The sequence below is a fragment of the Phyllobates terribilis genome, unplaced genomic scaffold (genome assembly GCF_046119375.1).
Source record: "Phyllobates terribilis strain yellow unplaced genomic scaffold, ASM4611937v1 Scaffold_8__6_contigs__length_399053987, whole genome shotgun sequence".
In the NCBI taxonomy this organism is placed as follows: domain Eukaryota; kingdom Metazoa; phylum Chordata; class Amphibia; order Anura; family Dendrobatidae; genus Phyllobates; species Phyllobates terribilis.
In genome coordinates, this window is record NW_027362768.1 from 232292522 (window position 1) to 232364610 (window position 72089).

The window sequence follows — 72089 nt, forward strand, 5'->3', positions numbered from 1 at the left end:
ATTGTATTTATGTTGTTTTATCCTATGCTTTATAAAATTGTATTTATGTTGTTTTAAAAAATGCTTTATTAAATTGTATTTATGTTGTTTTATCCTATGCTTTATTTAATTGTATTTATGTTGTTTTAACGTATGCTTTATTAAATTGTATTTATGTTGTTTTATCCTATGCTTTATTAAATTGTATTTATGTTGTTTTATCCTATGCTTTATTAAAGTGTATTTTTGTTGTTTTAGCCTATGCTTTATTAAATTGTATTTATGTTGTTTTATCCTATGCTTTATTAAATTGTATTTATGTTGTTTTATCCTATGCTTTATAAATTGTATTTATGTTGTTTTATCCTATGCTTTATTAAATTGTATTTATGTTGTTTTGTCCTATGCTTTTTTAAATTGTATTTATGTTGTTTTAACCTATGCTTTATTAAATTGTATTTATGTTGTTTTATCCTATGCTTTATTAAAATGTATTTATGTAGTTTTATCCTATGCTTTCTTAAATTGTATTTATGTTGTTTTAACCTATGCTTTATTAAATTGTATTCATGTTGTTTTATCTTATGCTTTACTAAATTATATTCATGTTGTTTTATCTTATGCTTTATTAAATTGTATTTATGTTGTTTTAACATATGCTTTATTAAATTGCATTTATGTTGTTTTGTCCTATGCTTTATTAAATTTTATTTATGTTGTTTATCCTATGTTTCATTAAATTGTATTTATGTTGCTTTATCCTATGCTTTATTAAATTGTATTTATGCTGTTTTGTCCTATGCTTTATTAAATTGTATTTATGTTGTTTATCCTATGTTTCATTAAATTGTATTTATGTTGTTTTAACCTATGCTTTATTAAATTGTATTTATGTTGTTTTAAACTATGCTTTATTAAATTGTATTTATGTTGTTTTAAACTATGCTTTATTAAATTGTATTTATGTCGTTTTAACATATGTTTTATTAAATTGTATTTATGTTGTTCTGTCCTATGCTTCATTAAATTGTATTTATGTTGTTTATCCTATGTTTCATTAAATTGTATTTATGTTGTTTTATCCTATGCTTTAATAAATTGTATTTATGTTGTTTTGTCCTATGCTTTATTAAATTGTATTTATGTTGTTTTATCCTATGCTTTATTAAATTTTATTTCTGTGGTTTTATCCTATGCTTTATTAAATTGTATTCATGTTGTTTTAAACTATGCTTTATTAAATTGTATTTATGTTGTTTTGTCCTATGCTTTATTAAATTGTATTTATGTTGTTTTAACCTATGCTTTATTAAATTGTATTTATGTTGTTTTAACATATGCTTTATTAAATTGTATTTATGTTGTTTTGTCCTATGCTTTATTAAATTGTATTTATGTTGTTTATCCTATGTTTCATTAAATTGTATTTATGTTGTTTTATCCTATGCTTTATTAAATTGTATTTATGTTGTTTTGTCCTATGCTTTATTAAATTGTATTTATGTTGTTTATCCTATGTTTCATTAAATTGTATTTATGTTGTTTTTACCTATACTTTATTAAATTGTATTTATGTTGTTTTAAACTATGCTTTATTAAATTGTATTTATGTTGTTTTAAACTATGCTTTATTAAATTGTATTTATGTTGTTTTAAACTATGCTTTATTAAATTGTATTTATGTTGTTTTAACATATGCTTTATTAAATTGTATTTATGTTGTTTTGTCCTATGCTTTATTAAATTGTATTTATGTTGTTTATCCTATGTTTCATAAAATTGTATTTATGTTGTTTTATCCTATGCGTTATTAAATTGTATTTATGTTGTTTTGTCGTATGCTTTATTAAATTGTATTTATATTGTTTTATCCTATGCTTTATTAAATTGTATTTCTGTGGTTTTATCATATGCTTTATTAAATTGTATTTATGTTGTTTTAAACTATGCTTTATTAAATTGTATGTATGTTGTTTTGTCCTATGCTTTATTAAATTGTATTCATGTTGTTTTAACCTAGGCTTTATTAAATTTTATTTATGTTGTTTTATCCTATGCTTTATTAAATTGTATTTATGTTGTTTTATCCTATGCTTTATTAAATTGTATTTATGTTGTTTTATCCTATGCTTTATTAAATTGTATTTATGTTGTTTTATCCTATGCTTTATTAAACTGTATTTATGTTGTTTTATCCTATGCTTTATTAAATTGTATTTATGTTGTTTTATCCTATGCTTTATTAAATTGTATTTATTTTGTTTTATCCCATGCTTTATTAAATTGCATTTATGTTGTTTTAACCTATGCTTTATTAAATTGTATTTATGTTGTTTTATCCTATGCTTTATTAAATTGTATTTATGTTGTTTTATCCTATGCTTTATTAAATTTTATTTATGTTGTTTTATCCTATGCTTTATTAAATTGTATTTATGTTGTTTTATCCTATGCTTTATAAAATTGTATTTATGTTGTTTTAACCTATGCTTTATTAAATTGTATTTATGTTGTTTTATCCTATGCTTTATTTAATTGTATTTATGTTGTTTTAACGTATGCTTTATTAAATTGTATGTATGTTGTTTTATCCTATGCTTAATTAAATTGTATTTATGTTGTTTTATCCTATGCTTTATTAAATTGTATTTATGTTGTTTTATCCTATGTTTTATTAAATTGTATTTATGTTGTTTTATCCTGTGCTTTATTAAATTGTAATTATGTGGTTTTATCCTATGCTTTATTAAAAAGTATTTATGTTGTTTTATCCTATGCTTTATTAAATTGTATTTATGTTGTTTTATCCTATGCTTTATTAAATTGTATTTATGTTGTTTTTTCCAATGCTTCATTAAATTGTATTTATGTTGTTTTAACCTATGCTTTATTAAATTGTATTTATGTTGTTTTATCCGATGCTTTATTAAAATGTATTTATGTAGTTTTATCCTATGCTTTCTTAAACTGTATTTATGTTGTTTTAACCTATGCTTTATTAAATTGTATTCATGTTGTTTTATCCTATGCTTTACTAAATTATATTCATGTTGTTTTATCTTATGCTTTATTAAATTGTATTTATGTTGTTTTAACATATGCTTTATTAAATTGTATTTATGTTGTTTTGTCCTATGCTTTATTAAATTGTATTTATGTTGTTTATCCTGTTTCATTAAATTGTATTTATGTTGTTTTATCCTATGCTTTATTAAATTGTATTTATGTTGTTTTGTCCTATGCTTTATTAAATTGTATTTATGTTGTTTTGTCCTATGCTTTATTAAATTGTATTTATGTTGTTTTATCCTATGCTTTATTAAATTGTATTTCTGTGGTTTTATCCTATGCTTTATTAAATTGTATTTATGTTGTTTTAAACTATGCTTTATTAAATTGTATTTATGTTGTTTTGTCCTATGCTTTATTAAATTGTATTTATGTGGTTTTATCCTATGCTTTATTAAATTGTATTTATGTTGTTTTATCCTATGCTTTATTAAATTGCATTTATGTTGTTTTAACCTATGCTTTATTAAATTGTATTTATGTTGTTTTATCCTATGCTTTATTAAATTGTATTTATGTTGTTTTATCCTATGCTTTATTAAATTTTATTTATGTTGTTTTATCCTATGCTTTATTAAATTGTATTTACGTTGTTTTATCCTATGCTTTATTAAATTTTATTTATGTTGTTTTATCCTATGCTTTATTAAATTTTATTTATGTTGTTTTATCCTGTGCTTTATTAAATTGTATTTATGTTGTTTTATCCTATGCTTTATTAAATTTAATTTATGTTGTTTTATTCTATGCTTTATTAAATTGTATTTATGTTGTTTTAACCTATGCTTTATTAAATTGTATTTATGTTGTTTTATCCTATGCTTTATAAAATTGTATTTATGTTGTTTTAACCTATGCTTTATTAAATTGTATTTATGTTGTTTTATCCTATGCTTTATTTAATTGTATTTATGTTGTTTTAACGTATGCTTTATTAAATTGTATTTATGTTGTTTTATCCTATGCTTAATTAAATTGTATTTATGCTGTTTTATCCTATGCTTTATTAAATTGTATTTATGTTGTTTTATCCTATGCTTTATTAAATTGTATTTATGTTGTTTTAACCTATGCTTTATTAAATTTTATTTATGTTGTTTTATCCTATGCTTTATTAAATTGTATTTATGTGGTTTTATCCTATGCTTTATTAAAAAGTATTTATGTTGTTTTATCCTATGCTTTATTAAATTGTATTCATGTTGTTTTATCTTATGCTTTATTAAATTGTATTTATGTTGTTTTATCCTATGCTTTATTAAATTGTATTTATCTTGTTTTATCCTATGCTTTATTAAATTGAATTTATGTTGTTTTATCCTATGCTTTATTAAATTGTATTTAATTTGTTTTATCCTATGCTTTATTAAAGTGTATTTATGTTGTTTTAGCCTATGCTTTATTAAATTGTATTTATGTTGTTTTAACCTATGCTTTATTAAATTGAATTTTTGTTGTTTTATCCTATGCTTTATTAAATTGTATTTATGTTGTTTTAACCTATGCTTTATTAAATTGTATTTATGTTGTTTTATCCTATGCTTTATAAAATTGTATTTATGTTGTTTTAACCTATGCTTTATTAAATTGTATTTATGTTGTTTTATCCTATGCTTTATTAAATTGTATTTATGTTGTTTTATCCTGTGCTTTATTAAATTGTATTTATGTGGTTTTATCCTATGCTTTATTAAAAAGTATTTATGTTGTTTTATCCTATGGTTTATTAAATTGTATTTATGTTGTTTTATCCTATGCTTTATTAAATTGTATTTATGTTGTTTTAACCTATGCTTTAATAAATTTTATTTATGTTGTTTTATCCTATGCTTTATTAAATTGTATTTATGTTGTTTTATCCTATGCTTCATTAAATTGTATTTATGTTGTTTTAACCTATGCTTTATTAAATTGTATTTATGTTGTTTTATCCTATGCTTTATTAAATTGTATTTATGTTGTTTTAACCTATGCTTTATTAAATTGCATTCATATTGTTTTATCTTATGCTTTATTAAAATGTATTTATGTTGTTTTATCCTATGCTTTATTAAATTGTATTTATGTTGTTTTATCCTATCTTTATTAAATTGAATTTATGTTGTTTTATCCTATGCTTTATTAAATTGTATTTAATTTGTTTTATCCTATGCTTTATTAAAGTGTATTTTTGTTGTTTTAGCCTATGCTTTATTAAATTGTATTTATGTTGTTTTATCCTATGCTTTATTAAATTGTATTTATGTTGTTTTATCCTATGCTTTATAAATTGTATTTATGTTGTTTTATCCTATGCTTTATTAAATTGTATTTATGTTGTTTTGACCTATGCTTTTTTAAATTGTATTTATGTTGTTTTAACCTATGCTTTATTAAATTGTATTTATGTTGTTTTAACCTATGCTTTATTAAATATTATTTATGTTGTTTTAACCTATGCTTTATTAAATTTTATTCATGTTGTTTTATCCTATGCTTTATTAAATTGTATTTATGTTGTTTTATCCTATGCTTTATTAAATTGTATTTATGTTGTTTTAACCTATGCTTTATTAAATTGTATTTATGTTGTTTTATCCTATGCTTTATTAAATTGTATTTATGTAGTTTTAGCCTATGCTTTATTAAATTGTATTTATGTTGTTTTATCCTATGCTTTATTAAATTGTATTTATGTTGTTTTATCCTATGCTTTATAAATTGTATTTATGTTGTTTTATCCTATGCTTTATTAAATTGTATTTATGTTGTTTTGTCCGATGCTTTATTAAATTGTATTTATGTTGTTTTAACCTATGCTTTATTAAATTTTATTTATGTTGTTTTAACCTATGCTTTATTAAATTTTATTCATGTTGTTTTATCCTATGCTTTATTAAATTGTATTTATGTTGTTTTATCCTATGCTTTATTAAATTGTATTTATGTTGTTTTAACCTTTGCTTTATTAAATTGTATTTATGTTGTTTTATCCTATGCTTTATTAAATTGTATTTATGTAGTTTTAGCCTATGCTTTATTAAATTGTATTTATGTTGTTTTATCCTATGCTTTATTAAATTGTATTTATGTTGTTTTATCCTATGCTTTATAAATTGTATTTATGTTGTTTTATCCTATGCTTTATTAAATTGTATTTATGTTGTTTTGTCCGATGCTTTATTAAATTGTATTTATGTTGTTTTAACCTATGCTTTATTAAATTTTATTTATGTTGTTTTATCCTATGCTTTATTAAATTGTATTTATGTTGTTTTATCCTATGCTTTATTAAATTGTATTTATGTTGTTTTAACCTATGCTTTATTAAATTGTATTTAATTTGTTTTATCCTATGCTTTATTAAATTGTATTTATGTAGTTTTAGCCTATGCTTTATTAAATTGTATTTATGTTATTTTATCCTATGCTTTATTAAATTGAATTTATGTTGTTTTATCCTATGCTTTATTAAATTGTATTTATGTTGTTTTAATCTATGCTTTATTAAATTGTATTTATGTTGTTTTATCCTATGCTTTATAAAATTGTATTTATGTTGTTTTAAAAAATGCTTTATTAAATTGTATTTATGTTGTTTTATCCTATGCTTTATTTAATTGTATTTATGTTGTTTTAACGTATGCTTTATTAAATTGTATTTATGTTGTTTTATCCTATGCTTTATTAAATTGTATTTATGTTGTTTTATCCTATGCTTTATTAAATTGTATTTATGTTGTTTTATCCTATGCTTTATTAAATTGTATTTATGTTGTTTTATCCTGTGCTTTATTAAATTGTATTTATGTTGTTTTAACCTATGCTTTATTAAATTGTATTTATGTTGTTTTATCCTATGCTTTATTAAATTGTATTTATGTTGTTTTAACCTATGCTTTATTAAATTGCATTCATATTGTTTTATCTTATGCTTTATTAAAATGTATTTATGTTGTTTTATCCTATGCTTTATTAAATTGTATTTATGTTGTTTTATCCTATCTTTATTAAATTGAATTTATGTTGTTTTATCCTATGCTTTATTAAATTGTATTTAATTTGTTTTATCCTATGCTTTATTAAAGTGTATTTTTGTTGTTTTAGCCTATGCTTTATTAAATTGTATTTATGTTGTTTTATCCTATGCTTTATTAAATTGTATTTATGTTGTTTTATCCTATGCTTTATAAATTGTATTTATGTTGTTTTATCCTATGCTTTATTAAATTGTATTTATGTTGTTTTGTCCTATGCTTTTTTAAATTGTATTTATGTTGTTTTAACCTATGCTTTATTAAATTGTATTTATGTTGTTTTATCCTATGCTTTATTAAAATGTATTTATGTAGTTTTATCCTATGCTTTCTTAAATTGTATTTATGTTGTTTTAACCTATGCTTTATTAAATTGTATTCATGTTGTTTTATCTTATGCTTTACTAAATTATATTCATGTTGTTTTATCTTATGCTTTATTAAATTGTATTTATGTTGTTTTAACATATGCTTTATTAAATTGTATTTATGTTGTTTTGTCCTATGCTTTATAAAATTTTATTTATGTTGTTTATCCTATGTTTCATTAAATTGTATTTATGTTGCTTTATCCTATGCTTTATTAAATTGTATTTATGCTGTTTTGTCCTATGCTTTATTAAATTGTATTTATGTTGTTTATCCTATGTTTCATTAAATTGTATTTATGTTGTTTTAACCTATGCTTTATTAAATTGTATTTATGTTGTTTTAAACTATGCTTTATTAAATTGTATTTATGTTGTTTTAAACTATGCTTTATTAAATTGTATTTATGTCGTTTTAACATATGTTTTATTAAATTGTATTTATGTTGTTCTGTCCTATGCTTCATTAAATTGTATTTATGTTGTTTATCCTATGTTTCATTAAATTGTATTTATGTTGTTTTATCCTATGCTTTAATAAATTGTATTTATGTTGTTTTGTCCTATGCTTTATTAAATTGTATTTATGTTGTTTTATCCTATGCTTTATTAAATTTTATTTCTGTGGTTTTATCCTATGCTTTATTAAATTGTATTCATGTTGTTTTAAACTATGCTTTATTAAATTGTATTTATGTTGTTTTGTCCTATGCTTTATTAAATTGTATTTATGTTGTTTTAACCTATGCTTTATTAAATTGTATTTATGTTGTTTTAACATATGCTTTATTAAATTGTATTTATGTTGTTTTGTCCTATGCTTTATTAAATTGTATTTATGTTGTTTATCCTATGTTTCATTAAATTGTATTTATGTTGTTTTATCCTATGCTTTATTAAATTGTATTTATGTTGTTTTGTCCTATGCTTTATTAAATTGTATTTATGTTGTTTATCCTATGTTTCATTAAATTGTATTTATGTTGTTTTTACCTATACTTTATTAAATTGTATTTATGTTGTTTTAAACTATGCTTTATTAAATTGTATTTATGTTGTTTTAAACTATGCTTTATTAAATTGTATTTATGTTGTTTTAACCTATGCTTTATTAAATATTATTTATGTTGTTTTATCCTATGCTTTATTAAATTGTATTCATGTTGTTTTATCTTATGCTTTACTAAATTATATTCATGTGTTTTTATCTAATGCTTTATTAAATTGTATTTATGTTGTTTTAAACTATACTTTATTAAATTGTATTTATGTTGTTTTAAACTATGCTTTATTAAATTGTATTTGTGTTGTTTTAAACTATGCTTTATTAAATTGTATTTATGTTGTTTTAAACTATGCTTTATTAAATTGTATTTATGTTGTTTTAAACTATGCTTTATTAAATTGTATTTATGTCGTTTTAACATATGTTTTATTAAATTGTATTTATGTTGTTTTTTCCTATGCTTTATTAAATTGTATTTATGTTGTTTATCCTATGTTTCATTAAATTGTATTTATGTTGTTTTATCCTATGCTTTAATAAATTGTATTTATGTTGTTTTGTCCTATGCTTTATTAAATTGTATTTATGTTGTTTTATCCTATGCTTTATTAAATTTTATTTCTGTGGTTTTATCCTATGCTTTATTAAATTGTATTCATGTTGTTTTAAACTATGCTTTATTAAATTGTATTTATGTTGTTTTGTCCTATGCTTTATTAAATTGTATCTATGTTGTTTTAACCTATGCTTTATTAAATTTTATTTATGTTGTTTTATCCTATGCTTTATTAAATTGTATTTATGTTGTTTTATCCTATGCTTTATTAAATTGTATTTATGTTGTTTTAAACTATGCTTTATTAAATTGTATTAATGTTGTTTTAAACTATGCTTTATTAAATTGTATTTATGTCGTTTTAACATATGTTTTATTAAATTGTATTTATGTTGTTTTGTCCTATGCTTCATTAAATTGTATTTATGTTGTTTATCCTATGTTTCATTAAATTGTATTTATGTTGTTTTATCCTATGCTTTAATAAATTGTATTTATGTTGTTTTGTCCTATGCTTTATTAAATTGTATTTATGTTGTTTTATCCTATGCTTTATTAAATTTTATTTCTGTGGTTTTATCCTATGCTTTATTAAATTGTATTCATGTTGTTTTAAACTATGCTTTATTAAATTGTATTTATGTTGTTTTGTCCTATGCTTTATTAAATTGTATTTATGTTGTTTTAACCTATGCTTTATTAAATTGTATTTATGTTGTTCTAACATATGCTTTATTAAATTGTATTTATGTTGTTTTGTCCTATGCTTTATTAAATTGTATTTATGTTGTTTATCCTATGTTTCATTAAATTGTATTTATGTTGTTTTATCCTATGCTTTATTAAATTGTATTTATGTTGTTTTGTCCTATGCTTTATTAAATTGTATTTATGTTGTTTATCCTATGTTTCATTAAATTGTATTTATGTTGTTTTTACCTATGCTTTATTAAATTGTATTTATGTTGTTTTAAACTATGCTTTATTAAATTGTATTTAAGTTGTTTTAAACTATGCTTTATTAAATTGTATTTATGTTGTTTTAACCTATGCTTTATTAAATATTATTTATGTTGTTTTATCCTATGCTTTATTAAATTGTATTCATGTTGTTTTATCTTATGCTTTACTAAATTATATTCATGTTGTTTTATCTAATGCTTTATTAAATTGTATTTATGTTGTTTTAAACTATACTTTATTAAATTGTATTTATGTTGTTTTAAACTATGCTTTATTAAATTGTATTTGTGTTGTTTTAAACTATGCTTTATTAAATTGTATTTATGTTGTTTTAAACTATGCTTTATTAAATTGTATTTATGTTGTTTTAAACTATGCTTTATTAAATTGTATTTATGTCGTTTTAACATATGTTTTATTAAATTGTATTTATGTTGTTTTTTCCTATGCTTTATTAAATTGTATTTATGTTGTTTATCCTATGTTTCATTAAATTGTATTTATGTTGTTTTATCCTATGCTTTAATAAATTGTATTTATGTTGTTTTGTCCTATGCTTTATTAAATTGTATTTATGTTGTTTTATCCTATGCTTTATTAAATTTTATTTCTGTGGTTTTATCCTATGCTTTATTAAATTGTATTCATGTTGTTTTAAACTATGCTTTATTAAATTGTATTTATGTTGTTTTGTCCTATGCTTTATTAAATTGTATCTATGCTGTTTTAACCTATGCTTTATTAAATTTTATTTATGTTGTTTTATCCTATGCTTTATTAAAATGTATTTATGTTGTTTTATCCTATGCTTTATTAAATTGTATTTATGTTGTTTTATCCTATGCTTTATTAAATTGTATTTATGTTGTTTTATCCTATGCTTTATTAAATTGTATTCATGTTGTTTTATCCTATGCTTTATTAAATTGTATTTATGTTGTTTTATCCTATGCTTTATTAAATTTTATTTATGTTGTTTTATCCTATGCTTTATTAAATTATATTTATGTTGTTTTATCCTATGCTTTATTAAATTGTATTTATGTTGTTTTAACCTATGCTTTATTAAATTGTATTTATGTTGTTTTATCCTATGCTTTATTAAAATGTATTTATGTTGTTTTATCCTATGCTTTATTAAATTTTATTTATGTTGTTTTATCCTATGCATTATTAAATTCTATTTACGTTGTTTTATCCTATGCTTTATTAAATTTTATTTATGTTGTTTTATCCTATGCTTTATTAAATTTTATTTATGTTGTTTTATCCTGTGCTTTATTAAATTGTATTTATGTTGTTTTATCCTATGCTTTATTAAATTGAATTTATGTTGTTTTATCCTATGCTTTATTAAATTGTATTTATGTTGTTTTATCCTATGCTTTATTAAATTGTATTTATGTTGTTTTAACCTATGCTTTATTAAATTTTATTTATGTTGTTTTATCCTATGCTTTATTAAATTGTATTTATGTTGTTTTATCCTATGCTTTATTAAATTGAATTTATGTTTTTTTATCCTATGCTTTATTAAATTGTATTTATGTTGTTTTATCCTATGTTTTATTAAATTTTATTTATGTTGTTTTATCCTATGCTTTATTAAATTGTATTTATGTTGTTTTATCCTATGCTTTATAAAATTGTATTTATGTTGTTTTAACCTATGCTTTATTAAATTGTATTTATGTTGTTTTATCCTATGCTTTATTTAATTGTATTTATGTTGTTTTAACGTATGCTTTATTAAATTGTATTTATGTTGTTTTATCCTATGCTTTATTAAATTGTATTTATGTTGTTTTATCCTATGCTTTATTAAATTGTATTTATGTTGTTTTATCCTATGCTTTATTAAATTGTATTTATGTTGTTTTATCCTGTGCTTTATTAAATTGTATTTATGTGGTTTTATCCTATGCTTTATTAAAAAGTATTTATGTTGTTTTATCCTATGCTTTATTAAATTGTATTTATGTTGTTTTATCCTATGCTTTATTAAATTGTATTTATGTTGTTTTAACCTATGCTTTATTAAATTTTATTCATGTTGTTTTATCCTATGCTTTATTAAATTGTATTTATGTTGTTTTATCCTATGCTTTATTAAATTGTATTTATGTTGTTTTAACCTATGCTTTATTAAATTGTATTTATGTTGTTTTATCCTATGCTTTATTAAATTGTATTTATGTAGTTTTAGCCTATGCTTTATTAAATTGTATTTATGTTGTTTTATCCTATGCTTTATTAAATTGTATTTATGTTGTTTTATCCTATGCTTTATTAAATTGTATTTATGTTGTTTTATCCTATGCTTTATTAAATTGTATTTATGTTGTTTTATCCTGTGCTTTATTAAACTGTATTTATGTTGTTTTAACCTATGCTTTATTAAATTGTATTTATGTTGTTTTATCCTATGCTTTATTAAATTGTATTTATGTTGTTTTAACCTATGCTTTATTAAATTGCATTCATATTGTTTTATCTTATGCTTTATTAAAATGTATTTATGTTGTTTTATCCTATGCTTTATTAAATTGTATTTATGTTGTTTTATCCTATCTTTATTAAATTGAATTTATGTTGTTTTATCCTATGCTTTATTAAATTGTATTTAATTTGTTTTATCCTATGCTTTATTAAAGTGTATTTTTGTTGTTTTAGCCTATGCTTTATTAAATTGTATTTATGTTGTTTTATCCTATGCTTTATTAAATTGTATTTATGTTGTTTTATCCTATGCTTTATAAATTGTATTTATGTTGTTTTATCCTATGCTTTATTAAATTGTATTTATGTTGTTTTGTCCTATGCTTTTTTAAATTGTATTTATGTTGTTTTAACCTATGCTTTATTAAATTGTATTTATGTTGTTTTATCCTATGCTTTATTAAAATGTATTTATGTAGTTTTATCCTATGCTTTCTTAAATTGTATTTATGTTGTTTTAACCTATGCTTTATTAAATTGTATTCATGTTGTTTTATCTTATGCTTTACTAAATTATATTCATGTTGTTTTATCTTATGCTTTATTAAATTGTATTTATGTTGTTTTAACATATGCTTTATTAAATTGTATTTATGTTGTTTTGTCCTATGCTTTATTAAATTTTATTTATGTTGTTTATCCTATGTTTCATTAAATTGTATTTATGTTGCTTTATCCTATGCTTTATTAAATTGTATTTATGCTGTTTTGTCCTATGCTTTATTAAATTGTATTTATGTTGTTTATCCTATGTTTCATTAAATTGTATTTATGTTGTTTTAACCTATGCTTTATTAAATTGTATTTATGTTGTTTTAAACTATGCTTTATTAAATTGTATTTATGTTGTTTTAACCTATGCTTTATTAAATATTATTTATGTTGTTTTATCCTATGCTTTATTAAATTGTATTCATGTTGTTTTATCTTATGCTTTACTAAATTATATTCATGTTTTTTTATCTAATGCTTTATTAAATTGTATTTATGTTGTTTTAAACTATACTTTATTAAATTGTATTTATGTTGTTTTAAACTATGCTTTATTAAATTGTATTTGTGTTGTTTTAAACTATGCTTTATTAAATTGTATTTATGTTGTTTTAAACTATGCTTTATTAAATTGTATTTATGTTGTTTTAAACTATGCTTTATTAAATTGTATTTATGTCGTTTTAACATATGTTTTATTAAATTGTATTTATGTTGTTTTTTCCTATGCTTTATTAAATTGTATTTATGTTGTTTATCCTATGTTTCATTAAATTGTATTTATGTTGTTTTATCCTATGCTTTAATAAATTGTATTTATGTTGTTTTGTCCTATGCTTTATTAAATTGTATTTATGTTGTTTTATCCTATGCTTTATTAAATTTTATTTCTGTGGTTTTATCCTATGCTTTATTAAATTGTATTCATGTTGTTTTAAACTATGCTTTATTAAATTGTATTTATGTTGTTTTGTCCTATGCTTTATTAAATTGTATCTATGTTGTTTTAACCTATGCTTTATTAAATTTTATTTATGTTGTTTTATCCTATGCTTTATTAAATTGTATTTATGTTGTTTTATCCTATGCTTTATTAAATTGTATTTATGTTGTTTTAAACTATGCTTTATTAAATTGTATTAATGTTGTTTTAAACTATGCTTTATTAAATTGTATTTATGTCGTTTTAACATATGTTTTATTAAATTGTATTTATGTTGTTTTGTCCTATGCTTCATTAAATTGTATTTATGTTGTTTATCCTATGTTTCATTAAATTGTATTTATGTTGTTTTATCCTATGCTTTAATAAATTGTATTTATGTTGTTTTGTCCTATGCTTTATTAAATTGTATTTATGTTGTTTTATCCTATGCTTTATTAAATTTTATTTCTGTGGTTTTATCCTATGCTTTATTAAATTGTATTCATGTTGTTTTAAACTATGCTTTATTAAATTGTATTTATGTTGTTTTGTCCTATGCTTTATTAAATTGTATTTATGTTGTTTTAACCTATGCTTTATTAAATTGTATTTATGTTGTTCTAACATATGCTTTATTAAATTGTATTTATGTTGTTTTGTCCTATGCTTTATTAAATTGTATTTATGTTGTTTATCCTATGTTTCATTAAATTGTATTTATGTTGTTTTATCCTATGCTTTATTAAATTGTATTTATGTTGTTTTGTCCTATGCTTTATTAAATTGTATTTATGTTGTTTATCCTATGTTTCATTAAATTGTATTTATGTTGTTTTTACCTATGCTTTATTAAATTGTATTTATGTTGTTTTAAACTATGCTTTATTAAATTGTATTTAAGTTGTTTTAAACTATGCTTTATTAAATTGTATTTATGTTGTTTTAACCTATGCTTTATTAAATATTATTTATGTTGTTTTATCCTATGCTTTATTAAATTGTATTCATGTTGTTTTATCTTATGCTTTACTAAATTATATTCATGTTGTTTTATCTAATGCTTTATTAAATTGTATTTATGTTGTTTTAAACTATACTTTATTAAATTGTATTTATGTTGTTTTAAACTATGCTTTATTAAATTGTATTTGTGTTGTTTTAAACTATGCTTTATTAAATTGTATTTATGTTGTTTTAAACTATGCTTTATTAAATTGTATTTATGTTGTTTTAAACTATGCTTTATTAAATTGTATTTATGTCGTTTTAACATATGTTTTATTAAATTGTATTTATGTTGTTTTTTCCTATGCTTTATTAAATTGTATTTATGTTGTTTATCCTATGTTTCATTAAATTGTATTTATGTTGTTTTATCCTATGCTTTAATAAATTGTATTTATGTTGTTTTGTCCTATGCTTTATTAAATTGTATTTATGTTGTTTTATCCTATGCTTTATTAAATTTTATTTCTGTGGTTTTATCCTATGCTTTATTAAATTGTATTCATGTTGTTTTAAACTATGCTTTATTAAATTGTATTTATGTTGTTTTGTCCTATGCTTTATTAAATTGTATCTATGCTGTTTTAACCTATGCTTTATTAAATTTTATTTATGTTGTTTTATCCTATGCTTTATTAAAATGTATTTATGTTGTTTTATCCTATGCTTTATTAAATTGTATTTATGTTGTTTTATCCTATGCTTTATTAAATTGTATTTATGTTGTTTTATCCTATGCTTTATTAAATTGTATTCATGTTGTTTTATCCTATGCTTTATTAAATTGTATTTATGTTGTTTTATCCTATGCTTTATTAAATTTTATTTATGTTGTTTTATCCTATGCTTTATTAAATTATATTTATGTTGTTTTATCCTATGCTTTATTAAATTGTATTTATGTTGTTTTAACCTATGCTTTATTAAATTGTATTTATGTTGTTTTATCCTATGCTTTATTAAAATGTATTTATGTTGTTTTATCCTATGCTTTATTAAATTTTATTTATGTTGTTTTATCCTATGCATTATTAAATTCTATTTACGTTGTTTTATCCTATGCTTTATTAAATTTTATTTATGTTGTTTTATCCTATGCTTTATTAAATTTTATTTATGTTGTTTTATCCTATGCTTTATTAAATTGTATTTATGTTGTTTTATCCTATGCTTTATTAAATTGAATTTATGTTTTTTTATCCTATGCTTTATTAAATTGTATTTATGTTGTTTTATCCTATGCTTTATTAAATTTTATTTATGTTGTTTTATCCTATGCTTTATTAAATTGTATTTATGTTGTTTTATCCTATGCTTTATAAAATTGTATTTATGTTGTTTTAACCTATGCTTTATTAAATTGTATTTATGTTGTTTTATCCTATGCTTTATTTAATTGTATTTATGTTGTTTTAACGTATGCTTTATTAAATTGTATTTATGTTGTTTTATCCTATGCTTTATTAAATTGTATTTATGTTGTTTTATCCTATGCTTTATTAAATTGTATTTATGTTGTTTTATCCTATGCTTTATTAAATTGTATTTATGTTGTTTTATCCTGTGCTTTATTAAATTGTATTTATGTGGTTTTATCCTATGCTTTATTAAAAAGTATTTATGTTGTTTTATCCTATGCTTTATTAAATTGTATTTATGTTGTTTTATCCTATGCTTTATTAAATTGTATTTATGTTGTTTTAACCTATGCTTTATTAAATTTTATTCATGTTGTTTTATCCTATGCTTTATTAAATTGTATTTATGTTGTTTTATCCTATGCTTTATTAAATTGTATTTATGTTGTTTTAACCTATGCTTTATTAAATTGTATTTATGTTGTTTTATCCTATGCTTTATTAAATTGTATTTATGTAGTTTTAGCCTATGCTTTATTAAATTGTATTTATGTTGTTTTATCCTATGCTTTATTAAATTGTATTTATGTTGTTTTATCCTATGCTTTATTAAATTGTATTTATGTTGTTTTATCCTATGCTTTATTAAATTGTATTTATGTTGTTTTATCCTGTGCTTTATTAAACTGTATTGATGTTGTTTTAACCTATGCTTTATTAAATTGTATTTATGTTGTTTTATCCTATGCTTTATTAAATTGTATTTATGTTGTTTTAACCTATGCTTTATTAAATTGCATTCATATTGTTTTATCTTATGCTTTATTAAAATGTATTTATGTTGTTTTATCCTATGCTTTATTAAATTGTATTTATGTTGTTTTATCCTATCTTTATTAAATTGAATTTATGTTGTTTTATCCTATGCTTTATTAAATTGTATTTAATTTGTTTTATCCTATGCTTTATTAAAGTGTATTTTTGTTGTTTTAGCCTATGCTTTATTAAATTGTATTTATGTTGTTTTATCCTATGCTTTATTAAATTGTATTTATGTTGTTTTATCCTATGCTTTATAAATTGTATTTATGTTGTTTTATCCTATGCTTTATTAAATTGTATTTATGTTGTTTTGTCCTATGCTTTTTTAAATTGTATTTATGTTGTTTTAACCTATGCTTTATTAAATTGTATTTATGTTGTTTTATCCTATGCTTTATTAAAATGTATTTATGTAGTTTTATCCTATGCTTTCTTAAATTGTATTTATGTTGTTTTAACCTATGCTTTATTAAATTGTATTCATGTTGTTTTATCTTATGCTTTACTAAATTATATTCATGTTGTTTTATCTTATGCTTTATTAAATTGTATTTATGTTGTTTTAACATATGCTTTATTAAATTGTATTTATGTTGTTTTGTCCTATGCTTTATTAAATTTTATTTATGTTGTTTATCCTATGTTTCATTAAATTGTATTTATGTTGCTTTATCCTATGCTTTATTAAATTGTATTTATGCTGTTTTGTCCTATGCTTTATTAAATTGTATTTATGTTGTTTATCCTATGTTTCATTAAATTGTATTTATGTTGTTTTAACCTATGCTTTATTAAATTGTATTTATGTTGTTTTAAACTATGCTTTATTAAATTGTATTTATGTTGTTTTAAACTATGCTTTATTAAATTGTATTTATGTCGTTTTAACATATGTTTTATTAAATTGTATTTATGTTGTTCTGTCCTATGCTTCATTAAATTGTATTTATGTTGTTTATCCTATGTTTCATTAAATTGTATTTATGTTGTTTTATCCTATGCTTTAATAAATTGTATTTATGTTGTTTTGTCCTATGCTTTATTAAATTGTATTTATGTTGTTTTATCCTATGCTTTATTAAATTTTATTTCTGTGGTTTTATCCTATGCTTTATTAAATTGTATTCATGTTGTTTTAAACTATGCTTTATTAAATTGTATTTATGTTGTTTTGTCCTATGCTTTATTAAATTGTATTTATGTTGTTTTAACCTATGCTTTATTAAATTGTATTTATGTTGTTTTAACATATGCTTTATTAAATTGTATTTATGTTGTTTTGTCCTATGCTTTATTAAATTGTATTTATGTTGTTTATCCTATGTTTCATTAAATTGTATTTATGTTGTTTTATCCTATGCTTTATTAAATTGTATTTATGTTGTTTTGTCCTATGCTTTATTAAATTGTATTTATGTTGTTTATCCTATGTTTCATTAAATTGTATTTATGTTGTTTTTACCTATACTTTATTAAATTGTATTTATGTTGTTTTAAACTATGCTTTATTAAATTGTATTTATGTTGTTTTAAACTATGCTTTATTAAATTGTATTTATGTTGTTTTAACCTATGCTTTATTAAATATTATTTATGTTGTTTTATCCTATGCTTTATTAAATTGTATTCATGTTGTTTTATCTTATGCTTTACTAAATTATATTCATGTTTTTTTATCTAATGCTTTATTAAATTGTATTTATGTTGTTTTAAACTATACTTTATTAAATTGTATTTATGTTGTTTTAAACTATGCTTTATTAAATTGTATTTGTGTTGTTTTAAACTATGCTTTATTAAATTGTATTTATGTTGTTTTAAACTATGCTTTATTAAATTGTATTTATGTTGTTTTAAACTATGCTTTATTAAATTGTATTTATGTCGTTTTAACATATGTTTTATTAAATTGTATTTATGTTGTTTTTTCCTATGCTTTATTAAATTGTATTTATGTTGTTTATCCTATGTTTCATTAAATTGTATTTATGTTGTTTTATCCTATGCTTTAATAAATTGTATTTATGTTGTTTTGTCCTATGCTTTATTAAATTGTATTTATGTTGTTTTATCCTATGCTTTATTAAATTTTATTTCTGTGGTTTTATCCTATGCTTTATTAAATTGTATTCATGTTGTTTTAAACTATGCTTTATTAAATTGTATTTATGTTGTTTTGTCCTGTGCTTTATTAAATTGTATCTATGTTGTTTTAACCTATGCTTTATTAAATTTTATTTATGTTGTTTTATCCTATGCTTTATTAAATTGTATTTATGTTGTTTTATCCTATGCTTTATTAAATTGTATTTATGTTGTTTTAAACTATGCTTTATTAAATTGTATTAATGTTGTTTTAAACTATGCTTTATTAAATTGTATTTATGTCGTTTTAACATATGTTTTATTAAATTGTATTTATGTTGTTTTGTCCTATGCTTCATTAAATTGTATTTATGTTGTTTATCCTATGTTTCATTAAATTGTATTTATGTTGTTTTATCCTATGCTTTAATAAATTGTATTTATGTTGTTTTGTCCTATGCTTTATTAAATTGTATTTATGTTGTTTTATCCTATGCTTTATTAAATTTTATTTCTGTGGTTTTATCCTATGCTTTATTAAATTGTATTCATGTTGTTTTAAACTATGCTTTATTAAATTGTATTTATGTTGTTTTGTCCTATGCTTTATTAAATTGTATTTATGTTGTTTTAACCTATGCTTTATTAAATTGTATTTATGTTGTTTTAACATATGCTTTATTAAATTGTATTTATGTTGTTTTGTCCTATGCTTTATTAAATTGTATTTATGTTGTTTATCCTATGTTTCATTAAATTGTATTTATGTTGTTTTATCCTATGCTTTATTAAATTGTATTTATGTTGTTTTGTCCTATGCTTTATTAAATTGTATTTATGTTGTTTATCCTATGTTTCATTAAATTGTATTTATGTTGTTTTTACCTATGCTTTATTAAATTGTATTTATGTTGTTTTAAACTATGCTTTATTAAATTGTATTTATGTTGTTTTAAACTATGCTTTATTAAATTGTATTTATGTTGTTTTAACCTATGCTTTATTAAATATTATTTATGTTGTTTTATCCTATGCTTTATTAAATTGTATTCATGTTGTTTTATCTTATGCTTTACTAAATTATATTCATGTTGTTTTATCTAATGCTTTATTAAATTGTATTTATGTTGTTTTAAACTATACTTTATTAAATTGTATTTATGTTGTTTTAAACTATGCTTTATTAAATTGTATTTGTGTTGTTTTAAACTATGCTTTATTAAATTGTATTTATGTTGTTTTAAACTATGCTTTATTAAATTGTATTTATGTTGTTTTAAACTATGCTTTATTAAATTGTATTTATGTCGTTTTAACATATGTTTTATTAAATTGTATTTATGTTGTTTTTTCCTATGCTTTATTAAATTGTATTTATGTTGTTTATCCTATGTTTCATTAAATTGTATTTATGTTGTTTTATCCTATGCTTTAATAAATTGTATTTATGTTGTTTTGTCCTATGCTTTATTAAATTGTATTTATGTTGTTTTATCCTATGCTTTATTAAATTTTATTTCTGTGGTTTTATCCTATGCTTTATTAAATTGTATTCATGTTGTTTTAAACTATGCTTTATTAAATTGTATTTATGTTGTTTTGTCCTATGCTTTATTAAATTGTATCTATGTTGTTTTAACCTATGCTTTATTAAATTTTATTTATGTTGTTTTATCCTATGCTTTATTAAAATGTATTTATGTTGTTTTATCCTATGCTTTATTAAATTGTATTTATGTTGTTTTATCCTATGCTTTATTAAATTGTATTTATGTTGTTTTATCCTATGCTTTATTAAATTGTATTCATGTTGTTTTATCCTATGCTTTATTAAATTGTATTTATGTTGTTTTATCCTATGCTTTATTAAATTTGATTTATGTTGTTTTATCCTATGCTTTATTAAATTATATTTATGTTGTTTTATCCTATGCTTTATTAAATTGTATTTATGTTGTTTTAACCTATGCTTTATTAAATTGTATTTATGTTGTTTTATCCTATGCTTTATTAAAATGTATTTATGTTGTTTTATCCTATGCTTTATTAAATTTTATTTATGTTGTTTTATTCTATGCATTATTAAATTGTATTTACGTTGTTTTATCCTATGCTTTATTAAATTTTATTTATGTTGTTTTATCCTATGCTTTATTAAATTTTATTTATGTTGTTTTATCCTGTGCTTTATTAAATTGTATTTATGTTGTTTTATCCTATGCTTTATTAAATTGAATTTATGTTGTTTTATCCTATGCTTTATTAAATTGTATTTATGTTGTTTTATCCTATGCTTTATTAAATTGTATTTATGTTGTTTTAACCTATGCTTTATTAAATTTTATTTATGTTGTTTTATCCTATGCTTTATTAAATTGTATTTATGTTGTTTTATCCTATGCTTTATTAAATTGAATTTATGTTTTTTTATCCTATGCTTTATTAAATTGTATTTATGTTGTTTTATCCTATGCTTTATTAAATTTTATTTATGTTGTTTTATCCTATGCTTTATTAAATTGTATTTATGTTGTTTTATCCTATGCTTTATAAAATTGTATTTATGTTGTTTTAACCTATGCTTTATTAAATTGTATTTATGTTGTTTTATCCTATGCTTTATTTAATTGTATTTATGTTGTTTTAACGTATGCTTTATTAAATTGTATTTATGTTGTTTTATCCTATGCTTTATTAAATTGTATTTATGTTGTTTTATCCTATGCTTTATTAAATTGTATTTATGTTGTTTTATCCTATGCTTTATTAAATTGTATTTATGTTGTTTTATCCTGTGCTTTATTAAATTGTATTTATGTGGTTTTATCCTATGCTTTATTAAAAAGTATTTATGTTGTTTTATCCTATGCTTTATTAAATTGTATTTATGTTGTTTTATCCTATGCTTTATTAAATTGTATTTATGTTGTTTTAACCTATGCTTTATTAAATTTTATTCATGTTGTTTTATCCTATGCTTTATTAAATTGTATTTATGTTGTTTTATCCTATGCTTTATTAAATTGTATTCATGTTGTTTTAACCTATGCTTTATTAAATTGTATTTATGTTGTTTTATCCTATGCTTTATTAAATTGTATTTATGTAGTTTTAGCCTATGCTTTATTAAATTGTATTTATGTTGTTTTATCCTATGCTTTATTAAATTGTATTTATGTTGTTTTATACTATGCTTTATAAATTGTATTTATGTTGTTTTATCCTATGCTCTATTAAATTGTATTTATGTTGTTTTGTCCGATGCTTTATTAAATTGTATTTATGTTGTTTTAACCTATGCTTTATTAAATTTTATTTATGTTGTTTTATCCTATGCTTTATTAAATTGTATTTATGTTGTTTTATCCTATGCTTTATTAAATTGTATTTATGTTGTTTTAACCTATGCTTTATTAAATTGTATTTAATTTGTTTTATCCTATGCTTTATTAAATTGTATTTATGTAGTTTTAGCCTATGCTTTATTAAATTGTATTTATGTTATTTTATCCTATGCTTTATTAAATTGAATTTATGTTGTTTTATCCTATGCTTTATTAAATTGTATTTATGTTGTTTTAATCTATGCTTTATTAAATTGTATTTATGTTGTTTTATCCTATGCTTTATAAAATTGTATTTATGTTGTTTTAAAAAATGCTTTATTAAATTGTATTTATGTTGTTTTATCCTATGCTTTATTTAATTGTATTTATGTTGTTTTAACGTATGCTTTATTAAATTGTATTTATGTTGTTTTATCCTATGCTTTATTAAATTGTATTTATGTTGTTTTATCCTATGATTTATTAAATTGTATTTATGTTGTTTTATCCTATGCTTTATTAAATTGTATTTATGTTGTTTTATCCTGTGCTTTATTAAATTGTATTTATGTGGTTTTATCCTATGCTTTATTAAAAAGTATTTATGTTGTTTTATCCTATGCTTTATTAAATTGTATTTATGTTGTTTTATCCTATGCTTTATTAAATTGTATTTATGTTGTTTTAACCTATGCTTTATTAAATTTTATTTATGTTGTTTTATCCTATGCTTTATTAAATTGTATTTATGTTGTTTTATCCTATGCTTTATTAAATTGTATTTATGTTGTTTTAACCTATGCTTTATTAAATTGTATTTATGTTGTTTTATCCTATGCTTTATTAAATTGTATTTATGTAGTTTTAGCCTATGCTTTATTAAATTTTATTTATGTTGTTTTATCCTATGCTTTATTAAATTGTATTTATGTTGTTTTATCCTATGCTTTATTAAATTGTATTTATGTTGTTTTAACCTATGCTTTATTAAATTGTATTTAATTTGTTTTATCCTATGCTTTATTAAATTGTATTTATGTAGTTTTAGCCTATGCTTTATTAAATTGTATTTATGTTATTTTATCCTATGCTTTATTAAATTGTATTCATGTTGTTTTATCCTATGCTTTATTAAATTGTATTTATGTTGTTTTATCCTATGCTTTATAAATTGTATTTATGTTGTTTTATCCTATGCTTTATTAAATTGTATTTATGTTGTTTTGTCCGATGCTTTATTAAATTGTATTTATGTTGTTTTAACCTATGCTTTATTAAATTGCATTTATGTTGTTTTATCCTATGCTTTATTAAAATGTATTTATGTAGTTTTATCCTATGCTTTCTTAAATTGTATTTATGTTGTTTTAACCTATGCTTTATTAAATTGTATTCATGTTGTTTTAATTATGCTTTACTAAATTATATTCATGTTGTTTTATCTTATGCTTTATTAAATTGTATTTATGTTGTTTTAACATATGCTTTATTAAATTGTATTTATGTTGTTTTGTCCTATGCTTTATTAAATTGTATTTATGTTGTTTATCCTATGTTTCATTAAATTGTATTTATGTTGTTTTATCCTATGCTTTATTAAATTGTATTTATGTTGTCTTGTCCTATGCTTTATTAAATTGTATTTATGTTGTTTATCCTATGTTTCATTAAATTGTAATTATGTTGTTTTTACCTATGCTTTATTAAATTGTATTTATGTTGTTTTGTCATATGCTTTATTAAATTGTATTTATGTTGTTTTATCCTATGCTTTATTAAATTGTATTTATGTTGTTTTATCCTATGCTTTATTAAATTTTATTTATGTTGTTTTATCCTATGCTTTATTAAATTATATTTATGTTGTTTTATCCTATGCTTTATTAAATTGTATTTATGTTGTTTTAACCTATGCTTTATTAAATTGTATTTATGTTGTTTTATCCTATGCTTTATTAAATTGTATTTATGTTGTTTTATCCTATGCTTTATTAAATTTTATTTATGTTGTTTTATCCTATGCTTTATTAAATTGTATTTACGTTGTTTTATCCTATGCTTTATTAAATTTTATTTATGTTGTTTTATCCTATGCTTTATTAAATTTTATTTATGTTGTTTTATCCTGTGCTTTATTAAATTGTATTTATGTTCTTTTATCCTATGCTTTATTAAATTGAATTTATGTTGTTTTATCCTATGCTTTATTAAATTGTATTTATGTTGTTTTAATCTATGCTTTATTAAATTGTATTTATGTTGTTTTATCCTATGCTTTATAAAATTGTATTTATGTTGTTTTAACCTATGCTTTATTAAATTGTATTTATGTTGTTTTATCCTATGCTTTATTTAATTGTATTTATGTTGTTTTAACGTATGCTTTATTAAATTGTATTTATGTTGTTTTATCCTATGCTTTATTAAATTGTATTTATGTTGTTTTATCCTATGCTTTATTAAATTGTATTTATGTTGTTTTATCCTATGCTTTATTAAATTGTATTTATGTTGTTTTATCCTGTGCTTTAATAAATTGTATTTATGTGGTTTTATCCTATGCTTTATTAAAAAGTATTTATGTTGTTTTATCCTATGCTTTATTAAATTGTATTTATGTTGTTTTATCCTATGCTTTATTAAATTGTATTTATGTTGTTTTAACCTATGCTTTATTAAATTTTATTTATGTTGTTTTATCCTATGCTTTATTAAATTGTATTTATGTTGTTTTATCCTATGCTTTATTAAATTGTATTTATGTTGTTTTAACCTATGCTTTATTAAATTGTATTTATGTTGTTTTATCCTATGCTTTATTAAATTTTATTTATGTAGTTTTAGCCTATGCTTTATTAAATTGTATTTATGTTGTTTTATCCTATGCTTTATTAAATTGTATTTATGTTGTTTTTTCCTATGCTTTATTAAATTGTATTTATGTTGTTTTATCCTATGCTTTATAAATTGTATTTATGTTGTTTTATCCTATGCTTTATTAAATTGTATTTATGTTGTTTTGTCCGATGCTTTATTAAATTGTATTTATGTTGTTTTAACCTATGCTTTATTAAATTTTATTTATGTTGTTTTATCCTATGCTTTATTAAATTGTATTTATGTTGTTTTATCCTATGCTTTATTAAATTGTATTTATGTTGTTTTAACCTATGCTTTATTAAATTGTATTTAATTTGTTTTATCCTATGCTTTATTAAATTGTATTTATGTAGTTTTAGCCTATGCTTTATTAAATTGTATTTATGTTATTTTATCCTATGCTTTATTAAATTGTATTCATGTTGTTTTATCCTATGCTTTATTAAATTGTATTTATGTTGTTTTATCCTATGCTTTATAAATTGTATTTATGTTGTTTTATCCTATGCTTTATTAAATTGTATTTATGTTGTTTTGTCTGATGCTTTATTAAATTGTATTTATGTTGTTTTAACCTATGCTTTATTAAATTGCATTTATGTTGTTTTATCCTATGCTTTATTAAAATGTATTTATGTAGTTTTATCCTATGCTTTCTTAAATTGTATTTATGTTGTTTTAACCTATGCTTTATTAAATTGTATTCATGTTGTTTTAATTATGCTTTACTAAATTATATTCATGTTGTTTTATCTTATGCTTTATTAAATTGTATTTATGTTGTTTTAACATATGCTTTATTAAATTGTATTTATGTTGTTTTGTCCTATGCTTTATTAAATTGTATTTATGTTGTTTATCCTATGTTTCATTAAATTGTATTTATGTTGTTTTATCCTATGCTTTATTAAATTGTATTTATGTTGTTTTTACCTATGCTTTATTAAATTGTATTTATATTGTTTTAAACTATGCTTTATTAAATTGTATTTATGTTGTTTTAACCTATGCTTTATTAAATATTATTTATGTTGTTTTATCCTATGCTTTATTAAATTGTATTCATGTTGTTTTGTCCTATGCTTTATTAAATTGTATTTATGTTGTTTTAACCTATGCTTTATTAAATTTTATTTATGTTGTTTTATCCTATGCTTTATTAAATTGTATTTATGTTGTTTTATCCTATGCTTTATTAAATTGTATTTATGTTGTTTTATCCTATGCTTTATTAAATTGTATTTATGTTGTTTTATCCTATGCTTTATTAAATTGTATTCATGTTGTTTTATCCTATGCTTTATTAAATTGTATTTATGTTGTTTTATCCTATGCTTTATTAAATTTTATTTATGTTGTTTTATCCTATGCTTTATTAAATTATATTTATGTTGTTTTATCCTATGCTTTATAAATTGTATTTATGTTGTTTTATCCTATGCTTTATTAAATTGTATTTATGTTGTTTTGTCTGATGCTTTATTAAATTGTATTTATGTTGTTTTAACCTATGCTTTATTAAATTGCATTTATGTTGTTTTATCCTATGCTTTATTAAAATGTATTTATGTAGTTTTATCCTATGCTTTCTTAAATTGTATTTATGTTGTTTTAACCTATGCTTTATTAAATTGTATTCATGTTGTTTTAATTATGCTTTACTAAATTATATTCATGTTGTTTTATCTTATGCTTTATTAAATTGTATTTATGTTGTTTTAACATATGCTTTATTAAATTGTATTTATGTTGTTTTGTCCTATGCTTTATTAAATTGTATTTATGTTGTTTATCCTATGTTTCATTAAATTGTATTTATGTTGTTTTATCCTATGCTTTATTAAATTGTATTTATGTTGTTTTTACCTATGCTTTATTAAATTGTATTTATATTGTTTTAAACTATGCTTTATTAAATTGTATTTATGTTGTTTTAACCTATGCTTTATTAAATATTATTTATGTTGTTTTATCCTATGCTTTATTAAATTGTATTCATGTTGTTTTGTCCTATGCTTTATTAAATTGTATTTATGTTGTTTTAACCTATGCTTTATTAAATTTTATTTATGTTGTTTTATCCTATGCTTTATTAAATTGTATTTATGTTGTTTTATCCTATGCTTTATTAAATTTTATTTATGTTGTTTTATCCTATGCTTCATTAAATTGTATTTACGTTGTTTTATCCTATGCTTTATTAAATTTTATTTATGTTGTTTTATCCTATGCTTTATTAAATTTTATTTATGTTGTTTTATCCTGTGCTTTATTAAATTGTATTTATGTTGTTTTATCCTATGCTTTATTAAATTGAATTTATGTTGTTTTATCCTATGCTTTATTAAATTGTATTTATGTTGTTTTAATCTATGCTTTATTAAATTGTATTTATGTTGTTTTATCCTATGCTTAATAAAATTGTATTTATGTTGTTTTAACCTATGCTTTATTAAATTGTATTTATGTTGTTTTATCCTATGCTTTATTTAATTCTATTTATGTTGTTTTAACGTATGCTTTATTAAATTGTATTTATTTTGTTTTATCCTATGCTTTATTAAATTGTATTTATGTTGTTTTATCCTATGCTTTATTAAATTGTATTTATGTTGTTTTAACCTATGCTTTATTAAATTGTATTTATGTTGTTTTATCCTATGCTTTATTTAATTGTATTTATGTTGTTTTAACGTATGCTTTATTAAATTGTATTTATTTTGTTTTATCCTATGCTTTATTAAATTGTATTTATGTTGTTTTATCCTATGCTTTATTAAATTTTATTTATGTTGTTTTATCCTATGCTTTATTAAATTGTATTTATGTTGTTTTATCCTATGCTTTATTAAATTGTATTTATGTTGTTTTAACCTATGCTTTATTAAATTGTATTTAATTTGTTTTATCCTATGCTTTATTAAATTGTATTTATGTAGTTTTAGCCTATGCTTTATTAAATTGTATTTATGTTATTTTATCCTATGCTTTATTAAATTGAATTTATGTTGTTTTATCCTATGCTTTATTAAATTGTATTTATGTTGTTTTAATCTATGCTTTATTAAATTGTATTTATGTTGTTTTATCCTATGCTTTATAAAATTGTATTTATGTTGTTTTAAAAAATGCTTTATTAAATTGTATTTATGTTGTTTTATCCTATGCTTTATTTAATTGTATTTATGTTGTTTTAACGTATGCTTTATTAAATTGTATTTATGTTGTTTTATCCTATGCTTTATTAAATTGTATTTATGTTGTTTTATCCTATGCTTTATTAAATTGTATTTATGTTGTTTTATCCTATGCTTTATTAAATTGTATTTATGTTGTTTTATCCTGTGCTTTATTAAATTGTATTTATGTGGTTTTATCCTATGCTTTATTAAAAAGTATTTATGTTGTTTTATCCTATGCTTTATTAAATTGTATTTATGTTGTTTTATCCTATGCTTTATTAAATTGTATTTATGTTGTTTTAACCTATGCTTTATTAAATTTTATTTATGTTGTTTTATCCTATGCTTTATTAAATTGTATTTATGTTGTTTTATCCTATGCTTTATTAAATTGTATTTATGTTGTTTTAACCTATGCTTTATTAAATTGTATTTATGTTGTTTATCCTATGCTTTATTAAATTGTATTTATGTAGTTTTAGCCTATGCTTTATTAAATTGTATTTATGTTGTTTTATCCTATGCTTTATTAAATTGTATTTATGTTGTTTTATCCTATGCTTTATTAAATTGTATTTATGTTGTTTTATCCTATGCTTTACAAATTGTATTTATGTTGTTTTATCCTATGCTTTATTAAATTGTATTTATGTTGTTTTGTCCGATGCTTTATTAAATTGTATTTATGTTGTTTTAACCTATGCTTTATTAAATTTTATTTATGTTGTTTTATCCTATGCTTTATTAAATTGTATTTATGTTGTTTTATCCTATGCTTTATTAAATTGTATTTATGTTGTTTTAACCTATGCTTTATTAAATTGTATTTAATTTGTTTTATCCTATGCTTTATTAAATTTTATTTATGTAGTTTAAGCCTATGCTTTATTAAATTGTATTTATGTTATTTTATCCTATGCTTTATTAAATTGTATTCATGTTGTTTTATCCTATGCTTTATTAAATTGTATTTATGTTGTTTTATCCTATGCTTTATAAATTGTATTTATGTTGTTTTATCCTATGCTTTATTAAATTGTATTTATGTTGTTTTGTCCGATGCTTTATTAAATTGTATTTATGTTGTTTTAACCTATGCTTTATTAAATTGCATTTATGTTGTTTTATCCTATGCTTTATTATAATGTATTTATGTAGTTTTATCCTATGCTTTCTTAAATTGTATTTATGTTGTTTTAACCTATGCTTTATTAAATTGTATTCATGTTGTTTTAATTATGCTTTACTAAATTATATTCATGTTGTTTTATCTTATGCTTTATTAAATTGTATTTATGTTGTTTTAACATATGCTTTATTAAATTGTAATTATGTTGTTTTGTCCTATGCTTTATTAAATTGTATTTATGTTGTTTATCCTATGTTTCATTAAATTGTATTTATGTTGTTTTATCCTATGCTTTATTAAATTGTATTTATGTTGTTTTGTCCTATGCTTTATTAAATTGTATTTATGTTGTTTATCCTATGTTTCATTAAATTGTAATTATGTTGTTTTTACCTATGCTTTATTAAATTGTATTTATGTTGTTTTGTCATATGCTTTATTAAATTGTATTTATGTTGTTTTATCCTATGCTTTATTAAATTGTATTTATGTTGTTTTATCCTATGCTTTATTAAATTTTATTTATGTTGTTTTATCCTATGCTTTATTAAATTATATTTATGTTGTTTTATCCTATGCTTTATTAAATTGTATTTATGTTGTTTTAACCTATGCTTTATTAAATTGTATTTATGTTGTTTTATCCTATGCTTTATTAAATTGTATTTATGTTGTTTTATCCTATGCTTTATTAAATTTTATTTATGTTGTTTTATCCTATGCTTTATTAAATTGTATTTACGTTGTTTTATCCTATGCTTTATTAAATTTTATTTATGTTGTTTTATCCTATGCTTTATTAAATTTTATTTATGTTGTTTTATCCTGTGCTTTATTAAATTGTATTTATGTTCTTTTATCCTATGCTTTATTAAATTGAATTTATGTTGTTTTATCCTATGCTTTATTATATTGTATTTATGTTGTTTTAATCTATGCTTTATTAAATTGTATTTATGTTGTTTTATCCTATGCTTTATAAAATTGTATTTATGTTGTTTTAACCTATGCTTTATTAAATTGTATTTATGTTGTTTTATCCTATGCTTTATTTAATTGTATTTATGTTGTTTTAACGTATGCTTTATTAAATTGCATTTATGTTGTTTTATCCTATGCTTTATTAAATTGTATTTATGTTGTTTTATCCTATGCTTTATTAAATTGTATTTATGTTGTTTTATCCTATGCTTTATTAAATTGTATTTTTGTTGTTTTATCCTGTGCTTTATTAAATTGTATTTATGTGGTTTTATCCTATGCTTTATTAAAAAGTATTTATGTTGTTTTATCCTATGCTTTATTAAATTGTATTTATGTTGTTTTATCCTATGCTTTATTAAATTGTATTTATGTTGTTTTAACCTATGCTTTATTAAATTTTATTTATGTTGTTTAATCCTATGCTTTATTAAATTGTATTTATGTTGTTTTATCCTATGCTTTATTAAATTGTATTTATGTTGTTTTAACCTATGCTTTATTAAATTGTATTTATGTTGTTTTATCCTATGCTTTATTAAATTGTATTTATGTAGTTATAGCCTATGCTTTATTAAATTGTATTTATGTTGTTTTATCCTATGCTTTATTAAATTGTATTTATGTTGTTTTTTCCTATGCTTTATTAAATTGTATTTATGTTGTTTTATCCTATGCTTTATAAATTGTATTTATGTTGTTTTATCCTATGCTTTATTAAATTGTATTTATGTTGTTTTGTCCGATGCTTTATTAAATTGTATTTATGTTGTTTTAACCTATGCTTTATTAAATTTTATTTATGTTGTTTTATCCTATGCTTTATTAAATTGTATTTATGTTGTTTTATCCTATGCTTTATTAAATTGTATTTATGTTGTTTTAACCTATGCTTTATTAAATTGTATTTAATTTGTTTTATCCTATGCTTTATTAAATTGTATTTGTGTAGTTTTAGCCTATGCTTTATTAAATTGTATTTATGTTATTTTATCCTATGCTTTATTAAATTGTATTCATGTTGTTTTATCCTATGCTTTATTAAATTGTATTTATGTTGTTTTATCCTATGCTTTATAAATTGTATTTATGTTGTTTTATCCTATGCTTTATTAAATTGTATTTATGTTGTTTTGTCCGATGCTTTATTAAATTGTATTTATGTTGTTTTAACCTATGCTTTATTAAATTGCATTTATGTTGTTTTATCCTATGCTTTATTAAAATGTATTTATGTAGTTTTATCCTATGCTTTCTTAAATTGTATTTATGTTGTTTTAACCTATGCTTTATTAAATTGTATTCATGTTGTTTTAATTATGCTTTACTAAATTATATTCATGTTGTTTTATCTTATGCTTTATTAAATTGTATTTATGTTGTTTTAACATATGCTTTATTAAATTGTATTTACGTTGTTTTGTCCTATGCTTTATTAAATTGTATTTATGTTGTTTATCCTATGTTTCATTAAATTGTATTTATGTTGTTTTATCCTATGCTTTATTAAATTGTATTTATGTTGTTTTGTCCTATGCTTTATTAAATTGTATTTATGTTGTTTATCCTATGTTTCATTAAATTGTATTTATGTTGTTTTTACCTATGCTTTATTAAATTGTATTTATGTTGTTTTGTCATATGCTTTATTAAATTGTATTTATGTTGTTTTAAACTATGCTTTATTAAATTGTATTTATGTTGTTTTAACCTATGCTTTATTAAATATTATTTATGTTGTTTTATCCTATGCTTTATTAAATTGTATTCATGTTGTTTTGTCCTATGCTTTATTAAATTGTATTTATGTTGTTTTAACCTATGCTTTATTAAATTTTATTTATGTTGTTTTACCCTATGCTTTATTAAATTGTATTTATGTTGTTTTATCCTATGCTTTATTAAATTGTATTTATGTTGTTTTATTCTATGCTTTATTAAATTGTATTTATGTTGTTTTATCCTATGCTTTATTAAATTGTATTCATGTTGTTTTATCCTATGCTTTATTAAATTGTATTTATGTTGTTTTATCCTATGCTTTATTAAATTTTATTTATGTTGTTTTATCCTATGCTTTATTAAATTATATTTATGTTGTTTTATCCTATGCTTTATTAAATTGTATTTATGTTGTTTTAACCTATGCTTTATTAAATTGTATTTATGTTGTTTTATCCTATGCTTTATTAAATTGTATTTATGTTGTTTTATCCTATGCTTTATTAAATTTTATTTATGTTGTTTTATCCTATGCTTCATTAAATTGTATTTACGTTGTTTTATCCTATGCTTTATTAAATTTTATTTATGTTGTTTTATCCTATGCTTTATTAAATTTTATTTATGTTGTTTTATCCTGTGCTTTATTAAATTGTATTTATGTTGTTTTATCCTATGCTTTATTAAATTGAATTTATGTTGTTTTATCCTATGCTTTATTAAATTGTATTTATGTTGTTTTAATCTATGCTTTATTAAATTGTATTTATGTTGTTTTATCCTATGCTTTATAAAATTGTATTTATGTTGTTTTAACCTATGCTTTATTAAATTGTATTTATGTTGTTTTATCCTATGCTTTATTTAATTGTATTTATGTTGTTTTAACGTATGCTTTATTAAATTGTATTTATTTTGTTTTATCCTATGCTTTATTAAATTGTATTTATGTTGTTTTATCCTATGCTTTATTAAATTGTATTTATGTTGTTTTATCCTATGCTTTATTAAATTGTATTTATGTTGTTTTATCCTATGCTTTACAAATTGTATTTATGTTGTTTTATCCTATGCTTTATTAAATTGTATTTATGTTGTTTTGTCCGATGCTTTATTAAATTGTATTTATGTTGTTTTAACCTATGCTTTATTAAATTTTATTTATGTTGTTTTATCCTATGCTTTATTAAATTGTATTTATGTTGTTTTATCCTATGCTTTATTAAATTGTATTTATGTTGTTTTAACCTATGCTTTATTAAATTGTATTTAATTTGTTTTATCCTATGCTTTATTAAATTTTATTTATGTAGTTTAAGCCTATGCTTTATTAAATTGTATTTATGTTATTTTATCCTATGCTTTATTAAATTGTATTCATGTTGTTTTATCCTATGCTTTATTAAATTGTATTTATGTTGTTTTATCCTATGCTTTATAAATTGTATTTATGTTGTTTTATCCTATGCTTTATTAAATTGTATTTATGTTGTTTTGTCCGATGCTTTATTAAATTGTATTTATGTTGTTTTAACCTATGCTTTATTAAATTGCATTTATGTTGTTTTATCCTATGCTTTATTATAATGTATTTATGTAGTTTTATCCTATGCTTTCTTAAATTGTATTTATGTTGTTTTAACCTATGCTTTATTAAATTGTATTCATGTTGTTTTAATTATGCTTTACTAAATTATATTCATGTTGTTTTATCTTATGCTTTATTAAATTGTATTTATGTTGTTTTAACATATGCTTTATTAAATTGTAATTATGTTGTTTTGTCCTATGCTTTATTAAATTGTATTTATGTTGTTTATCCTATGTTTCATTAAATTGTATTTATGTTGTTTTATCCTATGCTTTATTAAATTGTATTTATGTTGTTTTGTCCTATGCTTTATTAAATTGTATTTATGTTGTTTATCCTATGTTTCATTAAATTGTAATTATGTTGTTTTTACCTATGCTTTATTAAATTGTATTTATGTTGTTTTGTCATATGCTTTATTAAATTGTATTTATGTTGTTTTATCCTATGCTTTATTAAATTGTATTTATGTTGTTTTATCCTATGCTTTATTAAATTTTATTTATGTTGTTTTATCCTATGCTTTATTAAATTATATTTATGTTGTTTTATCCTATGCTTTATTAAATTGTATTTATGTTGTTTTAACCTATGCTTTATTAAATTGTATTTATGTTGTTTTATCCTATGCTTTATTAAATTGTATTTATGTTGTTTTATCCTATGCTTTATTAAATTTTATTTATGTTGTTTTATCCTATGCTTTATTAAATTGTATTTACGTTGTTTTATCCTATGCTTTATTAAATTTTATTTATGTTGTTTTATCCTATGCTTTATTAAATTTTATTTATGTTGTTTTATCCTGTGCTTTATTAAATTGTATTTATGTTCTTTTATCCTATGCTTTATTAAATTGAATTTATGTTGTTTTATCCTATGCTTTATTATATTGTATTTATGTTGTTTTAATCTATGCTTTATTAAATTGTATTTATGTTGTTTTATCCTATGCTTTATAAAATTGTATTTATGTTGTTTTAACCTATGCTTTATTAAATTGTATTTATGTTGTTTTATCCTATGCTTTATTTAATTGTATTTATGTTGTTTTAACGTATGCTTTATTAAATTGCATTTATGTTGTTTTATCCTATGCTTTATTAAATTGTATTTATGTTGTTTTATCCTATGCTTTATTAAATTGTATTTATGTTGTTTTATCCTATGCTTTATTAAATTGTATTTTTGTTGTTTTATCCTGTGCTTTATTAAATTGTATTTATGTGGTTTTATCCTATGCTTTATTAAAAAGTATTTATGTTGTTTTATCCTATGCTTTATTAAATTGTATTTATGTTGTTTTATCCTATGCTTTATTAAATTGTATTTATGTTGTTTTAACCTATGCTTTATTAAATTTTATTTATGTTGTTTAATCCTATGCTTTATTAAATTGTATTTATGTTGTTTTATCCTATGCTTTATTAAATTGTATTTATGTTGTTTTAACCTATGCTTTATTAAATTGTATTTATGTTGTTTTATCCTATGCTTTATTAAATTGTATTTATGTAGTTATAGCCTATGCTTTATTAAATTGTATTTATGTTGTTTTATCCTATGCTTTATTAAATTGTATTTATGTTGTTTTTTCCTATGCTTTATTAAATTGTATTTATGTTGTTTTATCCTATGCTTTATAAATTGTATTTATGTTGTTTTATCCTATGCTTTATTAAATTGTATTTATGTTGTTTTGTCCGATGCTTTATTAAATTGTATTTATGTTGTTTTAACCTATGCTTTATTAAATTTTATTTATGTTGTTTTATCCTATGCTTTATTAAATTGTATTTATGTTGTTTTATCCTATGCTTTATTAAATTGTATTTATGTTGTTTTAACCTATGCTTTATTAAATTGTATTTAATTTGTTTTATCCTATGCTTTATTAAATTGTATTTGTGTAGTTTTAGCCTATGCTTTATTAAATTGTATTTATGTTATTTTATCCTATGCTTTATTAAATTGTATTCATGTTGTTTTATCCTATGCTTTATTAAATTGTATTTATGTTGTTTTATCCTATGCTTTATAAATTGTATTTATGTTGTTTTATCCTATGCTTTATTAAATTGTATTTATGTTGTTTTGTCCGATGCTTTATTAAATTGTATTTATGTTGTTTTAACCTATGCTTTATTAAATTGCATTTATGTTGTTTTATCCTATGCTTTATTAAAATGTATTTATGTAGTTTTATCCTATGCTTTCTTAAATTGTATTTATGTTGTTTTAACCTATGCTTTATTAAATTGTATTCATGTTGTTTTAATTATGCTTTACTAAATTATATTCATGTTGTTTTATCTTATGCTTTATTAAATTGTATTTATGTTGTTTTAACATATGCTTTATTAAATTGTATTTACGTTGTTTTGTCCTATGCTTTATTAAATTGTATTTATGTTGTTTATCCTATGTTTCATTAAATTGTATTTATGTTGTTTTATCCTATGCTTTATTAAATTGTATTTATGTTGTTTTGTCCTATGCTTTATTAAATTGTATTTATGTTGTTTATCCTATGTTTCATTAAATTGTATTTATGTTGTTTTTACCTATGCTTTATTAAATTGTATTTATGTTGTTTTGTCATATGCTTTATTAAATTGTATTTATGTTGTTTTAAACTATGCTTTATTAAATTGTATTTATGTTGTTTTAACCTATGCTTTATTAAATATTATTTATGTTGTTTTATCCTATGCTTTATTAAATTGTATTCATGTTGTTTTGTCCTATGCTTTATTAAATTGTATTTATGTTGTTTTAACCTATGCTTTATTAAATTTTATTTATGTTGTTTTACCCTATGCTTTATTAAATTGTATTTATGTTGTTTTATCCTATGCTTTATTAAATTGTATTTATGTTGTTTTATTCTATGCTTTATTAAATTGTATTTATGTTGTTTTATCCTATGCTTTATTAAATTGTATTCATGTTGTTTTATCCTATGCTTTATTAAATTGTATTTATGTTGTTTTATCCTATGCTTTATTAAATTTTATTTATGTTGTTTTATCCTATGCTTTATTAAATTATATTTATGTTGTTTTATCCTATGCTTTATTAAATTGTATTTATGTTGTTTTAACCTATGCTTTATTAAATTGTATTTATGTTGTTTTATCCTATGCTTTATTAAATTGTATTTATGTTGTTTTATCCTATGCTTTATTAAATTTTATTTATGTTGTTTTATCCTATGCTTCATTAAATTGTATTTACGTTGTTTTATCCTATGCTTTATTAAATTTTATTTATGTTGTTTTATCCTATGCTTTATTAAATTTTATTTATGTTGTTTTATCCTGTGCTTTATTAAATTGTATTTATGTTGTTTTATCCTATGCTTTATTAAATTGAATTTATGTTGTTTTATCCTATGCTTTATTAAATTGTATTTATGTTGTTTTAATCTATGCTTTATTAAATTGTATTTATGTTGTTTTATCCTATGCTTTATAAAATTGTATTTATGTTGTTTTAACCTATGCTTTATTAAATTGTATTTATGTTGTTTTATCCTATGCTTTATTTAATTGTATTTATGTTGTTTTAACGTATGCTTTATTAAATTGTATTTATTTTGTTTTATCCTATGCTTTATTAAATTGTATTTATGTTGTTTTATCCTATGCTTTATTAAATTGTATTTATGTTGTTTTATCCTATGCTTTATTAAATTGTATTTATGTTGTTTTATCCTATGCTTTATTAAATTTTATTTATGTTGTTTTATCCTATGCTTTATTAAATTGTATTTACGTTGTTTTATCCTATGCTTTATTAAATTTTATTTATGTTGTTTTATCCTATGCTTTATTAAATTTTATTTATGTTGTTTTATCCTGTGCTTTATTAAATTGTATTTATGTTCTTTTATCCTATGCTTTATTAAATTGAATTTATGTTGTTTTATCCTATGCTTTATTAAATTGTATTTATGTTGTTTTAATCTATGCTTTATTAAATTGTATTTATGTTGTTTTATCCTATGCTTTATAAAATTGTATTTATGTTGTTTTAACCTATGCTTTATTAAATTGTATTTATGTTGTTTTATCCTATGCTTTATTTAATTGTATTTATGTTGTTTTAACGTATGCTTTATTAAATTGCATTTATGTTGTTTTATCCTATGCTTTATTAAATTGTATTTATGTTGTTTTATCCTATGCTTTATTAAATTGTATTTATGTTGTTTTATCCTATGCTTTATTAAATTGTATTTTTGTTGTTTTATCCTGTGCTTTATTAAATTGTATTTATGTGGTTTTATCCTATGCTTTATTAAAAAGTATTTATTTTGTTTTATCCTATGCTTTATTAAATTGTATTTATGTTGTTTTATCCTATGCTTTATTAAATTGTATTTATGTTGTTTTAACCTATGCTTTATTAAATTTTATTTATGTTGTTTTATCCTATGCTTTATTAAATTGTATTTATGTTGTTTTATCCTATGCTTTATTAAATTGTATTTATGTTGTTTTAACCTATGCTTTATTAAATTGTATTTATGTTGTTTTATCCTATGCTTTATTAAATTGTATTTATGTAGTTTTAGCCTATGCTTTATTAAATTGTATTTATGTTGTTTTATCCTATGCTTTATTAAATTGTATTTATGTTGTTTTTTCCTATGCTTTATTAAATTGTATTTATGTTGTTTTATCCTATGCTTTATAAATTGTATTTATGTTGTTTTATCCTATGCTTTATTAAATTGTATTTATGTTGTTTTGTCCGATGCTTTATTAAATTGTATTTATGTTGTTTTAACCTATGCTTTATTAAATTTTATTTATGTTGTTTTATCCTATGCTTTATTAAATTGTATTTATGTTGTTTTATCCTATGCTTTATTAAATTGTATTTATGTTGTTTTAACCTATGCTTTATTAAATTGTATTTAATTTGTTTTATCCTATGCTTTATTAAATTGTATTTATGTAGTTTTAGCCTATGCTTTATTAAATTGTATTTATGTTATTTTATCCTATGCTTTATTAAATTGTATTCATGTTGTTTTATCCTATGCTTTATTAAATTGTATTTATGTTGTTTTATCCTATGCTTTATAAATTGTATTTATGTTGTTTTATCCTATGCTTTATTAAATTGTATTTATGTTGTTTTGTCCGATGCTTTATTAAATTGTATTTATGTTGTTTTAACCTATGCTTTATTAAATTGCATTTATGTTGTTTTATCCTATGCTTTATTAAAATGTATTTATGTAGTTTTATCCTATGCTTTCTTAAATTGTATTTATGTTGTTTTAACCTATGCTTTATTAAATTGTATTCATGTTGTTTTAATTATGCTTTACTAAATTATATTCATGTTGTTTTATCTTATGCTTTATTAAATTGTATTTATGTTGTTTTATCCTATGCTTTATTAAATTGCATTTATGTTGTTTTATCCTATGCTTTATTAAAATGTATTTATGTAGTTTTATCCTATGCTTTCTTAAATTGTATTTATGTTGTTTTAACCTATGCTTTATTAAATTGTATTCATGTTGTTTTAATTATGCTTTACTAAATTATATTCATGTTGTTTTATCTTATGCTTTATTAAATTGTATTTATGTTGTTTTATCCTATGCTTTATTAAATTGTATTTATGTTGTTTTAAACTATGCTTTATTAAATTGTATTTATGTTGTTTTAAACTATGCTTTATTAAATTGTATTTATGTTGTTTTATTCTATGCTTTATTAAATTGTATTTATGTTGTTTTAAACTATGCTTTATTAAATTGTATTTATGTTGTTTTGTCCTATGCTTTATTAAATTGTATTTATGTTGTTTTAACCTATGCTTTATTAAATTGTATTTATGTTGTTTTATCCTATACTTTATTAAATTGTATTTATGTTGTTTTATCCTATGCTTTATTAAATTGTATTTATGTTGTTTTATCCTATGCTTTATTAAATTGTATTTATGTTATTTTATCCTATGCTTTATTAAACTGTATTTATGTTGTTTTATCCTATGCTTTATTAAATTGTATTTATGTTGTTTTATCCTATGCTTTATTAAATTGTATTTATGTTGTTTTATCCTATGCTTTATTAAATTGCATTTATGTTGTTTTAACCTATGCTTTATTAAATTGTATTTATGTTGTTTTATCCTATGCTTTATTAAATTGTATTTATGTTGTTTTATCCTATGCTTTATTAAATTTTATTTATGTTGTTTTATCCTATGCTTTATTAAATTGTATTTACGTTGTTTTATCCTATGCTTTATTTAATTGTATTTATGATGTTTTAACGTATGCTTTATTAAATTGTATTTATGTTGTTTTATCCTATGCTTTATTAAATTGTATTTATGTTGTTTTAACCTATGCTTTATTAAATTGTATTTAATTTGTTTTATCCTATGCTTTATTAAATTGTATTTATGTAGTTTTAGACTATGCTTTATTAAATTGTATTTATGTTATTTTATCCTATGCTTTATTAAATTGTATTCATGTTGTTTTATCCTATGCTTTATTAAATTGTATTTATGTTGTTTTATCCTATGCTTTATAAATTGTATTTATGTTGTTTTCTCCTATGCTTTATTAAATTGTATTTATGTTCTTTTGTCCGATGCTTTATTAAATTGTATTTATGTTGTTTTAACCTATGCTTTATTAAAATGTATTTATGTAGTTTTATCCTATGCTTTCTTAATATGTATTTATGTTGTTTTAACCTATGCTTTATTAAATTGTATTCATGTTGTTTTAATTATGCTTTACTAAATTATATTCATGTTGTTTTATCTTATGCTTTATTAAAATTGTATTTATGTTGTTTTAACATATGCTTTATTAAATTGTATTTATGTTGTTTTGTCCTATGCTTTATTAAATTGTATTTATGTTTGTTTATCCTATGTTTCATTAAATTGTATTTATGTTGTTTTATCCTATGCTTTATTAAATTGTATTTATGTTGTTTTGTCCTATGCTTTATTAAATTGTATTTATGTTGTTTATCCTATGTTTCATTAAATTGTATTTATGTTGTTTTTACCTATGCTTTATTAAATTGTATTTATGTTGTTTTGTCATATGCTTTATTAAATTGTATTTATGTTGTTTTATCCTATGCTTTATTAAATTGTATTTATGTTGTTTTAAACTATGCTTTATTAAATTGTATTTATGTTGTTTTAACCTATGCTTTATTAAATATTATTTATGTTGTTTTATCCTATGCTTTATTAAATTGTATTCATGTTGTTTTATCTTATGCTTTACTAAATTATATTGATGTTGTTTTATCTAATGCTTTATTAAATTGTATTTATGTTGTTTTAAACTATGCTTTATTAAATTGTATTTATGTTGTTTTATCCTATGCTTTATTAAATTTTATTTATGTTGTTTTATCCTGTGCTTTATTAAATTGTATTTATGTTGTTTTATCCTATGCTTTATTAAATTGAATTTATGTTGTTTTATCCTATGCTTTATTAAATTGTATTTATGTTGTTTTAATCTATGCTTTATTAAATTGTATTTATGTTGTTTTATCCTATGCTTTATAAAATTGTATTTATGTTGTTTTAACCTATGCTTTATTAAATTGTATTTATGTTGTTTTATCCTATGCTTTATTTAATTGTATTGATGTTGTTTTAACGTATGCTTTATTAAATTGTATTTATTTTGTTTTATCCTATGCTTTATTAAATTGTATTTATGTTGTTTTATCCTATGCTTTATTAAATTGTATTTATGTTGTTTTATCCTATGCTTTATTAAATTGTATTTATGTTGTTTTATCCTGTGCTTTATTAAATTGTATTTATGTGGTTTTATCCTATGCTTTATTAAAAAGTATTTATGTTGTTTTATCCTATGCTTTATTAAATTGTATCTATGTTGTTTTATCCTATGCTTTATTAAATTGTATTTATGTTGTTTTAATCTATGCTTTATTAAATTGTATTTATGTTGTTTTATCCTATGCTTTATTAAATTGTATTTATGTTGTTTTATCCTATGCTTTATTAAATTGTATTTATGTTGTTTTAACCTATGCTTTATTAAATTGTATTTATGTTGTTTTATCCTATGCTTTATTAAATTGTATTTATGTTGTTTTAACCTATGCTTTATTAAATTGTATTTATGTTGTTTTATCCTATGCTTTATTAAATTGTATTTATGTTGTTTTATCTTATGCTTTATTAAATTGTATTTATGTTGTTTTATCCTATGCTTTATAAATTGTATTTATGTTGTTTTATCCTATGCTTTATTAAATTGTATTTATGTTGTTTTGTCCGATGCTTTATTAAATTGTATTTATGTTGTTTTAACCTATGCTTTATTAAATTTTATTTATGTTGTTTTATCCTATGCTTTATTAAATTGTATTTATGTTGTTTTATCCTGTGCTTTATTAAATTGTATTTATGTTGTTTTAACCTATGCTTTATTAAATTGTATTCATGTTGTTTTAATTATGCTTTACTAAATTATATTCATGTTGTTTTATCTTATGCTTTATTAAATTGTATTTATGTTGTTTTAACATATGCTTTATTAAATTGTATTTATGTTGTTTTGTCCTATGCTTTATTAAATTGTATTTATGTTGTTTATCCTATGTTTCATTAAATTGTATTTATGTTGTTTTATCCTATGCTTTATTAAATTGTATTTATGTTGTTTTGTCCTATGCTTTATTAAATTGTATTTATGTTGTTTATCCTATGTTTCATTAAATTGTATTTATGTTGTTTTTACATATGCTTTATTAAATTGTATTTATGTTGTTTTGTCATATGCTTTATTAAATTGTATTTATGTTGTTTTATCCTATGCTTTATTAAATTGTATTTATGTTGTTTTAAACTATGCTTTATTAAATTGTATTTATGTTGTTTTAAACTATGCTTTATTAAATTGTATTTATGTTGTTTTATCCTATGCTTTATTAAATTGTATTTATGTTGTTTTATCCTATGCTTTATTAAATTGTATTTATGTTGTTTTAACCTATGCTTTATTAAATTGTATTTAATTTGTTTTATCCTATGCTTTATTAAATTGTATTTATGTAGTTTTAGACTATGCTTTATTAAATTGTATTTATGTTATTTTATCCTATGCTTTATTAAATTGTATTCATGTTGTTTTATCCTATGCTTTATTAAATTGTATTTATGTTGTTTTATCCTATGCTTTATAAATTGTATTTATGTTGTTTTCTCCTATGCTTTATTAAATTGTATTTATGTTGTTTTGTCTGATGCTTTATTAAATTGTATTTATGTTGTTTTAACCTATGCTTTATTAAAATGTATTTATGTAGTTTTATCCTATGCTTTCTTAAATTGTATTTATGTTGTTTTAACCTATGCTTTATTAAATTGTATTCATGTTGTTTTAATTATGCTTTACTAAATTATATTCATGTTGTTTTATCTTATGCTTTATTAAATTGTATTTATGTTGTTTTAACATATGCTTTATTAAATTGTATTTATGTTGTTTTAATCTATGCTTTATTAAATTGTATTTATGTTGTTTTATCCTATGCTTTATAAAATTGTATTTATGTTGTTTTATCCTATGCTTTATTAAATTGTATTTATGTTGTTTTATCCTATGCTTTATTCAATTTTATTTATGTTGTTTTATCCTATGCTTTATTAAATTGTATTTACGTTGTTTTATCCTATGCTTTATTAAATTTTATTTATGTTGTTTTATCCTATGCTTTATTAAATTTTATTTATGTTGTTTTATCCTGTGCTTTATTAAATTGTATTTATGTTCTTTTATCCTATGCTTTATTAAATTGAATTTATGTTGTTTTATCCTATGCTTTATTAAATTGTATTTATGTTGTTTTAACCTATGCTTTATTAAATTGTATTTATGTTGTTTTATCCTATGCTTTATTTAATTGTATTTATGTTGTTTTAACGTATGCTTTATTAAATTGCATTTATGTTGTTTTATCCTATGCTTTATTAAATTGTATTTATGTTGTTTTATCCTATGCTTTATTAAATTGTATTTATGTTGTTTTATCCTATGCTTTATTAAATTGTATTTTTGTTGTTTTATCCTGTGCTTTATTAAATTGTATTTATGTGGTTTTATCCTATGCTTTATTAAAAAGTATTTATGTTGTTTTATCCTATGCTTTATTAAATTGTATTTATGTTGTTTTATCCTATGCTTTATTAAATTGTATTTATGTTGTTTTAACCTATGCTTTATTAAATTTTATTTATGTTGTTTTATCCTATGCTTTATTAAATTGTATTTATGTTGTTTTATCCTATGCTTTATTAAATTGTATTTATGTTGTTTTAACCTATGCTTTATTAAATTGTATTTATGTTGTTTTATCCTATGCTTTATTAAATTGTATTTATGTAGTTTTAGCCTATGCTTTATTAAATTGTATTTATGTTGTTTTATCCTATGCTTTATTAAATTGTATTTATGTTGTTTTTTCCTATGCTTTATTAAATTGTATTTATGTTGTTTTATCCTATGCTTTATAAATTGTATTTATGTTGTTTTATCCTATGCTTTATTAAATTGTATTTATGTTGTTTTGTCCGATGCTTTATTAAATTGTATTTATGTTGTTTTAACCTATGCTTTATTAAATTTTATTTATGTTGTTTTATCCTATGCTTTATTAAATTGTATTTATGTTGTTTTATCCTATGCTTTATTAAATTGTATTTATGTTGTTTTAACCTATGCTTTATTAAATTGTATTTAATTTGTTTTATCCTATGCTTTATTAAATTGTATTTATGTAGTTTTAGCCTATGCTTTATTAAATTGTATTTATGTTATTTTATCCTATGCTTTATTAAATTGTATTCATGTTGTTTTATCCTATGCTTTATTAAATTGTATTTATGTTGTTTTATCCTATGCTTTATAAATTGTATTTATGTTGTTTTATCCTATGCTTCATTAAATTGTATTTATGTTGTTTTGTCCGATGCTTTATTAAATTGTATTTATGTTGTTTTAACCTATGCTTTATTAAATTGCATTTATGTTGTTTTATCCTATGCTTTATTAAAATGTATTTATGTAGTTTTATCCTATGCTTTCTTAAATTGTATTTATGTTGTTTTAACCTATGCTTTATTAAATTGTATTCATGTTGTTTTAATTATGCTTTACTAAATTATATTCATGTTGTTTTATCTTATGCTTTATTAAATTGTATTTATGTTGTTTTATCCTATGCTTTATTAAATTGTATTTATGTTGTTTTAAACTATGCTTTATTAAATTGTATTTATGTTGTTTTAAACTATGCTTTATTAAATTGTATTTATGTTGTTTTATCCTATGCTTTATTAAATTGTATTTATGTTGTTTTATCCTATGCTTTATTAAATTGTATTTATGTTGTTTTAACCTATGCTTTATTAAATTGTATTTAATTTGTTTTATCCTATGCTTTATTAAATTGTATTTATGCAGTTTTAGACTATGCTTTATTAAATTGTATTTATGTTATTTTATCCTATGCTTTATTAAATTGTATTCATGTTGTTTTATCCTATGCTTTATTAAATTGTATTTATGTTGTTTTATCCTATGCTTTATAAATTGTATTTATGTTGTTTTCTCCTATGCTTTATTAAATTGTATTTATGTTCTTTTGTCCGATGCTTTATTAAATTGTATTTATGTTGTTTTAACCTATGCTTTATTAAAATGTATTTATGTAGTTTTATCCTATGCTTTCTTAAATTGTATTTATGTTGTTTTAACCTATGCTTTATTAAATTGTATTCATGTTGTTTTAATTATGCTTTACTAAATTATATTCATGTTGTTTTATCTTATGCTTTATTAAATTGTATTTATGTTGTTTTAACATATGCTTTATTAAATTGTATTTATGTTGTTTTGTCCTATGCTTTATTAAATTGTATTTATGTTTGTTTATCCTATGTTTCATTAAATTGTATTTATGTTGTTTTATCCTATGCTTTATTAAATTGTATTTATGTTGTTTTGTCCTATGCTTTATTAAATTGTATTTATGTTGTTTATCCTATGTTTCTTTAAATTGTATTTATGTTGTTTTTACCTATGCTTTATTAAATTGTATTTATGTTGTTTTGTCATATGCTTTATTAAATTGTATTTATGTTGTTTTATCCTATGCTTTATTAAATTGTATTTATGTTGTTTTAAACTATGCTTTATTAAATTGTATTTATGTTGTTTTAACCTATGCTTTATTAAATATTATTTATGTTGTTTTATCCTATGCTTTATTAAATTGTATTCATGTTGTTTTATCTTATGCTTTACTAAATTATATTGATGTTGTTTTATCTAATGCTTTATTAAATTGTATTTATGTTGTTTTAAACTATGCTTTATTAAATTGTATTTATGTTGTTTTATCCTATGCTTTATTAAATTTTATTTATGTTGTTTTATCCTGTGCTTTATTAAATTGTATTTATGTTGTTTTATCCTATGCTTTATTAAATTGAATTTATGTTGTTTTATCCTATGCTTTATTAAATTGTATTTATGTTGTTTTAATCTATGCTTTATTAAATTGTATTTATGTTGTTTTATCCTATGCTTTATAAAATTGTATTTATGTTGTTTTAACCTATGCTTTATTAAATTGTATTTATGTTGTTTTATCCTATGCTTTATTTAATTGTATTGATATTGTTTTAACGTATGCTTTATTAAATTGTATTTATTTTGTTTTATCCTATGCTTTATTAAATTGTATTTATGTTGTTTTATCCTATGCTTTATTAAATTGTATTTATGTTGTTTTATCCTATGCTTTATTAAATTGTATTTATGTTGTTTTATCCTGTGCTTTATTAAATTGTATTTATGTGGTTTTATCCTATGCTTTATTAAAAAGTATTTATGTTGTTTTATCCTATGCTTTATTAAATTGTATCTATGTTGTTTTATCCTATGCTTTATTAAATTGTATTTATGTTGTTTTAATCTATGCTTTATTAAATTGTATTTATGTTGTTTTATCCTATGCTTTATTAAATTGTATTTATGTTGTTTTATCCTATGCTTTATTAAATTGTATTTATGTTGTTTTAACCTATGCTTTATTAAATTGTATTTATGTTGTTTTATCCTATGCTTTATTAAATTGTATTTATGTTGTTTTAACCTATGCTTTATTAAATTGTATTTATGTTGTTTTATCTTATGCTTTATTAAATTGTATTTATGTTGTTTTATCCTATGCTTTATAAATTGTATTTATGTTGTTTTGTCCTATGCTTTATTAAATTGTATTTATGTTGTTTTGTCCGATGCTTTATTAAATTGTATTTATGTTGTTTTAACCTATGCTTTATTAAATTTTATTTATGTTGTTTTATCCTATGCTTTATTAAATTGTATTTATGTTGTTTTATCCTGTGCTTTATTAAATTGTATTTATGTTGTTTTAACCTATGCTTTATTAAATTGTATTTAATTTGTTTTATCCTATGCTTTATTAAATTGTATTTATGTAGTTTTAGCCTATGCTTTATTAAATTGTATTTATGTTATTTTATCCTATGCTTTATTAAATTGTATTCATGTTGTTTTATCCTATGCTTTATTAAATTGTATTTATGTTGTTTTATCCTATGCTTTATAAATTGTATTTATGTTGTTTTATCCTATGCTTTATTAAATTGTATTTATGTTGTTTTGTCCGATGCTTTATTAAATTGTATTTATGTTGTTTTAACCTATGCTTTTTTAAAATGTATTTATGTAGTTTTATCCTATGCTTTCTTAAATTGTATTTATGTTGTTTTAACCTATGCTTTATTAAATTGTATTCATGTTGTTTTAATTATGCTTTACTAAATTATATTCATGTTGTTTTATCTTATGCTTTATTAAATTGTATTTATGTTGTTTTAACATATGCTTTATTAAATTGTATTTATGTTGTTTTGTCCAATGCTTTATTAAATTGTATTTATGTTGTTTATCCTATGTTTCATTAAATTGTATTTATGTTGTTTTTACCTATGCTTTATTAAATTGTATTTATGTTGTTTTGTCATATGCTTTATTAAATTGTATTTATGTTGTTTTATCCTATGCTTTATTAAATTGTATTTATGTTGTTTTAAACTATGCTTTATTAAATTGTATTTATGTTGTTTTAAACTATGCTTTATTAAATTGTATTTATGTTGTTTTATCCTATGCTTTATTAAATTGTATTTATGTTGTTTTATCCTATGCTTTATTAAATTGTATTTATGTTGTTTTAACCTATGCTTTATTAAATTGTATTTAATTTGTTTTATCCTATGCTTTATTAAATTGTATTTATGTAGTTTTAGACTATGCTTTATTAAATTGTATTTATGTTATTTTATCCTATGCTTTATTAAATTGTATTCATGTTGTTTTATCCTATGCTTTATTAAATTGTATTTCTGTTGTTTTATCCTATGCTTTATAAATTGTATTTATGTTGTTTTCTCCTATGCTTTATTAAATTGTATTTATGTTGTTTTGTCCGATGCTTTATTAAATTGTATTTATGTTGTTTTAACCTATGCTTTATTAAAATGTATTTATGTAGTTTTATCCTATGCTTTCTTAAATTGTATTTATGTTGTTTTGTCCTATGCTTTATTAAATTGTATTTATGTTGTTTATCCTATGTTTCATTAAATTGTATTTATGTTGTTTTTACCTATGCTTTATTAAATTGTATTTATGTTGTTTTGTCATATGCATTATTAAATTGTATTTATGTTGTATTATCCTATGCTTTATTCAATTGTATTTATGTTGTTTTAAACTATGCTTTATTAAATTGTATTTATGTTGTTTTAAACTATGCTTTATTAAATTGCATTTATGTTGTTTTAAACTATGCTTTATTAAATTGTATTTATGTTGTTTTAACATATGCTTTATTAAATTGTATTTATGTTGTTTATCCTATGTTTCATTAAATTGTATTTATGTTGTTTTATCCTATGCTTTAATAAATTGTATTTATGTTGTTTTGTCTTATGCTTTATTAAATTGTATTTATGTTGTTTTATCCTATGCTTTATTAAATTTTATTTCTGTGGTTTTATCCTATGCTGTATTAAATTGTATTCATGTTGTTTTAAACTATGCTTTATTAAATTGTATTTATGTTGTTTTGTCCTATGCTTTATTAAATTGTATTTATGTTGTTTTATCCTATGCTTTATTAAATTGTATTTATGCTGTTTTATCCTATGCTTTATTAAATTGTATTTATGTCGTTTTAACATATGTTTTATTAAATTGTATTTATGTTGTTTTGTCCTATGCTTTATTAAATTGTATTTATGTTGTTTATCATATGTTTCATTAAATTGTATTTATGTTGTTTTATCCTATGCTTTAATAAATTGTATTTATGTTGTTTTGTCCTATGCTTTATTAAATTGTATTTATGTTGTTTTATCCTATGCTTTATTAAATTTTATTTCTGTGGTTTTATCCTATGCTTTATTAAATTGTATTCATGTTGTTTTAAACTATGCTTTATTAAATTGTATTTATGTTGTTTTATCCTATGCTTTATTAAATTTTATTTGTGTTGTTTTATCCTATGCTTTATTAAATTATATTTATGTTGTTTTATCCTATGCTTTATTAAATTGTATTTATGTTGTTTTAACCTATGCTTTATTAAATTGTATTGATGTTGTTTTATCCTATGCTTTATTAAATTGTATTTATGTTGTTTTATCCTATGCTTTATTAAATTTTATTTATGTTGTTTTATCCTATGCTTTATTAAATTGTATTTACGTTGTTTTATCCTATGCTTTATTAAATTTTATTTTTGTTGTTTTTATCCTATGCTTTATTAAATTTTATTTATGTTGTTTTATCCTGTGCTTTATTAAATTGGATTTATGTTGTTTTATCCTATGCTTTATTAAATTGAATTTATGTTGTTTTATCCTATGCTTTATTAAATTGTATTTATGTTGTTTTAATTTATTCTTTATTAAATTGTATTTATGTTGTTTTATCCTATGCTTTATTAAATTGTATTTATGTTGTTTTAACCTATGCTTTATTAAATTGTATTTATGTTGTTTTATCCTATGCTTTATTTAATTGTATTTATGTTGTTTTAACGTATGCTTTATTAAATTGTATTTATGTTGTTTTATCCTATGCTTTATTAAATTGTATTTATGTTGTTTTATCCTATGCTTTATTAAATTGTATTTATGTTGTTTTATCCTATGCTTTATTAAATTGTATTTATGTTGTTTTATCCTGTGCTTTATTAAATTGTATTTATGTGGTTTTATCCTATGCTTTATTACTTTATTAAAAAGTATTTATGTTGTTTTATCCTATGCTTTATTAAATTGTATTTATGTTGTTTTATCCTATGCTTTATTAAATTGTATTTATGTTGTTTTAACCTATGCTTTATTAAATTTTATTTATGTTGTTTTATCCTATGCTTTATTAAATTGTATTTATGTTGTTTTATCCTATGCTTTATTAAATTGTATTTATGTTGTTTTAACCTATGCTTTATTAAATTGTATTTATGTTGTTTTATCCTATGCTTTATTAAATTGTATTTATGTAGTTTTAGCCTATGCTTTATTAAGTTGTATTTATGTTGTTTTATCCTATGCTTTATTAAATTGTATTTATGTTGTTTTATCCTATGCTTTATTAAATTGTATTTATGTTGTTTTATCCTATGCTTTATTAAATTGTATTTATGTTGTTTTATCCTATGCTTTATTAAATTGTATTTATGTTGTTTTAACCTATGCTTTATTAAATTGTATTTAATTTGTTTTATCCTATGCTTTGTTAAATTGTATTTATGTAGTTTTAGCCTATGCTTTATTAAATTGTATTTATGTTATTTTATCCTATGCTTTATTAAATTGTATTCATGTTATTTTATCCTATGCGTTATTAAATTGTATTTATGTTGTTTTATCCTATGCTTTATAAATTGTATTTATGTTGTTTTATCCTATGCTTCATTAAATAGTATTTATGTTGTTTTGTCCGATGGTTTATTAAATTGTATTTATGTTGTTTTAACCTATGCTTTATTAAATTGCATTTATGTTGTTTTATCCTATGCTTTATTAAAATGTATTTATGTAGTTTTGTCCTATGCTTTCTTAAATTGTATTTATGTTGTTTTAACCTATGCTTTATTAAATTGTATTCATGTTGTTTTAATTATGCTTTACTAAATTATATTCATGTTGTTTTATCTTATGCTTTATTAAATTGTATTTATGTTGTTTTAACATATGCTTTATTAAATTGTATTTATGTTGTTTTGTCCTTTGCTTTATTAAATTGTATTTATGTTGTTTATCCTATGTTTCATTAAATTGTATTTATGTTGTTTTATCCTATGCTTTATTAAATTGTATTTATGTTGTTTTGTCCTATGCTTTATTAAATTGTATTTATGTTGTTTATCCTATGTTTCAATAAATTGTATTTATGTTGTTTTATCCTATGCTTTATTAAATTGTATTTATGTTGTTTTATCCTATGCTTTATTAAATTGTATTTATGTTGTTTTATCCTATGCTTTATTAAATTGTATTTATGTTGTTTTAACTTATGCTTTATTAAATTTTATTTATGTTGTTTTATCCTATGCTTTATTAAATTGTATTTATGTTGTTTTATCCTATGCTTTATTAAATTGTATTTATGTTGTTTTAACGTATGCTTTATTAAATTGTATTTATGTTGTTTTATCCTATGCTTTATTAAATTGTAATTATGTAGTTTTAGCCTATGCTTTATTAAATTGTATTCATGTTGTTTTATCCTATGCTTTATTAAATTGTATTTATGTTGTTTTATCCTATGCTTTATTAAATTGTATTTATGTTGTTTTAACCTATGCTTTATTAAATTTTATTTATGTTGTTTTATCCTATGCTTTATTAAATTGTATTTATGTTGTTTTATCCTATGCTTTATTAAATTGTATTTATGTTGTTTTAACCTATGCTTTATTAAATTGTATTTATGTTGTTTTATCCTATGCTTTATTAAATTGTATTTATGTAGTTTTAGCCTATGCTTTATTAAGTTGTATTTATGTTGTTTTATCCTATGCTTTATTAAATTGTATTTATGTTGTTTTATCCTATGCTTTATTAAATTGTATTTATGTTGTTTTATCCTATGCTTTATAAATTGTATTTATGTTGTTTTATCCTATGCTTTATTAAATTGTATTTATTTTGTTTTGTCCGATGCTTTATTAAATTGTATTTATGTTGTTTTAACCTATGCTTTATTAAATTTTATTTATGTTGTTTTATCCTATGCTTTATTAAATTGTATTTATGTTGTTTTATCCTATGCTTTATTAAATTGTATTTATGTTGTTTTAACCTATGCTTTATTAAATTGTATTTAATTTGTTTTATCCTATGCTTTATTAAATTGTATTTATGTAGTTTTAGCCTATGCTTTATTAAATTGTATTTATGTTATTTTATCCTATGCTTTATTAAATTGTATTCATGTTATTTTATCCTATGCGTTATTAAATTGTATTTATGTTGTTTTATCCTATGCTTTATAAATTGTATTTATGTTGTTTTATCCTATGCTTCATTAAATTGTATTTATGTTGTTTTGTCCGATGGTTTATTAAATTGTATTTATGTTGTTTTAACCTATGCTTTATTAAATTGCATTTATGTTGTTTTATCCTATGCTTTATTAAAATGTATTTATGTAGTTTTGTCCTATGCTTTCTTAAATTGTATTTATGTTGTTTTAACCTATGCTTTATTAAATTGTATTCATGTTGTTTTAATTATGCTTTACTAAATTATATTCATGTTGTTTTATCTTATGCTTTATTAAATTGTATTTATGTTGTTTTAACATATGCTTTATTAAATTGTATTTATGTTGTTTTGTCCTTTGCTTTATTAAATTGTATTTATGTTGTTTATCCTATGTTTCATTAAATTGTATTTATGTTGTTTTATCCTATGGTTTATTAAATTGTATTTATGTTGTTTTGTCCTATGCTTTATTAAATTGTATTTATGTTGTTTATCCTATGTTTCAATAAATTGTATTTATGTTGTTTTATCCTATGCTTTATTAAATTGTATTTATGTTGTTTTATCCTATGCTTTATTAAATTGTATTTATGTTGTTTTATCCTATGCTTTATTAAATTGTATTTATGTTGTTTTAACTTATGCTTTATTAAATTTTATTTATGTTGTTTTATCCTATGCTTTATTAAATTGTATTTATGTTGTTTTATCCTATGCTTTATTAAATTGTATTTATGTTGTTTTAACGTATGCTTTATTAAATTGTATTTATGTTGTTTTATCCTATGCTTTATTAAATTGTAATTATGTAGTTTTAGCCTATGCTTTATTAAATTGTATTTATGTTGTTTTATCCTATGCTTTATTAAATTGTATTTATGTTGTTTTATCCTATGCTTTATTAAATTGTATTTATGTTGTTTTAACCTATGCTTTATTAAATTTTATTTATGTTGTTTTATCCTATGCTTTATTAAATTGTATTTATGTTGTTTTATCCTATGCTTTATTAAATTGTATTTATGTTGTTTTAACCTATGCTTTATTAAATTGTATTTATGTTGTTTTATCCTATGCTTTATTAAATTGTATTTATGTAGTTTTAGCCTATGCTTTATTAAGTTGTATTTATGTTGTTTTATCCTATGCTTTATTAAATTGTATTTATGTTGTTTTATCCTATGCTTTATTAAATTGTATTTATGTTGTTTTATCCTATGCTTTATAAATTGTATTTATGTTGTTTTATCCTATGCTTTATTAAATTGTATTTATTTTGTTTTGTCCGATGCTTTATTAAATTGTATTTATGTTGTTTTAACCTATGCTTTATTAAATTTTATTTATGTTGTTTTATCCTATGCTTTATTAAATTGTATTTATGTTGTTTTATCCTATGCTTTATTAAATTGTATTTATGTTGTTTTAACATATGCTTTATTAAATTGTATTTAATTTGTTTTATCCTATGCTTTATTAAATTGTATTTATGTAGTTTTAGCCTATGCTTTATTAAATTGTATTTATGTTATTTTATCCTATGCTTTATTAAATTGTATTCATGTTATTTTATCCTATGCGTTATTAAATTGTATTTATGTTGTTTTATCCTATGCTTTATAAATTGTATTTATGTTGTTTTATCCTATGCTTCATTAAATTGTATTTATGTTGTTTTGTCCGATGGTTTATTAAATTGTATTTATGTTGTTTTAACCTATGCTTTATTAAATTGCATTTATGTTGTTTTATCCTATGCTTTATTAAAATGTATTTATGTAGTTTTGTCCTATGCTTTCTTAAATTGTATTTATGTTGTTTTAACCTATGCTTTATTAAATTGTATTCATGTTGTTTTAATTATGCTTTACTAAATTATATTCATGTTGTTTTATCTTATGCTTTATTAAATTGTATTTATGTTGTTTTAACATATGCTTTATTAAATTGTATTTATGTTGTTTTGTCCTATGCTTTATTAAATTGTATTTATGTTGTTTATCCTATGTTTCATTAAATTGTATTTATGTTGTTTTATCCTATGCTTTATTAAATTGTATTTATGTTGTTTTGTCCTATGCTTTATTAAATTGTATTTATGTTGTTTATCCTATGTTTCATTAAATTGTATTTATGTTGTTTTATCCTATGCTTTATTAAATTGTATTTATGTTGTTTTATCCTATGCTTTATTAAATTGTATTTATGTTGTTTTATCCTATGCTTTATTAAATTGTATTTATGTTGTTTTAACTTATGCTTTATTAAATTTTATTTATGTTGTTTTATCCTATGCTTTATTAAATTGTATTTATGTTGTTTTATCCTATGCTTTATTAAATTGTATTTATGTTGTTTTAACCTATGCTTTATTAAATTGTATTTATGTTGTTTTATCCTATGCTTTATTAAATTGTAATTATGTAGTTTTAGCCTATGCTTTATTAAATTGTATTTATGTTGTTTTATCCTATGCTTTATTAAATTGTATTTATGTTGTTTTATCCTATGCTTTATTAAATTGTATTTATGTTGTTTTAACCTATGCTTTATTAAATTTTATTTATGTTGTTTTATCCTATGCTTTATTAAATTGTATTTATGTTGTTTTATCCTATGCTTTATTAAATTGTATTTATGTTGTTTTAACCTATGCTTTATTAAATTGTATTTATGTTGTTTTATCCTATGCTTTAATAAATTGTATTTATGTAGTTTTAGCCTATGCTTTATTAAGTTGTATTTATGTTGTTTTATCCTATGCTTTATTAAATTGTATTTATGTTGTTTTATCCTATGCTTTATTAAATTGTATTTATGTTGTTTTATCCTATGCTTTATACATTGTATTTATGTTGTTTTATCCTATGCTTTATTAAATTGTATTTATGTTGTTTTGTCCGATGCTTTATTAAATTGTATTTATGTTGTTTTAACCTATGCTTTATTAAAATGTATTTATGTAGTTTTATCCTATGCTTTCTTAAATTGTATTTATGTTGTTTTAACCTATGCTTTATTAAATTGTATTCATGTTGTTTTAATTATGCTTTACTAAATTATATTCATGTTGTTTTATCTTATGCTTTATTAAATTGTATTTATGTTGTTTTAACATATGCTTTATTAAATTGTATTTATGTTGTTTTGTCCTATGCTTTATTAAATTGTATTTATGTTTGTTTATCCTATGTTTCATTAAATTGTATTTATGTTGTTTTATCCTATGCTTTATTAAATTGTATTTATGTTGTTTTGTCCTATGCTTTATTAAATTGTATTTATGTTGTTTATCCTATGTTTCATTAAATTGTATTTATGTTGTTTTTACCTATGCTTTATTAAATTGTATTTATGTTGTTTTGTCATATGCATTATTAAATTGTATTTATGTTGTTTTATCCTATGCTTTATTCAATTGTATTTATGTTGTTTTAAACTATGCTTTATTAAATTGTATTTATGTTGTTTTAAACTATGCTTTATTAAATTGCATTTATGTTGTTTTAAACTATGCTTTATTAAATTGTATTTATGTTGTTTTAACATATGCTTTATTAAATTGTATTTATGTTGTTTTGTCCTATGCTTTATTAAATTGTATTTATGTTGTTTATCCTATGTTTCATTAAATTGTATTTATGTTGTTTTATCCTATGCTTTAATAAATTGTATTTATGTTGTTTTGTCTTATGCTTTATTAAATTGTATTTATGTTGTTTTATCCTATGCTTTATTAAATTTTATTTCTGTGGTTTTATCCTATGCTGTATTAAATTGTATTCATGTTGTTTTAAACTATGCTTTATTAAATTGTATTTATGTTGTTTTGTCCTATGCTTTATTAAATTGTATTTATGTTGTTTTATCCTATGCTTTATTAAATTGTATTCATGTTGTTTTATCTTATGCTTTACTAAATTATATTTATGTTGTTTTATCCTATGCTTTATTAAATTGTATTTATGTTGTTTTATCCTATGCTTTATTAAATTGTATTTATGCTGTTTTATCCTATGCTTTATTAAATTGTATTTATGTCGTTTTAACATATGTTTTATTAAATTGTATTTATGTTGTTTTGTCCTATGCTTTATTAAATTGTATTTATGTTGTTTATCATATGTTTCATTAAATTGTATTTATGTTGTTTTATCCTATGCTTTAATAAATTGTATTTATGTTGTTTTGTCCTATACTTTATTAAATTGTATTTATGTTGTTTTATCCTATGCTTTATTAAATTTTATTTCTGTGGTTTTATCCTATGCTTTATTAAATTGTATTCATGTTGTTTTAAACTATGCTTTATTAAATTGTATTTATGTTGTTTTGTCCTATGCTTTATTTAATTTTATTTATGTTGTTTTAACCTATGCTTTATTAAATTTTATTTATGTTGTTTTATCCTATGCTTTATTAAATTGTATTTATGTTGTTTTATCCTATGCTTTATTAAATTGTATTTATGTTGTTTTATCCTATGCTTTATTAAATTGTATTTATGTTGTTTTATCCTATGCTTTATTAAATTGTATTCATGTTGTTTTATCCTATGCTTTATTAAATTGTATTTATGTTGTTTTATCCTATGCTTTATTAAATTTTATTTGTGTTGTTTTATCCTATGCTTTATTAAATTATATTTATGTTGTTTTATCCTATGCTTTATTAAATTGTATTTATGTTGTTTTAACCTATGCTTTATTAAATTGTATTGATGTTGTTTTATCCTATGCTTTATTAAATTGTATTTATGTTGTTTTATCCTATGCTTTATTAAATTTTATTTATGTTGTTTTATCCTATGCTTTATTAAATTGTATTTACGTTGTTTTATCCTATGCTTTATTAAATTTTATTTTTGTTGTTTTTATCCTATGCTTTATTAAATTTTATTTATGTTGTTTTATCCTGTGCTTTATTAAATTGGATTTATGTTGTTTTATCCTATGCTTTATTAAATTGAATTTATGTTCTTTTATCCTATGCTTTATTAAATTGTATTTATGTTGTTTTAATCTATTCTTTATTAAATTGTATTTATGTTGTTTTATCCTATGCTTTATTAAATTGTATTTATGTTGTTTTAACCTATGCTTTATTAAATTGTATTTATGTTGTTTTATCCTATGCTTTATTTAATTGTATTTATGTTGTTTTAACGTATGCTTTATTAAATTGTATTTATGTTGTTTTATCCTATGCTTTATTAAATTGTATTTATGTTGTTTTATCCTATGCTTTATTAAATTGTATTTATGTTGTTTTATCCAATGCTTTATTAAATTGTATTTATGTTGTTTTATCCTGTGCTTTATTAAATTGTATTTATGTGGTTTTATCCTATGCTTTATTACTTTATTAAAAAGTATTTATGTTGTTTTATCCTATGCTTTATTAAATTGTATTTATGTTGTTTTATCCTATGCTTTATTAAATTGTATTTATGTTGTTTTAACCTATGCTTTATTAAATTTTATTTATGTTGTTTTATCCTATGCTTTATTAAATTGTATTTATGTTGTTTTATCCTATGCTTTATTAAATTGTATTTATGTTGTTTTAACCTATGCTTTATTAAATTGTATTTATGTTGTTTATCCTATGTTTCATTAAATTGTATTTATGTTGTTTTATCCTATGCTTTATTAAATTGTATTTATGTTGTTTTGTCCTATGCTTTATTAAATTGTATTTATGTTGTTTATCCTATGTTTCAATAAATTGTATTTATGTTGTTTTATCCTATGCTTTATTAAATTGTATTTATGTTGTTTTATCCTATGCTTTATTAAATTGTATTTATGTTTTTTATCCTATGCTTTATTAAATTGTATTTATGTTGTTTTAACTTATGCTTTATTAAATTTTATTTATGTTGTTTTATCCTATGCTTTATTAAATTGTATTTATGTTGTTTTATCCTATGCTTTATTAAATTGTATTTATGTTGTTTTAACGTATGCTTTATTAAATTGTATTTATGTTGTTTTATCCTATGCTTTATTAAATTGTAATTATGTAGTTTTAGCCTATGCTTTATAAAATTGTATTTATGTTGTTTTATCCTATGCTTTATTAAATTGTATTTATGTTGTTTTATCCTATGCTTTATTAAATTGTATTTATGTTGTTTTAACCTATGCTTTATTAAATTTTATTTATGTTGTTTTATCCTATGCTTTATTAAATTGTATTTATGTTGTTTTATCCTATGCTTTATTAAATTGTATTTATGTTGTTTTAACCTATGCTTTATTAAATTGTATTTATGTTGTTTTATCCTATGCTTTATTAAATTGTATTTATGTAGTTTTAGCCTATGCTTTATTAAGTTGTATTTATGTTGTTTTATCCTATGCTTTATTAAATTGTATTTATGTTGTTTTATCCTATGCTTTATTAAATTGTATTTATGTCGTTTTATCCTATGCTTTATTAAATTGTATTTATGTTGTTTTAACCTATGCTTTATTAAATTGTATTTAATTTGTTTTATCCTATGCTTTATTAAATTGTATTTATGTAGTTTTAGCCTATGCTTTATTAAATTGTATTTATGTTATTTTATCCTATGCTTTATTAAATTGTATTCATGTTATTTTATCCTATGCGTTATTAAATTGTATTTATGTTGTTTTATCCTATGCTTTATAAATTGTATTTATGTTGTTTTATCCTATGCTTCATTAAATTGTATTTATGTTGTTTTGTCCGATGGTTTATTAAATTGTATTTATGTTGTTTTAACCTATGCTTTATTAAATTGCATTTATGTTGTTTTATCCTATGCTTTATTAAAATGTATTTATGTAGTTTTGTCCTATGCTTTCTTAAATTGTATTTATGTTGTTTTAACCTATGCTTTATTAAATTGTATTCATGTTGTTTTAATTATGCTTTACTAAATTATATTCATGTTGTTTTATCTTATGCTTTATTAAATTGTATTTATGTTGTTTTAACATATGCTTTATTAAATTGTATTTATGTTGTTTTGTCCTATGCTTTATTAAATTGTATTTATGTTGTTTATCCTATGTTTCATTAAATTGTATTTATGTTGTTTTATCCTATGCTTTATTAAATTGTATTTATGTTGTTTTGTCCTATGCTTTATTAAATTGTATTTATGTTGTTTATCCTATGTTTCATTAAATTGTATTTATGTTGTTTTATCCTATGCTTTATTAAATTGTATTTATGTTGTTTTATCCTATGCTTTATTAAATTGTATTTATGTTGTTTTATCCTATGCTTTATTAAATTGTATTTATGTTGTTTTAACTTATGCTTTATTAAATTTTATTTATGTTGTTTTATCCTATGCTTTATTAAATTGTATTTATGTTGTTTTATCCTATGCTTTATTAAATTGTATTTATGTTGTTTTAACCTATGCTTTATTAAATTGTATTTATGTTGTTTTATCCTATGCTTTATTAAATTGTAATTATGTAGTTTTAGCCTATGCTTTATTAAATTGTATTTATGTTGTTTTATCCTATGCTTTATTAAATTGTATTTATGTTGTTTTATCCTATGCTTTATTAAATTGTATTTATTTTGTTTTAACCTATGCTTTATTAAATTTTATTTATGTTGTTTTATCCTATGCTTTATTAAATTGTATTTATGTTGTTTTATCCTATGCTTTATTAAATTGTATTTATGTTGTTTTAACCTATGCTTTATTAAATTGTATTTATGTTGTTTTATCCTATGCTTTATTAAATTGTATTTATGTAGTTTTAGCCTATGCTTTATTAAGTTGTATTTATGTTGTTTTATCCTATGCTTTATTAAATTGTATTTATGTTGTTTTATCCTATGCTTTATTAAATTGTATTTATGTTGTTTTATCCTATGCTTTATTAAATTGTATTTATGTTGTTTTAACCTATGCTTTATTAAATTGTATTTAATTTGTTTTATCCTATGCTTTATTAAATTGTATTTATGTTGTTTTAGCCTATGCTTTATTAAATTGTATTTATGTTATTTTATCCTATGCTTTATTAAATTGTATTCATGTTATTTTATCCTATGCGTTATTAAATTGTATTTATGTTGTTTTATCCTATGCTTTATAAATTGTATTTATGTTGTTTTATCCTATGCTTCATTAAATTGTATTTATGTTGTTTTGTCCGATGGTTTATTAAATTGTATTTATGTTGTTTTAACCTATGCTTTATTAAATTGCATTTATGTTGTTTTATCCTATGCTTTATTAAAATGTATTTATGTAGTTTTGTCCTATGCTTTCTTAAATTGTATTTATGTTGTTTTAACCTATGCTTTATTAAATTGTATTCATGTTGTTTTAATTATGCTTTACTAAATTATATTCATGTTGTTTTATCTTATGCTTTATTAAATTGTATTTATGTTGTTTTAACATATGCTTTATTAAATTGTATTTATGTTGTTTTGTCCTATGCTTTATTAAATTGTATTTATGTTGTTTATCCTATGTTTCATTAAATTGTATTTATGTTGTTTTATCCTATGCTTTATTAAATTGCATTTATGTTGTTTTGTCCTATGCTTTATTAAATTGTATTTATGTTGTTTATCCTATGTTTCATTAAATTGTATTTATGTTGTTTTATCCTATGCTTTATTAAATTGTATTTATGTTGTTTTATCCTATGCTTTATTAAATTGTATTTATGTTGTTTTATCCTATGCTTTATTAAATTGTATTTATGTTGTTTTAACTTATGCTTTATTAAATTTTATTTATGTTGTTTTATCCTATGCTTTATTAAATTGTATTTATGTTGTTTTATCCTATGCTTTATTAAATTGTATTTATGTTGTTTTAACCTATGCTTTATTAAATTGTATTTATGTTGTTTTATCCTATGCTTTATTAAATTGTAATTATGTAGTTTTAGCCTATGCTTTATTAAATTGTATTTATGTTGTTTTATCCTATGCTTTATTAAATTGTATTTATGTTGTTTTATCCTATGCTTTATTAAATTGTATTTATTTTGTTTTAACCTATGCTTTATTAAATTTTATTTATGTTGTTTTATCCTATGCTTTATTAAATTGTATTTATGTTGTTTTATCCTATGCTTTATTAAATTGTATTTATGTTGTTTTAACCTATGCTTTATTAAATTGTATTTATGTTGTTTTATCCTATGCTTTATTAAATTGTATTTATGTAGTTTTAGCCTATGCTTTATTAAGTTGTATTTATGTTGTTTTATCCTATGCTTTATTAAATTGTATTTATGTTGTTTTATCCTATGCTTTATTAAATTGTATTTATGTTGTTTTATCCTATGCTTTATACATTGTATTTATGTTGTTTTATCCTATGCTTTATTAAATTGTATTTATTTTGTTTTGTCCGATGCTTTATTAAGTTGTATTTATGTTGTTTTAACCTATGCTTTATTAAATTTTATTTATGTTGTTTTATCCTATGCTTTATTAAATTGTATTTATGTTGTTTTATCCTATGCTTTATTAAATTGTATTTATGTTGTTTTAACCTATGCTTTATTAAATTGTATTTAATTTGTTTTATCCTATGCTTTATTAAATTGTATTTATGTTGTTTTAGCCTATGCTTTATTAAATTGTATTTATGTTATTTTATCCTATGCTTTATTAAATTGTATTCATGTTATTTTATCCTATGCGTTATTAAATTGTATTTATGTTGTTTTATCCTATGCTTTATAAATTGTATTTATGTTGTTTTATCCTATGCTTCATTAAATTGTATTTATGTTGTTTTGTCCGATGGTTTATTAAATTGTATTTATGTTGTTTTAACCTATGCTTTATTAAATTGCATTTATGTTGTTTTATCCTATGCTTTATTAAAATGTATTTATGTAGTTTTGTCCTATGCTTTCTTAAATTGTATTTATGTTGTTTTAACCTATGCTTTATTAAATTGTATTCATGTTGTTTTAATTATGCTTTACTAAATTATATTCATGTTGTTTTATCTTATGCTTTATTAAATTGTATTTATGTTGTTTTAACATATGCTTTATTAAATTGTATTTATGTTGTTTTGTCCTATGCTTTATTAAATTGTATTTATGTTGTTTATCCTATGTTTCATTAAATTGTATTTATGTTGTTTTATCCTATGCTTTATTAAATTGTATTTATGTTGTTTTGTCCTATGCTTTATTAAATTGTATTTATGTTGTTTATCCTATGTTTCATTAAATTGTATTTATGTTGTTTTATCCTATGCTTTATAATTTGTATTTATGTTGTTTTGTCCGATGCTTTATTAAATTGTATTTATGTTGTTTTAACCTATGCTTTATTAAAATGTATTTATGTAGTTTTATCCTATGCTTTCTTAAATTGTATTTATGTTGTTTTAACCTATGCTTTATTAAATTGTATTCATGTTGTTTTAATTATGCTTTACTAAATTATATTCATGTTGTTTTATCTTATGCTTTATTAAATTGTATTTATGTTGTTTTAACATATGCTTTATTAAATTGTATTCATGTTGTTTTGTCCTATGCTTTATTAAATTGTATTTATGTTTGTTTATCCTATGTTTCATTAAATTGTATTTATGTTGTTTTATCCTATGCTTTATTAAATTGTATTTATGTTGTTTTGTCCTATGCTTTATTAAATTGTATTTATGTTGTTTATCCTGTTTCATTAAATTGTATTTATGTTGTTTTTACCTATGCTTTATTAAATTGTATTTATGTTGTTTTGTCATATGCATTATTAAATTGTATTTATGTTGTTTTATCCTATGCTTTATTAAATTGTATTTATGTTGTTTTAAACTATGCTTTATTAAATTGTATTTATGTTGTTTTAACATATGCTTTATTAAATTGTATTTATGTTGTTTTGTCCTATGCTTTATTAAATTGTATTTATGTTGTTTATCCTATGTTTCATTAAATTGTATTTATGTTGTTTTATCCTATGCTTTAATAAATTGTATTTATGTTGTTTTGTCTTATGCTTTATTAAATTGTATTTATGTTGTTTTATCCTATGCTTTATTAAATTTTATTTCTGTGGTTTTATCCTATGCTGTATTAAATTGTATTCATGTTGTTTTAAACTATGCTTTATTAAATTGTATTTATGTTGTTTTGTCCTATGCTTTATTAAATTGTATTTATGTTGTTTTATCCTATGCTTTATTAAATTGTATTCATGTTGTTTTATCCTATGCTTTATTAAATTGTATTTATGTTGTTTTATCCTATGCTTTATTAAATTTTATTTGTGTTGTTTTATCCTATGCTTTATTAAATTGTATTTATGTCGTTTTAACATATGTTTTATTAAATTGTATTTATGTTGTTTTAACCTATGCTTTATTAAATTGTATTGATGTTGTTTTATCCTATGCTTTATTAAATTTTATTTATGTTGTTTTATCCTATGCTTTATTAAATTTTATTTATGTTGTTTTAACCTATGCTTTATTAAATTTTATTTATGTTGTTTTATCCTATGCTTTATTAAATTGTATTTATGTTGTTTTATCCTATGCTTTATTAAATTGTATTTATGTTGTTTTATCCTATGCTTTATTAAATTGTATTTATGTTGTTTTATCCTATGCTTTATTAAATTGTATTCATGTTGTTTTATCCTATGCTTTATTAAATTGTATTTATGTTGTTTTATCCTATGCTTTATTAAATTGTATTTATGTTGTTTTATCCTATGCTTTATTAAATTGTATTTATGTTGTTTTATCCTGTGCTTTATTAAATTGTATTTATGTGGTTTTATCCTATGCTTTATTAAAAAGTATTATGTTGTTTTATCCTATGCTTTATTAAATTGTATTTATGTTGTTTTATCCTATGCTTTATTAAATTGTATTTATGTTGTTTTAACCTATGCTTTATTAAATTTTATTTATGTTGTTTTATCCTATGCTTTATTAAATTGTATTTATGTTGTTTTATCCTATGCTTTATTAAATTGTATTTATGTTGTTTTAACCTATGCTTTATTAAATTGTATTTATGTTGTTTTATCCTATGCTTTATTAAATTGTATTTATGTAGTTTTAGCCTATGCTTTATTAAGTTGTATTTATGTTGTTTTATCCTATGCTTTATTAAATTGTATTTATGTTGTTTTATCCTATGCTTTATTAAATTGTATTTATGTTGTTTTATCCTATGCTTTATAAATTGTATTTATGTTGTTTTATCCTATACTTAATTAAATTGTATTTATTTTGTTTTGTCCGATGCTTTATTAAATTGTATTTATGTTGTTTTAACCTATGCTTTATTAAATTTTATTTATGTTGTTTTATCCTATGCTTTATTAAATTGTATTTATGTTGTTTTATCCTATGCTTTATTAAATTGTATTTATGTTGTTTTAACCTATGCTTTATTAAATTGTATTTAATTTGTTTTATCCTATGCTTTATTAAATTGTATTTATGTAGTTTTAGCCTATGCTTTATTAAATTGTATTTATGTTATTTTATCCTATGCTTTATTAATTTGTATTCATGTTATTTTATCCTAAGCGTTATTAAATTGTATTTATGTTGTTTTATCCTATGCTTTATAAATTGTATTTATGTTGTTTTATCCTATGCTTCATTAAATTGTATTTATGTTGTTTTGTCCGATGGTTTATTAAATTGTATTTATGTTGTTTTAACCTATGCTTTATTAAATTGCATTTATGTTGTTTTATCCTATGCTTTATTAAAATGTATTTATGTAGTTTTGTCCTATGCTTTCTTAAATTGTATTTATGTTGTTTTAACCTATGCTTTATTAAATTGTATTCATGTTGTTTTAATTATGCTTTACTAAATTATATTCATGTTGTTTTATCTTATGCTTTATTAAATTGTATTTATGTTGTTTTAACATATGCTTTATTAAATTGTATTTATGTTGTTTTGTCCTATGCTTTATTAAATTGTATTTATGTTGTTTATCCTATGTTTCATTAAATTGTATTTATGTTGTTTTATCCTATGCTTTATTAAATTGTATTTATGTTGTTTTATCCTATGCTTTATTAAATTGTATTTATGTTGTTTTAACCTATGCTTTATTAAATTTTATTTATGTTGTTTTATCCTATGCTTTATTAAATTGTATTTATGTTGTTTTATCCTATGCTTTATTAAATTGTATTTATGTTGTTTTAACCTATGCTTTATTAAATTGTATTTATGTTGTTTTATCCTATGCTTTATTAAATTGTATTTATGTAGTTTTAGCCTATGCTTTATTAAGTTGTATTTATGTTGTTTTATCCTATGCTTTATTAAATTGTATTTATGTTGTTTTATCCTATGCTTTATTAAATTGTATTTATGTTGTTTTATCAGATGCTTTATAAATTGTATTTATGTTGTTTTATCCTATGCTTTATTAAATTGTATTTATTTTGTTTTGTCCGATGCTTTATTAAATTGTATTTATGTTGTTTTAACCTATGCTTTATTAAATTTTATTTATGTTGTTTTATCCTATGCTTTATTAAATTGTATTTATGTTGTTTTATCCTATGCTTTATTAAATTGTATTTATGTTGTTTTAACCTATGCTTTATTAAATTGTATTTAATTTGTTTTATCCTATGCTTTATTAAATTGTATTTATGTAGTTTTAGCCTATGCTTTATTAAATTGTATTTATGTTATTTTATCCTATGCTTTATTAATTTGTATTCATGTTATTTTATCCTAAGCGTTATTAAATTGTATTTATGTTGTTTTATCCTATGCTTTATAAATTGTATTTATGTTGTTTTATCCTATGCTTCATTAAATTGTATTTATGTTGTTTTGTCCGATGGTTTATTAAATTGTATTTATGTTGTTTTAACCTATGCTTTATTAAATTGCATTTATGTTGTTTTATCCTATGCTTTATTAAAATGTATTTATGTAGTTTTGTCCTATGCTTTCTTAAATTGTATTTATGTTGTTTTAACCTATGCTTTATTAAATTGTATTCATGTTGTTTTAATTATGCTTTACTAAATTATATTCATGTTGTTTTATCTTATGCTTTATTAAATTGTATTTATGTTGTTTTAACATATGCTTTATTAAATTGTATTTATGTTGTTTTGTCCTATGCTTTATTAAATTGTATTTATGTTGTTTATCCTATGTTTCATTAAATTGTATTTATGTTGTTTTATCCTATGCTTTATTAAATTGTATTTATGTTGTTTTGTCCTATGCTTTATTAAATTGTATTTATGTTGTTTATCCTATGTTTCATTAAATTGTATTTATGTTGTTTTATCCTATGCTTTATTAAATTGTATTTATGTTGTTTTATCCTATGCTTTATTAAATTGTATTTATGTTGTTTTATCCTATGCTTTATTAAATTGTATTTATGTTGTTTTAACTTATGCTTTATTAAATTTTATTTATGTTGTTTTATCCTATGCTTTATTAAATTGTATTTATGTTGTTTTATCCTATGCTTTATTAAATTGTATTTATGTTGTTTTAACCTATGCTTTATTAAATTGTATTTATGTTGTTTTATCCTATGCTTTATTAAATTGTAATTATGTAGTTTTAGCCTATGCTTTATTAAATTGTATTTATGTTGTTTTATCCTATGCTTTATTAAATTGTATTTATGTTGTTTTAACCTATGCTTTATTAAATTTTATTTATGTTGTTTTATCCTATGCTTTATTAAATTGTATTTATGTTGTTTTATCCTATGCTTTATTAAATTGTATTTATGTTGTTTTAACCTATGCTTTATTAAATTGTATTTATGTTGTTTTATCCTATGCTTTATTAAATTGTATTTATGTAGTTTTAGCCTATGCTTTATTAAGTTGTATTTATGTTGTTTTATCCTATGCTTTATTAAATTGTATTTATGTTGTTTTATCCTAAGCTTTATTAAATTGTATTTATGTTGTTTTATCCTATGCTTTATAAATTGTATTTATGTTGTTTTATCCTATGCTTTATTAAATTGTATTTATTTTGTTTTGTCCGATGGTTTATTAAATTGTATTTATGTTGTTTTAACCTATGCTTTATTAAATTGCATTTATGTTGTTTTATCCTATGCTTTATTAATATGTATTTATGTAGTTTTGTCCTATGCTTTCTTAAATTGTATTTATGTTGTTTTAACCTATGCTTTATTAAATTGTATTCATGTTGTTTTAATTATGCTTTACTAAATTATATTCATGTTGTTTTATCTTATGCTTTATTAAATTGTATTTATGTTGTTTTAACATATGCTTTATTAAATTGTATTTATGTTGTTTTGTCCTATGCTTTATTAAATTGTATTTATGTTGTTTATCCTATGTTTCATTAAATTGTATTTATGTTGTTTTATCCTATGCTTTATTAAATTGTATTTATGTTGTTTTGTCCTATGCTTTATTAAATTGTATTTATGTTGTTTATCCTATGTTTCATTAAATTGTATTTATGTTGTTTTATCCTATGCTTTATTAAATTGTATGTATGTTGTTTTATCCTATGCTTTATTAAATTGTATTTATGTTGTTTTATCCTATGCTTTATTAAATTGTATTTATGTTGTTTTAACTTATGCTTTATTAAATTTTATTTATGTTGTTTTATCCTATGCTTTATTAAATTGTATTTATGTTGTTTTATCCTATGCTTTATTAAATTGTATTTATGTTGTTTTATCCTATGCTTTATTAAATTGTATTTATGTTGTTTTAACCTATGCTTTATTAAATTGTATTTATGTTGTTTTATCCTATGCTTTATTAAATTGTATTTATGTAGTTTTAGCCTATGCTTTATTAAGTTGTATTTATGTTGTTTTATCCTATGCTTTATTAAATTGTATTTATGTTGTTTTATCCTATGCTTTATTAAATTGTATTTATGTTGTTTTATCCTATGCTTTATACATTGTATTTATGTTGTTTTATCCTATGCTTTATTAAATTGTATTTATTTTGTTTTGTCCGATGCTTTATTAAATTGTATTTATGTTGTTTTAACCTATGCTTTATTAAATTTTATTTATATTGTTTTATCCTATGCTTTATTAAATTGTATTTATGTTGTTTTATCCTATGCTTTATTAAATTGTATTTATGTTGTTTTAACCTATGCTTTATTAAATTGTATTTAATTTGTTTTATCCTATGCTTTATTAAATTGTATTTATGTTGTTTTAGCCTATGCTTTATTAAATTGTATTTATGTTATTTTATCCTATGCTTTATTAAATTGTATTCATGTTATTTTATCCTATGCGTTATTAAATTGTATTTATGTTGTTTTATCCTATGCTTTATAAATTGTATTTATGTTGTTTTATCCTATGCTTCATTAAATTGTATTTATGTTGTTTTGTCCGATGGTTTATTAAATTGTATTTATGTTGTTTTAAAATATGCTTTATTAAATTGCATTTATGTTGTTTTATCCTATGCTTTATTAAAATGTATTTATGTAGTTTTGTCCTATGCTTTCTTAAATTGTATTTATGTTGTTTTAACCTATGCTTTATTAAATTGTATTCATGTTGTTTTAATTATGCTTTACTAAATTATATTCATGTTGTTTTATCTTATGCTTTATTAAATTGTATTTATGTTGTTTTAACATATGCTTTATTAAATTGTATTTATGTTGTTTTGTCCTATGCTTTATTAAATTGTATTTATGTTGTTTATCCTATGTTTCATTAAATTGTATTTATGTTGTTTTATCCTATGCTTTATTAAATTGTATTTATGTTGTTTTGTCCTATGCTTTATTAAATTGTATTTATGTTGTTTATCCTATGTTTCATTAAATTGTATTTATGTTGTTTTATCCTATGCTTTATAAATTGTATTTATGTTGTTTTCTGCTATGCTTTATTAAATTGTATTTATGTTGTTTTGTCCGATGCTTTATTAAATTGTATTTATGTTGTTTTAACCTATGCTTTATTAAAATGTATTTATGTAGTTTTATCCTATGCTTTCTTAAATTGTATTTATGTTGTTTTAACCTATGCTTTATTAAATTGTATTCATGTTGTTTTAATTATGCTTTACTAAATTATATTCATGTTGTTTTATCTTATGCTTTATTAAATTGTATTTATGTTGTTTTAACATATGCTTTATTAAATTGTATTCATGTTGTTTTGTCCTATGCTTTATTAAATTGTATTTATGTTTGTTTATCCTATGTTTCATTAAATTGTATTTATGTTGTTTTATCCTATGCTTTATTAAATTGTATTTATGTTGTTTTGTCCTATGCTTTATTAAATTGTATTTATGTTGTTTATCCTGTTTCATTAAATTGTATTTATGTTGTTTTTACCTATGCTTTATTAAATTGTATTTATGTTGTTTTGTCATATGCATTATTAAATTGTATTTATGTTGTTTTATCCTATGCTTTATTAAATTGTATTTATGTTGTTTTAAACTATGCTTTATTAAATTGTATTTATGTTGTTTTAAACTATGCTTTATTAAATTGTATTTATGTTGTTTTAAACTATGCTTTATTAAATTGTATTTATGTTGTTTTAACATATGCTTTATTAAATTGTATTTATGTTGTTTTGTCCTATGCTTTATTAAATTGTATTTATGTTGTTTATCCTATGTTTCATTAAATTGTATTTATGTTGTTTTATCCTATGCTTTAATAAATTGTATTTATGTTGTTTTGTCTTATGCTTTATTAAATTGTATTTATGTTGTTTTATCCTATGCTTTATTAAATTTTATTTCTGTGGTTTTATCCTATGCTGTATTAAATTGTATTCATGTTGTTTTAAACTATGCTTTATTAAATTGTATTTATGTTGTTTTGTCCTATGCTTTATTAAATTGTATTTATGTTGTTTTATCCTATGCTTTATTAAATTGTATTCATGTTGTTTTATCTTATGCTTTACTAAATTATATTTATGTTGTTTTATCCTATGCTTTATTAAATTGTATTTATGTTGTTTTATCCTATGCTTTATTAAATTGTATTTATGCTGTTTTATCCTATGCTTTATTAAATTGTATTTATGTCGTTTTAACATATGTTTTATTAAATTGTATTTATGTTGTTTTGTCCTATGCTTTATTAAATTGTATTTATGTTGTTTATCATATGTTTCATTAAATTGTATTTATGTTGTTTTATCCTATGCTTTAATAAATTGTATTTATGTTGTTTTGTCCTATGCTTTATTAAATTGTATTTATGTTGTTTTATCCTATGCTTTATTAAATTTTATTTCTGTGGTTTTATCCTATGCTTTATTAAATTGTATTCATGTTGTTTTAAACTATGCTTTATTAAATTGTATTTATGTTGTTTTGTCCTATGCTTTATTTAATTTTATTTATGTTGTTTTAACCTATGCTTTATTAAATTTTATTTATGTTGTTTTATCCTATGCTTTATTAAATTGTATTTATGTTGTTTTATCCTATGCTTTATTAAATTGTATTTATGTTGTTTTATCCTATGCTTTATTAAATTGTATTTATGTTGTTTTATCCTATGCTTTATTAAATTGTATTCATGTTGTTTTATCCTATGCTTTATTAAATTGTATTTATGTTGTTTTATCCTATGCTTTATTAAATTTTATTTGTGTTGTTTTATCCTATGCTTTATTAAATTATATTTATGTTGTTTTATCCTATGCTTTATTAAATTGTATTTATGTTGTTTTAACCTATGCTTTATTAAATTGTATTGATGTTGTTTTATCCTATGCTTTATTAAATTGTATTTATGTTGTTTTATCCTATGCTTTATTAAATTTTATTTATGTTGTTTTATCCTATGCTTTATTAAATTGTATTTACGTTGTTTTATCCTATGCTTTATTAAATTTTATTTTTGTTGTTTTTATCCTATGCTTTATTAAATTTTATTTATGTTGTTTTATCCTGTGCTTTATTAAATTGGATTTATGTTGTTTTATCCTATGCTTTATTAAATTGAATTTATGTTGTTTTATCCTATGCTTTATTAAATTGTATTTATGTTGTTTTAATTTATTCTTTATTAAATTGTATTTATGTTGTTTTATCCTATGCTTTATTAAATTGTATTTATGTTGTTTTAACCTATTGCTTTATTAAATTGTATTTATGTTGTTTTATCCTATGCTTTATTTAATTGTATTTATGTTGTTTTAACCTATGCTTTATTAAATTGTATTTATGTTGTTTTATCCTATGCTTTATTAAATTGTATTTATGTTGTTTTATCCTATGCTTTATTAAATTGTATTTATGTTGTTTTATCCTATGCTTTATTAAATTGTATTTATGTTGTTTTATCCTGTGCTTTATTAAATTGTATTTATGTGGTTTTATCCTATGCTTTATTAAAAAGTATTATGTTGTTTTATCCTATGCTTTATTAAATTGTATTTATGTTGTTTTATCCTATGCTTTATTAAATTGCATTTATGTTGTTTTATCCTATGCTTTATTAAAATGTATTTATGTAGTTTTGTCCTATG